The following is a 57,479-nucleotide window of genomic DNA, read 5'->3' as shown; positions in this document are numbered from 1 at the left end:
CTTTTTGCTATAATAAATATCCCCCAAAAATATATAAAAAACAATTTTTTCCACAGTTTAGGACGATACGTATTCTTCTACATATTTTTGGTAAAAAAATGCAATAAGCGTTTATTGATTGGTTTGCGCAAAAGTTATAGCGTCTACAAAATAGGGGATAGATTTATATATATACTGTATATATATATATTTTTATAGGCTGATGATCCCTAGTAAAGCTTGGACCCACAGTTAGAGGCCTCTTCCCTCCCAATGCTCTTCAAAGTCTCTGAACTCCAGAACCCAAACCGGGAGTTACTATCACATGCCTGGTGAGGACTGGAATGTTGTAAAGGTCTCTCTTGCACCTCGTGCTCAACACTCAACACGGAAGGTGGAGACAGAGAGTGTGAGGGAAAGGAACTAGTAGCTGGCTAGTGAATTCCCTTCTTAGGTGAATGAAGCTGGAGGTCGCAGTCCTAAGAACAGGATACTGAAGCAGCTTGGCATCAGAACAGGAGATAGTGGCAGAGCCGGTATGCAGGCAGCGAGCAGCGACAGCCGGGGAACAATGGACCGAGTCAGCAGGCAGAGCAAGTCCAGGAAGCAGGCCTAGGTCGGTAACAGCTGGGCAGCGCAGTACAGAACCAGTAGGCAAGGACGAAACCAGTAAACAGGCCAAGGTCAGAGAGATCAGAGGAACAAGGTTAATGCAGAAGGAAAGGAAAAGTCCAGGAGGAAGCCGGGTCATACACAGGTAAGCAGGTTCTATGGATTTGGTCTCAGGCAGGGCCGGACTTACCATTGGGCTTGACTGGGCTCAAGCCCATGGGCCCCGCCCAATAGGGGGCCCCAGGCCCAATCGTGGCAACCCCCCATTCTTGGCAATCGCGGCAATCCCCTCCCACAATTTTGCGTCAATCGCGGCAATCCCCTCTCGTGGCAACCGCGGCAACCCCTCCTGCAATTTTGCGGCAGCCACGGCAACCTCAGCCCCTTCACTGCAGCTGTGTAAGGGGCCCCAAATTACTGAAGGTGGCCCTCCGTCCAGAGTCCTCCGTCTCAACAAGTATGATCAGTTGGCGCACTGCCCCCCCACTCAATAACATCGATAGGTCGGTCAGCGGCGGATCCAGCCCCCCACCCCTGATCAACAATGATCGGTCGGTGATAACACCCCTCCCGCTTCACGGCTCCAGGGGGCCCCTTCGATTATTAAGCCCAGGGGCCCCCACCACCCTAAGTCCCCCCCTGGTCTCCGGAATACAGATCCAAGCTGAATACCACTCAGCAACTGCTCATGTAGACAGGCCAGTTTAAATAGGCAACTGGGAGCCAGGTACGCACGCTAATTCACATGAGCACATGCACATGTACATCTGTGAGTGCACGCACGAATGGGAGCACGATCGCCTGAAATAGTAAATCTATTGCCTCTTTGCCTAGAAATATTAGCATGTGAGTAATGCACATCTGTACGAATATGAGCGGAAGCCTGCACTGTTTTTTTTTTGGTTCTGCTAATCTGGTTTACCTTACAGTTACAAAACCGGGAAAAAAATGAAAAACCAATTCTCTACCTCAAAACCAACACTCTGGAGCCCCTCAACCTGCATACATGAGAACCCTGTGTGCCGTTTACCTCTTTTTTTAAGGTGGCAGGGCCTAGCACTAACACAATACCCAACAAACATCCCTTTGCCATAGTAATGAAAATATTATATCCAAACACAGAACTGAAACCCATAAATACATCAATAAAATTGGAAGATAAGATTGCATCGTGTCATGTTAAGCAGATCATTAGCTTATCTATAGAAATGTCATATAAAGATAATATTTTAAAAAAGAAAACACGTTATACCTTTGGCCTTGCTAATTGATTTCCCAGAAACACAAAGCATTCACGTTAGTTCTTTGTTATTGAACATAAAAAATCTCAAAACCTCTATACAAGGATGTCCAAGTTTCTCTATAATTATACCACATTATTCGTTTTATTGGGTAGCAGGGAGCAATAGAAACAAATACATTTTATGATATTCACATGCCATAATCTTTGAGACTTATTTATAAAAAAGTGAAACAAATGTGTTTTTATGTTATTTTTTTCCAGAGAAAAGACTGGTTCTGACCTATTCATCTTTAAATTTCTATCATTCATCATTTTTAAGATTATGATGCAATAAATGGGGATATATGGACAGAAAATGCAGTCTGATGTTATTTATTTTTCTTTATTATTATTATTTTTTTTAACTACTTCACACCCGGGACATTGTAAAAAAAAACGGCCACAAGGTGGCTCTACAATGCCGGGAGGCTGTCTTTTTACGGCCCCGGCTCCTCCGGCCACTGGGGGGGCGGCGGCGCGCCAGCCTACCCGGCGCATCACTGAGATGCCGATGCGTGTGCCTGGTGGCCGCGATGTCCGCCAGGTGCTCGCAATCGGCAGTGACATAACAGGGACGTGGATCTCTGTGTGTAAACACACAGCACCACGTACTGTCAGGGAGAGAGGAGACCGATGGCGTGTCCCTTGTACATAGGGACACAGATCGGTCACCTCCCCCAGTCAGTCCCCCTCCCCCCACAGTAAGAATCACTCCCAGGGTACACATTTATCCATTTGTGGGCACTGATTGGCATCTATTGTGCTTATTTATTTACATGTGGATGGCCATGGGGGATGTACCTGGCCATCCACATGTTGCCCCCCTTCCCTGGTGGTCCTGGCGGCTTCCCTGGTGGTTAAGTGTGGGCATCCGAGGGGGGGGGCTGCGCTGATAAACAATCAAAGCAAACCCCCCCCCTGTCAGGAGAGCCACAGATCGGCTCTCCTCTACTCGTGTTCTTTTAGACGCGAGTGAGGAAGAGCCGATCAACAGCTCTCCCTGTTTACATCGTGATCAGCCGGAGGCTCTTTACCACGGACTCGGCCCCGCCCCCGGCACCCGTGTCACTGGATTTAAATTTACAGCAGCGCAAGACAATGGCTGCACTGCTATCAATCTATCCAATGAAGAGCTAAGAAGCCTGGGCAACGATCGAGCGCGTTTGCGACGCGGGACTTTCCAGGGCACAGATAAATAAAACAGGGGGGCTGGGGAGGGCCGTAATCATCGGATGTTTTTTCACCTTCATGCATAGGATGCGTAAAGGTGAAAAAAACATGAACATTTACAACCCCTTTAGGTTTATTATATGTCCACATATCCAAATGGGGTGATGGCATTTAGAAGTCAATGAGGAAGGCTTTTTGAGGTGTGTAAAGTTTTTAAGAGCTATTTTTTTTTTTATAATTCTTATTACTAAAAAAACTAAAGAAATTACAGCATCTTGAGTTTGTAGTCTAAGCAAAAGGCAATAGGGTGCAGTGTGACTAGTGCAGGTGGCTCTTCCTCTGAGAGGTTTTCCTCTTGGTATGAAGTACATAATAAAATCTAGGAGGTCAAGCCTGTTAGAGGGGGGGACACACATTTGATGCCACCAAACTGTAAAATTGTAAGCCAGTAAAATATCTGATTCTTCAATGTGTTTTCTACTAAGTACCGAGATAGTCCACTAACTTTTTGGGGAGAGGGAATGTTGGAGGACCAGCATCGGCCACTGTCCCCTGTCCCTGTCCCCACCCCCTTCATTTGTATATCAACCCGGATGATAGTACGTTTCTATTATTAGCTATCCTATTTATCTGAGGCTATACTTAACCTTTTTGTATTATGATATCGTCAGTTATTATTTCAGATTTTTGAATTTTCTGGTTTTCCCAAATTAACAAATTTGTCTAAATTCGTTAAAAAAACGAATTTGGAAAAAAAAATTCACATGTCTACTGACCACTAGGTGTGTTCTCTTTTCGGTCTACTACTGTATGAAATGTATGTTGTACACTGTTCTTACATGATGTTCTACCTGTTTTTTAACAATACTGCATCTACTAAGTATAATTTTGTATTCATTTATAAATCCTAATAAAAAAACAATTGAATGAAATAATGATCCAGGCCACATTCTTGGTATTCGTTCATCAAAAGATCAGTTGATCTTTTGATGAATATCAGGAATATAAAATGTTGGGTTTATATATTCTTTAACCCCACACCACATTATTCTGAACCACCGAAAATCTCGAACACACGCTCGGTATACCGTGTGTGTGTACGAGGCTTTCAGGTTTCTCGTCTGGAAATCTGGCCAGAATCTCGACGAGAAAAATAGAGATCCTGCTCTCGATTTTCTCGTCGGGATTCTTGTCGGCCTGTTTCCTGACGAGAAACCCGAGAGTGTGTATACTTACCTGGTCGCCGTGGAAACCAGCGCATGCTCAAAATAACTTTGACGCATGCGCGGTAGCTTCCACGGCATAGGTAGGGTGAAGCAAGTTGGTGGCGACGGCATCGAATGTGACGAGCACATGCTCGTCATACGCGATGACGTCACCGCATTCTTTCCTTTCAAAAGAACCGCGGTCTTAAGTCTCTTACGCCGTCGTATCTTGGGGTGCATATTTACGCTGCCCGCTAGGGGCGCTTCCGGATATTTCTGCGTTGAATATGCAAATGAGATAGATATGCCGATTCACGAACGTACGTGCGCCCGGCGTATCAAGATACGTCGTTTACGTAAGGCGTCGGACCGGCGTCCGTCGTAAGTCCTTTGTGAATCTGGGCCTCAGTGTCATTTTCAGGGATGACATAGATTTCAGTAAATCAAAACAAGTTATGAGGGGGAAAAAACTTCACATGATAGACATGAAAACAGTGACATCAATGTCTAAATATACAATTTGATTCCAGATGATTGAAGACGAAGAGGGATCTAGTCCCCAACAATTGTTAGACATTAATAACAAGTCTTCTATCAGTGATGTTTTCATTGTTGGGTTCAGAATTCCCCTTAACTACAGACTTTTTCTCTTCAACATGTTCCTCATTATCTACATCCTGACTTTGTCATGCAATCTCTTGATCATCTTGTTGATGTTCTTCTCCAAACTTTCTCATTCCCCTATGTATGTGCTCCTCTCCAACCTGTCCCTGTCGGAGATCTTGTTTACCAGTAACATTGCTCCCCCCATGCTCCATGTAATAAGTAGAGATGGTGCAATGTTCTCTCTTGTTGGATGTTTCATTCAGTTTTATTTATTTGGGTCATTGGGTGCGCTGGAAAGTTTCCTCCTCTCGGCAATGTCCTATGATAGATTTCTTGCTATCTGCAAACCTCTTAATTACAGTTTAATTATTAATCCCAGGACGTGTTTATCTCTGATTCTTGTCTCTTGGATGTCGGCATTCTTGATCATGTCCATCTTTTTAAGTTTTTTGAAAACCTTGAATTTTTGCAGCACAAATATTATTGATCATTTCTTCTGTGACTTCGTTCCTTTATTGAAGTTGTCTTGTTCTGACACTTCTACCGTTCAAATCGTTGTGTCTTTGCTTTCATCTACGGCCACTGTGTTCCCATTTCTCCTAATCATAGCTACTTATGGGTTCATCATCAAAGCCATTACTGGGATTTCTTCGGCGAAGGGGAAAAAGAAAGCCTTCTCCACCTGCAGTTCCCATCTTGGCGTGGTTTCCATCTACTATGCTACCTTGATTATGGTCTACGAGATCCCGTCTGGACATTCATTGGTGGTAAACAAAGTTCTATCACTTCTCTATACAGTTCTCACCCCACTATTGAATCCCTTCATTTATACCTTGAGGAACCAAGAGATCAAGACAGCAATAACTCAAATATGGACATCCAAAAGGAGAGTTTACATTTTCAAAAGAAAATTGGGTTGTTGTCATAAAGTAAAGGAATTTAAAAAAAAAAAAAAATAAAAAAAAATGGGTTGTTGTCATAAAGTAAAGGAAGAAGACAATAAAGAGTTGTACTGAAGATCCTAAATAACATTTTTTTTTAAAAAACGACAAATAATTAATGAGTAAATTAATACATATTTGGAAATTATGCATAGAATTCCACAATACGACCACATAAAAGGATAAAATTCAAGCTCATCCGTGTCTTTTTTGGTTTAGCTTTAAAAAGAACACATATTATTTGTTGTATTACCCAGTTCTACTTTATCATATAATAATAATAAAGCCTTCCAAACACAAACAGGAAAATACTGTATATACTTGAGGATAAGCCAAGTTTTTCAGCACATTTTTTTATTTTTGTGCTGAAAAAGCCCCCCTCGTCTTATACTCGAGTCAGGTTCTCCTCTCCCGCTGGGTCAGTCTTGATGCGGAGGGAAGGAAACCTGATTACGCTGTACATTGTCCCCTTTGATTCACGGCAGGCTGTATGTATAGGACGTCCGCACCATCCACGGTAACAAAGCCCCGCCTCCTCCTCATCAGGTGGGGCTTTGTTACAGTGGACTGCGCAGACTTCCTATACATACAGCGCTGCTGTGAATCAGAGGGGACAATGTACAGGGTAATCAGGTGCAAATCCCTTCCCTCCTCATCAAAGGTACATGGGCATAGTGAAGCTGCAAATAGGCACAGTGAGGCTGCAAATAGGCACAGTGAAGCTGCAAATGGGCACACTGAGGCTGCAAATGGGCACAGTGAGGCTGCAAATTGTAGTGATATAGTATAGTGGTTAGATAATTAATATTTAGGTATTATTATGATGTAAGTCATTTTCCAACAGCAACCCGATTCTTCCAGAGAGAGACACTTTATTTGACTTCCAACACAGAACAAACTTGCAACAGATGACAAAAATCCAACAGAGTAGAAAACTCAGAGCCCCATATTTCCTAGACCTGTGCCTTCATAATCATGGAGAGAGACAAGAATGCCAGCTTGAATGTCCTCTCAAATACTGGTCTGACACTGGATGGGGGGACGGGGTCTGCTAGGTCAACCAAAAGTTTTCCATGAATACCCCCTCAAGTCTAGTTACCATCAATAAATACTTCTTCTATGGTCCTATATCATCGTTAAGTATGTAAACAATATACCCTTTTAAATGTTAAATTACGTTAACAGGCAATACCTCACAAACCTAGGTAGACTTGCATAAGATTAACACCTCATAGGGTCTTCAGCTGTCCCTTTGATATGTTAAAATTCATTTGGCTTGGACAACTCAGCTGAATTCCTGGTCAATATGGTACTTTAATACAATATCCTACATAATTCGGCCAACATATTACAACACATATGGGCACAGTGAGGTTGAAAATGGGCACAGTGAGGCTGCACATGGGCACAGTGTGGCTGCACATGGGCACAGTGAGGATGCAAATGGGCAGAGTGAGGCAGCAAATGGGCACAGTGTGGCTGCAGATGGGCATTGTTGACCCTCTTTTCCACTTACAGTAGCTGCTGCATTTCTCACCCTAGGCTTATACTCGAGTATATACGGTAATAGATTAGATTGAAGGTGTATTTGGAAATATCGGATGTATAAAAATGTAATGTAGTATTAAAGAGTCATGGACAATGGAAAGGAAATGTTTTAATAATTTTATTTTTCGTTATTTACTGTAGTTATGTATTACATGGAAGGCAATATAATCAGCATTTTTTACATACAATGCAAATAATACATGTATTTGGTTTACTTGTCCTTTGCATACTTACATACATGGTTGGCAAGGTTGAATAAAGACACCAGTCCATCCAGTTTAATGTGTGTGGGTTTATGTCATTACCATTTCCCATATACCTGTATATTGTGTTATCTAAGATTTTTTAAACTATTGACACTTCTCGCTAACACCACTAATTGTGGAATTGTCCGCATGAGAAAACAGTGTTAAAACCACACATGTGAGGTATCGCCGCAATCGGCAGAGTGAGATCAATAATTCTAGCCCTAGACCTCCTCTGTAACTCAAAACATGCAACCTGTAGAATTTTTTAAAGGTCGCCTATGGAGATTTTTATGGGTAACTGGTTTGTCGCCATTCCACGAGCGGACGCAACTTTGAAGCATGACATTGCAAAACAAAAGAACAGATTCTTCTGGACAGCCGCACACCGAATAAAAGATTGCCATAATTTGTAAAATTCAAAACAGCACTACATGTCACAGCACACCGATAAACTGACACGTTTCACACTATAATAGTGTTTAGTCATTTACTACGACAGTGCAGGTAAACAGACATCAAGTAGGTTGGAGGCTGCCTCCCCTGTGTATCCATCACTCTCAGTGCCATCATGGGGGCCCCCCATTTTCGGGGCAGCATGGGCTCAAGGACCAGCTGCTTTGGGGAAGTGCAGGGGCCCCTGGGCATTGCCCAGGAGTGCCCTCTCATTTAGACAGCCCTGCCCATCGCTCTACTAATCTCTGTATTCTTATCTACCTCTCAGTACAACTCTGCCCCTTCTAACTCATCTGCTAACCTCTGTCCCCCAAACCCCTCATCTTCTAACCTCTGCACTCCAACCCTTCCTTCCCGTTCAACTCTGCACCTAAGCTCACCTGCATGCTGTTTACATCTTCTTGGTGGGCGGCAGGCAGAGGTGTGAGCGTAATTTGCATATGAATCGCGGTGGTCAACCTCATTAACATAACAATTCCAGTGCAATTTACATATCAATGCCAATCCTGTGGGGGTTAAATAATGAACAATGCCCTTTTGTTTCTCTCCCTGTAGCAGCTGAAGGCAGAGGAGAAACAGGATTTAGCTGGGGCAGAGAGATGCATAGGGCATCGTTCTGCCGTCAAAACGATCCCCTTATCAGCGGTTCTCCTGGTCAGTATTCGCTTCATAAGACGCACACACATTTCCCCCCATTTTTTGGGGAGGGAAAAGTGCGTCTTATGGAGCGAAAAATACGGTGTATATATATTAGGGCTGGGGAAATGAAAGATAAATTCCTCGATTAATCGTTAATTATTTTGATCGATCAAAATTCTTTTGATCGGTACTCACCTCTCCGCCGGATTCCGGGTCTTCAGGGAGTTCCGTCGGAGATTCGGTGACGTCGCGGATATCAACGTCACCAGTCTCCTCCCCACTTTCCCAAGTGCCTCCATCTGCTAACGAAAGGAAGGGGGGAGGAGTCCAGTGACGTCGATGTCCATGACATCACCGGACAGCCTGGACAGTGAGACTTAGGCCGCGTACACACGATCAGTCCATCCGATGAGAAACCGATGAAGCTGACTGATGGTCTGATGTGCCTACACACCATCAGTTTAAAAACCGATCGTGTCAGAACGCGGACACGTAAACCACGTACAACGGCACTTTAAAGGGGAAGTTCAAATCCAATGGCGCCACCCTTGGGGCTGCTTTAGCTGATTTTGTGTTAGTAAAAGACGATTTGCGCTTTTCTGTCTGTTACAACTTGATGAATGTGCTATCTCCAAAACGAACGCTAGTTTTACAAGAACGAGCAATCCCCTCCCCTCATTTAGAGCATGCGTGGATCAATTTCAAAGCAAGTTCTCTTTTTTTGGACCGAAAGGACAACTGACCGATGGGGCCCACACACTGTCGGTTTGGACCGATGAAACTGAACTTCAGTCCGTTTTCATCGGTTTGTCCGATCGTGTGTACAAGGCCTTACTCTGCTGGATGCGAGAAAATTGCACCCACCGGATTGAGGTATCTTTGCATCTGTGGAGCAGGAGGATGCATCAGGCTCCATCAGGGGAAGGGGGTAAAAATAACCATTGTTTTCCTGTCTTAAGCAGTTTTGCGCAGACAATTCTTTGTGTATCGGCAACATCATTTGTTCCGTGCGAAAGACTGTTCAGTTCTTCAGGGTATATCGACAATAAAATGTGATCATGTCTGCTTCCAGAAAATGTAAACACTCGGGTATGTCTGTGCGACGGGCTAAAGTGATGCCTACTTGCCTACTATAAAGTGACTGACAGTCAATATACTAGATAAGTTTTATAATTAAAATTAAACGTACTTTCTACGTTTTTCTTAAAGTTTAATAAAAAAAATTACTTACGTCAGTGCCACAGTTTGAATTTAGCTATAACTTTTGCGCAAACCAATCAATAAACGCTTATTGTGATTTTGTTTACCGAAAACATGTAGAAGAATACGTACGGCCTAAATTGATGAAGAAATTTGTTTCTTTTTAAAAAAAAAATGTGTGGATATTTATTATAGCAAGCCAGCTCTCAAGCCAGCTCCGATGGAGCCTACACGGTCAGAATTTGCGACCAAAAGCTCCCATCAAACTTTCTTGTCGAAAATTCCGACCGTGTGTATGCGGCATGAGAGTTTGGGCGCTATTTGTTTTCAGGGAACTAGAGTAAATTTGATTTTGGGAGTATTTTTTCTACCAGAGCTATAGGGCCATATTCTCATACATTTCAGGCGGCGGAACGTATGTACTTTACGTTACGCCGCCGCAAGTTTAAGTGGCAAGTGCCGGATTCCCAAACCACTTACCTGTGAACTTGCGGCGGCATCGCGTAAAGTCCACCCGTGTAAGCCATCCTAATTCAAATGATCCAGGCAGGGGGCGTGGATCATTTAAATTAGGCGCGCTCCCGCGCCGATCGTAATGCGCATGCTCCGTCGGGTAAATTACCCGACTTGCATTGCGCTAAATGACGTCTCACGGACGTCATTTGTTTTGACTGTAACGTAAATGGCGTCCAGCGCCATTCACGGACGACTTACGTAAACGACGTTCAATTTTGAAATTTCGACGCGGGATCGACGGCCATACTTAACATTGAGTACGCCACCTAGGGGGCATCTTTATCTTTACGCCGCGTATCGCTTACGGAAACGACGTTAAAACACTACGGCGGGCAAGCGTACGTTCGAGAATCGGCGTGAGTAGTCATTTGCATATTCTACGCTGACCGCCACCTAGCGGTCAGCGTAAATATTGCAGCCTAAGATACAACGGCGCAGGCTGGTGTATCTTAGGCATGTTTAAGTGTATCTCAGTTTGAGAATACACTTAAACATAGGAAAGGGACTTACGTAGGCGTATCTGTTGATACGCCTACGTAACTTGTTTAAGAATATGGCCCATAGTGAATACTATTTTAGCGCTAATTAGTGCTAATTTGCGGTAATTAGCACCGCGGTGCTATAGTTAATGACCCCCTGTATCTCCTATTTCCACCTTGGAGGTTAACAAGTGCCAGTGTAATATATGTATAGACATATTTAAATATACTTGTGTGTAACACTGAAATTGTTGTCCTTTTTGTATATGGATCCCAGTGGTGGCTGGTGTCCTATCAGTCGGGGGGGGGGGAAAGGGGGAGGGGGTGGCAGACAGACCTGACCACAGACCCCCCCACCTGTTGCTCCAGCCCACCCTTATGTATTTATACATGATTAGAATATCCCCCCTTATGTATTTATACATGGAGATCATATCCCCCTTATGTATTTATACATGGAGGTCATGTCCCCCCCTTATGTATTTATACATGGAGATCACACCCCCCCTTATGTATTTATACATGGAGATCATATCCCCCTTATGTATTTATACATGGAGATCATGTCCCCCCTTATGTATTTATACATGGAGATCATATCCCCCATATGTATTTATACATGGAGATCATGTCCCCCTTATGTATTTATACATGGAGATCATATCCCCCTTATGTATTTATACATGGAGATCATACCCCCCCTTATGTATTTATACATGGAGATCATATCCCCCTTATGTATTTATACATGGAGATCATATCCCCCCTTATGTAGTTATACATGGAGATCATATCCCCCTTATGTATTTATACATGGAGATCATATCCCCCTTATGTATTTATACATGGAGATCATACCCCCCTTATGTATTTATACATGGAGATCATATCCCCCCTTATGTATTTATACATGGAGATCATATCCCCCCTTATGTATTTATACATGGAGATCATATCCCCCCTTATGAAGTTATACATGGTGATCATATCCCCTCTTAATCTCCTCTTCTCAGGAGAGAATAAATTCAGTTCCTCTAATCTTTCCTCATAGCTGAGCTCCTCCATGCCTCTTATCAGTTTGGTTGCCCTTCTCTGTACTTTCTCCAGTTCCCCGATATCCTTTCTTTGTGATTTTGTGCCCAAAGCTGAACTGGATGTTCCAGATGAGGTCTTCCTAATGATTTGTACAGAAATAACATTCTATGCATGTCTCACATACAACTCATCTGATTGGGTCATCTTCTCCATGTCATAACACTGTATAATATGTGGCTGTATTTGAAGATCATGTTGGAAGTGGCCATGGACTCCTTTCGAAGCAGATGGATTGAAGAAGACCATTTCTGTTTCTCCCACTATACATGTTCGCTTCCTGTTGTATGAAAATTAAAACGTCAGAAGGACTCTGTTCTTCAATAATAAAGATTACCTTAATGAAAAAAAAATGTAATTTTATGTAAATGAGACATCTCCCTACAAAGCAGAGGTACACGAAAAGCCCACTTCAAAAATCGTACCTTTTATTATGGATTCCAGGTGTGCCATTTTTCTCTTGAGATTTGACTTGTGTCGGGGATCAGACTTTGCCATTTTTTCATTAAGACTAAACAGGAAGAGATCCCGGGCGAGCCCCCGGATACTGGGCTGGTTCTCCAGGATCCTGTTCTTCTCCAGATCACGGACTTCATTCATATCATCAATCACCACAATCACATTGTCCTTCCCTGTAGACACAAACCAACAGTCTTGTCACAGAGCTGCAGAACGGGGAGATGTCTATGCAAACAAGGCATTTCCCTGTTCTGCCTAGTGACAGGACACTGATCGTCTGCTCCCTCTCATCGGGAGCAGTGATCAATGGCGAGTCACTGCTAGCCCATCCCCCCACACAGTTAGAATTACTCCCTATGACACACTTAACCCCTTCCCTGCCAGTGTTATTTACAGAATAATCAGTGCATTTTTATAGCTGTATAAGTGACAATGGTCCCAAAATAGGGCCAAAAGTGTCAGATGTGTCGCCATAATGTCACAGTCACGATACAAATCACAGATCGCCGCCATTACTAGTAAAAAAAAAAACATTAATAAAAAAGCCATAAATCTATCCCCTATTTTGTAGAAGCTATAACTTTTGCGCAAGCCAATCAATAGACACTTATTGCGATTTTCTTACCAAAGATATGTAGAAGAATACCTAAACTGAGAAAGAAATTTGTTTTTTTATATAGTTTTTAGGGGAAATTTATTATGGCAAAAAGTAAAAAATATTGTTTTTTTTTTTCAAAATTGTCGCTCTTTATTTGTTTATAGCGCAAAAATAAAAACCACAGAGGTGATCAAATACCACCAAAAGAAATCTCTATTTGTGGGGAAAAAGGACTTAAATCTTGTTTGGGAGCCAAGTAAAGAAAAAACAGGCTTACTTTGTGTGATCCTTATTATATAATGATATGACCAATCTTCTCTTACCAAGTCTGTCATGAAGATATTGCAGCTCCTCGTCATACACCGAATCATTCACATCGGTCACATTGACTCTTCCCCAATTCTTTGTGTGATACAAAATACCAAATGTGCACTGAGACACGTCATGTCTGAACCTCTGGAATCCATTATTGGATATATAACACGGGGTGACGCTCTGAACCCAACCGCAGAAATCTGCCGATCTCAGCAGGTTCACCAACCAGGAGTAATCACTCTCACTCGATCTGGAGAAGATCCCAACCTCAACTTTCTTCACGTGAAGCTGCAGATGGGAAATAAATGGCAAACACATTAAAAGGTGAAAGCTACAGATATGTACTATGAAAATTCGTTTTCAGCATTTACTTTTTTGCTTCACTAATATTTTGCAGATGTTGGCATCACTAAGGCCTCGTACACACGATAGGTTAACCAGAGGACAACGGTCTGATGGACCGTTTTCATCGGTCAAAACCGATCGTGTGTGGGCCCCATAGGTTATTTAACCATTGGTTAAAAAAAAGCCAACTTGCTTTAAATTTAACCGATGGATTCCTAACTGATAGGCACATGGTAGGCACAACCATCGGTTAAAAATCCACGCATGCTCAGAATAAAGTCGACACATGCTTGGAAGCAGTGAACTTCGTTTATTTTAAGCACGTCATTGTGGTTTACGTCACCGTGTTCTGACACGATCGGTTATTTAACCGATGGTGTGTGGGCGCGACGGACCATCAGTCATCTTCATCGGTTAACCGTTCTCATCGGATGGACTGATCGTGTGTACGAGGCTTCATTCTGCTCTGTCTTGTTCTCAGGTTCAATCATTGTATGATGTCTTCTCTGCTATATGCTGAATGGACAATGGGAGCACGTATAGAGATGAAGTTAGTGTGTAACAGGGTGTCAGGTCCCCTAAAGAGTGGGTCCTGCCTCTAGAGTCCTGGGCGGCGGGCCAGTCATTTGGACTTAAGGAGGAGACCAAGCGATGGGACTAAGGTAGACGAGTGAGGTCAGGGAGTAGAGTGTTGCTCGTGGAAAATGTAGATAGATATTCCCTATCAAAATGAGCTAGAAAATATGCTGTGTCATGGGCTGTAAATACCACTTGGGGATGAAATACCCTTGGGACTGAGAGGGGCAGAAAGAATTAAGAGAAAACACCCTATTTATGAGAACTGATTAAGCACCAGGTTAGAAGAAAAAAAAACGTTGCCACCTAAAAAAGTGTGAGGCCTTGTACTCACGAGCAGACATGTCCGATGAAACCGGTCCGCGGACCGTTTTCATCGGACATGTCTGCCCGGGGACTTCTGTTCGATGGCTGTACACACCATCGAACAGAAGTCCGTGCGTAAACAATACGCGGGGCGTGTCGATGACGCGGTGTCGCCGCGACAATGACGCGGCGACGTGGGCGGGCCTGCCTTTTAAATGCTTCCACGCATGCGTCAAAGTCATTCGACGCATGCGAGGGATGGCAGGCGGCCGGACATGTACGGTAGGTCTGTCCGAACCCCCCCCGAAAATGGTCCGCTCGGGCCTACACACGGCCAAGCATGTCTGCTGAAACTGGTCCGCGGACCAGTTTCAGCAGACATGTTTGGTCGTGTGTACGGGGCCTTAGATTTCTACTTTGCTGGAGAAGGTAATAACTGATTACTTTTTCTTACTAGACATGTGCACACTGAAATATTTAGTTTTGGAATTTCGGTTTCGTCTGGAAAATAAATTTATTTAGTTACTCCCGAAATTAATTTTTATTTATTTTGTTTCGTAAAAAAAATGCATTCGTCCGAAAATCCGGTTTAATTAAGGTTGAATCTGTCATTGAAGGCTTATGGTGTCCGTCGGATGTTCTAAGAAGATTAGACGAAGCAGCTAAACTGTACGACGCCGCGATCGTACATTTCCAGTCTAATGCTCCGCCCACAAGCTATAGTATAATTCTAATGTTGTATGACACTAGTAATAATTATATTTATTAATTATTATTACTAGTCAACCAACATTAGAATTCTTCTTTAGCCTATGGGCGGAGCATTTAACCATAAATGTCTGCTCGCTGCGATCGTATGTTTTTAGCTGGTTCGTCGAATCTTCATGTCTCTAGAATGTCAAAAATCTTTTCTCTCTCGAATAATCTTGGACTAATAGAGTTAGGTTAGGCACATTCGACCGCAGGTTCGATAGACACAGATCGCTATTGTCACCGTCATGTCGAATCTTCTATCTATATCCAACTGTTGTCGCAACTAAACGAAAATAAAGCATTTTTTATGTTGGATCTTTCAGATTTTGGATTCTGCACGTTTTTTATTGTTTGTTAAAATGAACTGAAATTTGGATGAAAATGCATTCGGACGAAAACGAATGCACATCTATTTCTTACTACAATGATTGTTAGCCAGATTCGGAAAGTAACGTTTTTTAAAGGAGCCTGGCTGGACATTCTCCTGCTGGGTGCTTCTTAGATGAAGAGAAAGAGAGAAGCTTAGCATCTGAGTGGGCTCTGTTTCTGATTCAGGAGCCGATGTCCATTCTGTCCTAGGAAAAGGCAAAGTTAGAGATTACGTCTACACTTGTGGGCTTTGACGAGGTTAAGTTGGATAAAGGATCCTTGAGTTTTGTGTAGAGAGAACCAGAGGCAGGCAACCTAAGGTTGTTGAGGTTTGTCCTGGGGGAAGGAACTCCTTTCCAGTGGCCTGTGTTAAAGTGTATTTTGTGAGTTTCGGGTGTAGGCCGTTTGTGGGCTTTGTCGGGTTTAAATTGGAAAAAAGATCCTTGAGTTTCATGTAGAGGGAACCAAAGGAAGACAACCTATGTTTGTTGAGGGTTGTCCTGGGGTAAGGAACTCCTTTCCAGTGGCCTGTGTTAAAGTGTGTTTTGTGAGTTTCGGGTGTAGGGCTTAGGCCACTTGAAACTGAGCAGAACCCTATGACCTCTGAAGGGTTCTTTCCCACCCCAGAACCCAAGGGGGTGTTGGCCTTTCCTTTGGTTACAAGTGCAGCAAATCAAATGTGAAATTTCAGTAGATTCCTCTTGATTTCTGCTCATTACAAAGAAAAAGCATATTGCCTTGAGCTTGTTAGGTTTTAAGCTGAGTTCTCAAAATCCCATAAGAATGTGCTTCAATCTATTGCAAGAATACATTCTTGGGTCATTCTGAGTATCTAGCTGTCCCAGGAAGTGCACTGACAGTGGCTCCCAGAAGTGTTGGAACGTGCGCCAATGTAAGTATTTTTTATTTTTTAGCAAACTTTATAATTGTTTTTTTAAACTTTTTGATTTTGGGGAGTGGAGGATATACTCTATATAAGTAGACTTTTAATTTGCAGAAAAGGTCAGTTTTTAAAAATAAGTTCCCTAGAAACTATTAAAAGCCTATCGCACCCTTACAAACCACACAGACACCTTAATTTCACCTTCCCCAAACGAATGTTCTACATTTCACAAAAACGACAAACTTCACCAAAGTGTTCTGATTTTCTCAGAGATTCCAGCAAAGCAAAAACTTTAAGTCTCAATCGAACCTACATTCGATTTTTGCTGTATTTTCACATAAATAACTCTCTTACCTCCTTTCTTGACATTTTCCACATCCATGGCACAGTAATTTTGTCTGTGGAAAGAAATAATGTAAAAACACAAGCAGAGGACTGGTACACCAAAACCAGCCAGAGACAGACAATACGTATGAGGCCCCGTACACACGACCGAGTTTCTCGGCAGAATTCAGCCAGAAACTCGATTGGAGCCGTATTCTGCTGAGGAAACAAGTCGTGTGTACACTTTTGGCTGAGGAAACCGACGAGGAACTCGTCAAGCCAAATAGAGAACATGTTCTCTATTTCCTCGTTAGGCTTCACAAGGAACTCGACGAGCAAAACGATGTGTTTTGCTCGTCGAGTTTCTCGGACGTGTGTACGAGGCCTGACTGTCGTGTCGTATCAGTGTGAACCCAGCCTAAGTCCCCTTTCACACTGGTACGACACGACAGTCATTCGACTTTCATCCTACTTTGCTCTGTGACATCGGTCCTACATCCATTCGACTTGAATGAACAGGATACTACTTTGATACAACTTTGTGATAGTCTGACTTGTCCTTTGACCAATCAAAACAATCCCAGTGTGAGATAAATTCCTTTTACTGCTGCTATAATCACCATGTCGGATGTCAAAAGTCAGTTGGTAAGGACAAGGATCCTACTTTGATCCGACTTCAATGATATTCAATGGGCTGAAGTAGGATCAAAGTCGGACCAAAGTAGTACACGGAGCATTTTCAAAGTCAGACCGACTTGTGTCGGACCAGTTAAGACGACTTCCATAAGAAAACATTGATTTTCACACGTCATGCGACATGAGCTCCCGATGTCGAAGCATTTGTCGGACAAGTGTGAACCCAGCCTCTGAGATGTAGAGGCTCCATCTCACCAGGGGGCCCGTTAACATGCTAATGTGGTAACTGGTTGGGCTGGGGATCAAAGGGGTTGTTTATTAAATCATAGACATGTAGTAGACCGAGAGGCACCGGAAGTTTTAGACCTGATCATGAAGATTTAGGATGCTTCAGTTACAGCCAATCAGAATTTGAGAAACTCTGGACCAATGACAAGGTCCCAGGGGAGTTGGAACCTGGATAGGGGGGAAGTAGGGTCATGGGGGGTATAAAGCAGTACAGAAAGGCACCCCCGCTCTATCTAAGCCTGATGATCTGATCTAAGGAGCATGGTGACGTAAGGTTTTTCTCTGCAAATGTACCTCCTTCATTTTCTTCATCTTTTCTGTAACTCTTCCTTTCCTACAATTTTTCCTGATATAATGATGTGTCCATTATAGTAATATTCCTATTTGTATTACTTTGTATCATTGGTAACATCTTTGTTTTAACGTTGTATCATTTATGTTATAGTTGCTAATATCAGATTTATACAAGTTTCTTTTCTGTATAAATATATATAAGTTATCATTTGTTTTTAATTCTTATATAGACAAAAGGTTTTAATCACTTATTTTATGTATCTTTAAGCGTGTGAGTGAGGTAGGTATTAAGATCTCCATGTCACGTCACACGACCGCGCAATTGTCAGTTAAAGTGACGCAGTGCCGTATCGCAAAAAATGGCCCGGTCATTGAACAGCCAATTCTTCCGGGGCTGAAGTGCTTAAAAGAAATGAGAGTGGGTTAGGTGTGGGAAGCCATTGACCAATAAACTTGCCTATCAGTAGTGACAATGCCGATAGTCACACCACCTGCCTCATCACCATGAGCCTCTATAGATTTTGCAGGTACCGCTGATCTGAGGGTGACAACACTGTCCAGAATTCAGAAGTGGTAGAATAGTACCACCACCCGATTAATGGAATTTTCATGCTCTGGACTTTACTTGACTATACTGTAGTACTACACAAATACGTAAAAGAAGAAGTCTGAATTCTATAGACAGTGAGGATATGGATAATGGATAAAGTAGAAATAATTATACATTTACCTGTAGATGTTTGTAGAATTCTTTTCAGATTTTCAATCTTCTCAGTCAATGCTCTCTGTAGGGCTGACCTGTTTGTACTGACCGAGTCTATTTCTTGGCGTGTCAGGGTCACGAGGTCACAGTCGAAGAATTTCCATTTTCCCCAATCTTTCCTCACTGTCTGCTCAGCGTCTCCATCCATTACATCCGCCATGATAATGATTACACGTTTACCTGGACATGTGACAATTGTAAAGTGTAAGAAAAAAATGTACATACTGTATTTATAACTTGGGATGAGTGAATTTGACGTTTTTTGTTTCCCTGAAATGTGGGTGAAAATAAGGAGCTTCATGTGAAATCCCTGCATTTCAGACAGATACATTGCAATCAAATGGAAAAGCACTCATACAGTATTTAAATGTATATAAAAATATTTGAATTGTTCTTGTTGGATGACAACACTAATGCCCTGTACACACGGACGAAATTTCCAACGGGAAAACTTCCGTCGGAAACTCAGACGGAAAATTTGAGAACCAGCTCTCAATCTATTGCTGTCGGTATTTCCGACAGAAAAAGTCAGACGGAGCATACACACAGTCGGAATTTCCGATCAAAAGCTCCCATCGGACTTTTCTGCCGGAAATTCTGACCGTGTGTACGGGGCATAAAAGTAATTAAAAAAAGTTCCGGCACTGTTCGGAGAATTGATGATTTTTAGGGCCACACCCAAAACACTTTATCGTGACTACAGACTACTGACAGCCTTCTATATGCTCTACTAATGCCTCTGCATTCCATCCCAAGCCTCGTTGAAGTGAGTCGGTCCGACAACGCTCTGTGTTGGGGACATCATATCCAGCACATGGCCCAACTACACCAGCTGCACCATCCGGTGGTTAGGAGTCCTCTGCCAGATCCATTGGGTCCAATCCACATCACTGACCCTTACGGGTTCAACTAGTGGTCTGTTCCTTCCATTGGGTGGATTCCCATGCGACATCTGTCGCCTAAACAACTTTTGGTTGCCCCCAACACCAGCCCTGATATGCCTGAGTCAGCCCAAGCATGATGTTTAACATTGATTGTATGTCAGCAATATTTTAACCCTTTCCATTTTTGGAATGCTTTGACTATGATTTCGCAATGAATCCTTTAATCACAAGCCACGGCATAGACCAGGGGTCTTCAAACTATGGCCCTCCAGGTGTTCAGGAACTACAATTCCCATCATGCCTAGTTATGTCTGTGAATGTCAGAGTTTTACAATGCTTCATGGGAAGTGTAGTTTCGCAACAGCTGGAGGGCTGTAGTTTGAGGATCCCTGGCATAGACATTTTTATGACTTTTTCAAGGTACTGTATGCCTCAAATGGTTTGTAGCCAAAATTAATCTTTTGTTGTTTGTTCTTTAAAACCAACAGTAAACAAACTTTTCTGAGCATTTATCTTTCTACTTTCCAGTCACTATGAAAAATTGTTTGATGCTGTGCTGCTGATAAGGCGTTATTGACCTCTAATCAGAAAATGCAACCATAGAAATGGACCACGGCCCTGGACCTGTAAAGCACACTGTGGCTAACTACCCTTATTACACTCAGTGCCAATGTGTGCCCAAGCAGGATTTAGTGGCCAAAGCAGCGTGGGGTGTAGGTCCAGTTCCCAAGGTCTTAACTGAGGTGACACCTCCCCAGATACACTGCTTCTATTGTTATAGTTTAAGGCAGTGAAGAGTTGATTGAACAATCCAAAATAAAATAAAGGGAAAGTAAAGAAAACTAGTTAGGAATAAAAAAACGTCCACATAAGGGAGAAGAGGACCATCACCTAAGGACACAACTCTTCAGCATCAAGATAGGAGCACTCAAATCTCCAGACCTTGTATTTTATTACCTAGAGTGGGAAAAAGAGTGGATAGGAACATCTAAACCAAGAACCAAGACTGGGATGATCAAGATATACCTCTTATCTTCTAAATACAAGTCAATCCATTCCTCTGTAGATCAATGACTGTGCAAAGCAAACTTGTCCTCGAACCTAGCATATAGGATGTGTCTGCCTAGCACTTGTTGACCAAAGGAGTCAACTAGATGTTTTTTCTTGATGAACAGAAAGTTCAGTTAGTTAGAAAATCGGATCACCCTTTGCTGCAGTATTATTGAAACAATAGGAATCCCTTTACTACTCCTCTAAACACTTACAGCACTGGATTTAAAAAAAGAAATTGCAATTTTTACATAGTTACATTGATCCAGCTTGGACCAATGTAACTATGATTATGCCATACCTATGTGATCCCTCTAGAACAGAGGTCTCCAAATTTTCAAAACAAAGGGTCGGGTCAAGTTTACTGTGCTTCAGAACATAGAGGGTTGAAGTGTGGCCAGCAGAATTAAAATGTCTTGACATCAGTGGGAGTAAATAATGTGCCATCTTCGGTGTTAGAGGTAAGAATTGTGCTCTATCATTGATGTCAGTCCGAGGAATAGTGCCCTATTAATGGTGTCAGTGGAAGGAATAGTGCCCCATTGTTGGTATCAGTAGGGATAACAATATCCCATTGTAGGTGTCAGTAAAAATAATAGTGCCTCCGTCTTGGTGTCATTGGGAGGAATAGTGCCCCCAGAGACGTTGCAGGTCCGCACTGGGTGACACCCGCCAGAGGGGTGACACCCGTAGGCAGGAGCACCGCCGCCAGCGCTTTCAGGATGAGGTGGGGAGCAGAATTCCCCCAGCCAGGCAGTTTCTTGCACTGGTGGCGTCTGCTTGGAGCTGAGCCCGGCCGTGTGGAGGTGGTGGGGTCCCCAGAACTATTACCAGAAGAGGGACACCTGCGTTAAATTGGAGGTGGGGGGAGTTAAGATATGTGTGGGGGGGAGTTAAGACCCCCCCAGAATATGTGGGGGACACTTTGGAGAAGAAAGAACCTATGCTAGAAGTGGAGGTTGGATTTTAAATCCAACCTCCCACAAGAATAAGCCCTCTCACCTCCCAAAGCACCCCCAGCACATCTAACCCCCCCCCACCCCCAAACAAGCACAAGTGGAGAGGGATGTGTGTACTGAGGGAGGGGATCTTTACTGAGGGATGGGGGTCTGTACTTAGAGGAGAGGGGGTCTGTACTTAGAGGAGAGGGGGTCTGTACTTGGTGGAGAGGGGGTCTGTAAGGAGGGAGGGGGTCTGGACTGAGGGACAGGGGTCTATACATAGTGGAGAGGGTGGTCTGTACTAAGAGAGGGGATCTATACTTCGTGTAGAGGGGAGGTCTGGACTGAGGGAGGCGGGTCTGTACTGAGTGGGGACTATACTTGGTGGAGGGGGGTGACACCATGTTTTCCCGCACCGGGTGACACCAACCCTAGTGACGCCACTGAGTGCCCCAAGGGCTAGATAAAGGAAAGCAAAAGGCCGCATCCAGCCCTTAGGCCATAGTTTGAAGACCACTGCTCTAGAAGCTGGAAATGATGGCCAACCCCCTGTGGTGACAAGGCAGCTGGATAGCCACTCGGCATGGTGGAAATTGCTGTCGTAGTTGTTTCTTTTGCAATGATATTTATTTATTTCATCCTGTACATCACTTACCACATACGTCTGTACAATGTCTAAGAAATTCCTCCAGCTGAGTCCACTTAGCCCGTGTAGTGAATGAGTGACAGAAAATGATTGGAGAGAATTTATGAACCTCAATTTTCCAGTAATCTCCAGGAGGATGTGAAATACAGCAGATAGAGGCGTCTGAGATGGAGGTCCTTGGAAGGAGATCTGTCAGCCATTGTAGATCAGTATCCTTGTCCCAACAGAAGATCCCATGTGTGTTCCTTCTTCCACCACCACTGAAACATATAGACAGGAGAAAGTAGTGCCTTAAAACTGAGATATTTAAGGGGAGATAAAACAAGCCTGTTATCATACAAGTTGTTATTGTCAACACCTCAGTACAAATCTGTAATGACAGAGCTTTTTTTTCTCGGAAAATAGGTACAGTAACTCAATCATAACCCTCCCCCCGTCCCTTACACACACCCTCAAAACCGCATCAAATAGTGGGTGTGGTCAAATTTCGCTAACAGTGGGAGGGTTTTAACAGGGTCATTATGTACAGAGTGCAGAGTGCCTTCTTCCACAGCTGTTTCCCTCTGCATCCCCATCCACATCTCATGTTTACCCCTCTTCACCTCTGACCTCTGTATGCAACCCCCCCTCTACTGCCACCATCTTCTCCCCATCTCCTTAAAAGCTCCACCATCTTCCACGTGTCTTATTTTTGTTGCTGTATTAAGCTGAAGCCCCCAGCCAGCTCTAGTACCTCCCCGCATACTGTAGTTGGCTCCACCTCTCTCACTTGCGGGGAGATCATCCAGTGGTGATGTTGGCATTTGCACTGCAGCCTGTGTACCTGCATCTCCCTTGTCCCCATCCTTCACACAGTGGGAGCCGCTCAGGATATCTGACATGTGAGTGCTGTTGGGGAACAAGTCTGTTGTAAGCATAGAAGCCAGACGTTTGTGTTTTCAAGTAATAGTGGTCAGCAGGGAGCAGAGGGCCTGAGCCAGAGGTGGTGGAACTCAGTTCCACCAAGTTCCAGCTGAAAAAAAGGGCCTGTGTAATGGTAAGATGACTGACATTCACCAAAAGGGTTATTTGAATTCTACTGTAGGCGAGCAGAGAATCATGCAAAGGCCAATCAACTCTTTACAAGCCCTCAGATGTTCTCATGTATGACCAATATAAAGGATGTTTTGACCCAAATGATGCAACAAATTTGAACTTGACTAGAGATAATCACACAGACAAGGGACCAGTCTTATCAGCATTAATTTTGAGAACCCCTGAGAATCAAAAGTGCTCATTATCAAGTGTAGAGAATGCTGGAAAATCTCTAAAATGTGTGATTGTGAGCATGTTATGCAGAAATGTACAAATAAACCCAGTGGGGGTACAAATGCTGGCCACTAGGGATGAGCTTCGAGTTCGAGTCAAACTTATGTTCGACTCGAACATTGCCTGTTGGCAATTGGAAGATTATCTCCTTAGGTCTAACGCGTTTCAGGAAATGTATCCCTTCTTCAGCGACATTGGAGAAGATAATTTAAGAAACATTCAGCATAAGGTCATGAAATCGAAAATGTATAAAAGAAAAACGTTTAATATCGTTTTAGATGGAAAAAACAAGATAGTTTCCTGTCGCATGTCCACCAATCCGGTGGACAGCACCGTCTGAGTCCAGTACAGCCCTCACAAGGATCCCCAAGGGACGCTCCCCACACCTCACCCAAGATGGAGGATCATTGAAAAATGATGAGTGGCCCTTGGTAGAGTATTAAATCTATGAGGTAAGCCGGGTGAGTCGTCTCAAATCTCGGAACAGCAGCATGCGCTGCTGTTCCGGGATTTGAAACGACTCAGCCGGCTTACCTCATAGATGGTCCTCCATCTTGGGTGAGGTGTGGGGAGCGTCCCTTGGGGATCCTTGTGAGGGCCGTACCAGACCCAGAGGGTGCTGTCCACCGGGTTTTTGGACATGCAACAGAAAGCTTCCTTGTTTTTTCCATCTAAACTATATTAAAAGTTTTACTTTTATAAATTTTCGATTTCATGACCTTATGCTGAATGTTTCTTAAATTATCTTCTCCAATGTCCATGAAGAAGGGATACATTTTCCCGAAATGCGTCAGGCTAAAGGGGATAACAATTTGCAACACTATTTGTGCCAGATCCCCAAAGAGAGCAAATTCTATTGCCTATCTTTTGTGTTATACAGTATATGGCCTGTCATTTGCTATTGCATATGTCCTAAAATAAAAAATATATTTATCAAAAATAAAAATACCTTGGTAAAGTACATTTATATTCCTGATGTGGAGTGTTCTGAAAGTAATTGCTGCTCTGTAAAGTTTTAGAAGTTTGAGAACTGGCCTCCCCATACTGCAGTGAACATTGAACCATGGAGTGTTGTACTTGTGTGCCCACACCTATCTCCTGGTATTCCGATTGGGTATTTCCAGTGGTATTAACATTATTATGGGGGCTGTTGGTCTTATTAGAGATTTCGGTGAAGATATCAGATATTTGTTTGTTTTTAGAAGAGTTACAGTCATCATCAGAGACTGGAATGGTTTGTGTGAAGCCTTCAGTTGTCTTGTGTATTTCGGACATTGTTGAGTCAGTCTTGGATTTCTCACCCTCAGTCATGCTACCATTCCAGCTGTCTCTTTTAGATAATATGGGTGGGATGTATTTTTCTGTGTTCAGTTCATCATATGTTTGAGCCTCAGCCTCAATAGAAACGTTTGTCTTCATATATTCTGGTTTTGGTCTGTTGGGAAGGTGTAAAATAAATACATTGTTTCCTATCTGTATTTTATCTTCATGCCACAGTTGGGTCAATGTTTTGGACAAGAAGCCATTGACGTGGGTTTTTGAATTGTCAACTGGAGTTAGAAAAACCTCTCCTTCTTCTGTCTTCCGGATCACACAATGTTCACACTCAGCCTCAGGACCAGAGATCTGGATGTCTTGAGAAGGTCCAGAGCCAATCTCGGTGATATCATTTATATTATGGATAATTAATGCTGTACTTTGTTGGATGAGATAACATTGATTACTAAATGTGACATCCTGTTTATTAAGAATGACGCCCATGTTTTCTATATTCTTCTGCCATTCCTGAGTGGCGATTTCGGTCCTTTTCAGCTTTTCTTCCCACGAGGTTTTCAGATCTCTGAGAAGATTTTCTTTTTCTTCCAAATGCAACTTCAGTTCCTGTACTTCTGCCTTCACTTGTTCTGTTGTTGTCAGCTGCTCTCTGAGCCTTTTTATTTCCTCTTGTAGCTCCTCTATGACTTTAGATTTCACATCCTCATTGACCACAGCTTGGTTGACTATTCGTTTGGCGCTGTCTGCGTATCTTAGGGTGGAGAGCGTTTCCTGATAATTATCTGCTGCAGGACTGACTGTGGCCAACATAATCGTCTTGCTGTTTCCTCCAAGATTGTTCTTTAGCAGCCAGGTGAGTACAGAGTCTCTATAATTCACGTATTGACTTTTCCTTTTATTTTCCGAGATTTCAGCCAATGAATTTATGACTAGGCCGAGAGTTAAAAGGGATTTGTTGATATTACAACTCTCCTTAAGCTGACTGCCTTGGGCTCCAGATTTGTAGGACCTCTCACTTCCCGCCAGATCTACCAAGCTGGCCTTACTCACCAACTCTCTGGAGGCTCCAGACTTGTGATCATTACATGTTTGTGTAACGGTCAGTGATAGTATAGAATGTGAACGACTGCTCTGCTCATTCATCTTGGTTTCTGCAATGGCCCTCTGTTTGTTACCTTGGTCCAGCAGTAATTTAATTTCTCCATAGCTTTGAACAGCATGACAAGATAACTCCTCTACATATGGACCAATTAGCCTGTCTTCTCGAACTCTTAGTTTCTTTTGGTCTTTTGCTGATCTTAAAAGATCTCTCACCTCCTCATTATAGATCTCAAAATAAGAGGCCTCAATCCTGATGGTTTCCAAGTCATTGGACTCTTTATTAAATAAAGCAGAGCAGATTCTTGGCACAATACCAGGTTGGTCATCTGTCCCCATCATTGAAAATGTTTTTCCTGATCCGGTTTGGCCATAAGCAAAGATACACACATTGTAACCAAGCCATATGTTCTCAAGAGCTCCATCTCCGAGATGTTCAAAAATGTCTTCCTGCCCAGTATCATATTTATCCTCTGTCCAGAAACAGTTGTCATATATGAAGATATGAGGTTCTTTTCTGTCTTTTTCCTTGCAGGAAATGGGTGGCAGAAGGGTAATCTGGTTCTCACTGACCCGAACAACACACTCTGAGTTCAGTCCTTCCTCCCTCTGATTCAGAGGACGGACCCTCACAGCCACTTTCACTTTGCTGTTATTCATTTTCCCAGTTTTAGGCAACCTGTAGAAAGAAAATATAAGAAAATGTGAATTTGCTTATATTATCAACATGCAGACTTACATGTGAAAAACAAAAAAAGTATGTATATCGTGTATTTGCCTTCGAGCAGTGGCGGCCCATCAACAGGGGATGCAGGGGCACTGTCCACCCCCCCACAGCAAAAGAAAACGAAAAAGTAAATTTAAGTCTGTGCATGGCACCAGACACACGGGTGCTATAGGAGGCATGCTGTGATTCTAAACATGTGATTCCCAACGGGAAAACTGCTAGGAGAGCTTTTGGCCGGGAATCCTTGCCGTGTGTATGCTCCTCGCAGTTTTTCCAACGGGAAAACTGCCCAAAAACCTCCGGACAAAAAAAGAGAACCTGCTTCCTTTTTTTCCCGCCGGGAAAACCGGCAGACTTTTGCCCGGCGGTTTTTGGCAGTTTTCCTATTGGAAAAACTGTGATGGAGCATACACATGGCCGGGATTCCCAACCAAAGCTCCATCGCAGTTTTCCCATCGGGAAAATCAACCGTGTGTAGAGGGAAAGACTGACCGAGCAGGTTCTCTGCTTTTCTCTCGGGATTTCCTACAAGAACTTTTCTCGTTGGAAATCCCGCATGTGTGTATAGGGCAGGGATATGCAATTAGCGGACCTCCAGCTGTTGCCAAACTACAAGTCCCATCATGCCTCCGCCTCTGGGTGTCATACTTGTGGCTGTCAGTGTCTTGCTATGCCTCATGGGACTTGTAGTTCTGCAACAGCTGGAGGTCCGCTAATTGCTTATCCCTGGTATAGGGCATAAGAAGTCTTATTGGTCTTCAAGTCTAAGGCTGCTTTCACATTGCAGCGTGGAGCCGCGGTGACGGTATAGCCGCGCTATTTGTAGCGCGGCTATACCGTCGTGTTTACCGCGATATTCGGGCGCTAGCGGTGAGGTTTTAACCCCCGCTAGCGGCCGAAAAAGGGTTAATACCGCCCGCGTTGCGGGCGGTATTACCGCGGTATTACCGTGCTTTCCCACTGATTTTTAAAGAGGGTTTTAACATTACGATAAGCCACAGATTCCACCTGCAGACCCCCGAACCACCTGCCAGGGTTGTGGGGAAGAGGCCTTTGTCCTCATCAACATGGATGGTAACAAGGTACTTTTTCCAGGGAAAGTTTCCCCCTGGCAAGGTACCCCTCTTCATGATGAGGACATGTGGCCTGATTTTGGTCTGGGGAGGGAAGGGGGGCGCACGCTTGTCCAGCCAGGCTGCATGCTCGGATTAAGGGTCCGGTATGCATTTTTTGGGGGACTTCATGCTTTTTCTTTTGTGAGGTACCCCTTAAAGCGGAGATCCACCCAAAAATGGAACTTCCTCTTTTCGAAAACCCTCTCCCTTTCCGGTGTCACATTTGCCACCTTTCACGGGGGTGGGGGGAGCAGATACCTGTCTAATACCGGTATTTTGCTCCCACTTCCGAGCATAGCTACCCGAGCCACCCGCAGGTATCTACGCCACTTCCTGCATTCCCCCCCGCTGTCTTCTGGGACACACAGGTCCCAGAAGACAGCAGGGACTAGTGGCATCACGCAGCACGAGTCGCACATGCGCAGTAGGGAACCAGGAAGTGAAGCCGCAAGGCCCTTTTTATTTAAAAAAAAAAGAAGCTGTCAATGACATTATTAACGAGCTTAAACACATTTTTTCTTTGTTAACCGCTTGACGACCTTCGCACGACGATACAGGTCGGCAGAATGGCACGGGCAGGCAGAAGGAAGTATATATAAGTCCCCTTTAAGAAGAGGCATTGTGGACAGGCACGCCCGCCGCGAGATCCGTAACTCCGACCGCGGTTCCCGCGGACTTGATGTCCCTGGATACCCGCGATCATGTCACAGTGAGGAAGAACGGGGAAATGCTGATGTAATCGCAAGCGGTGATCAGTGTCGTGTCACACACAGCCCATCCCCCCTACAGGTAGAATCACTCCCTAGGGCACACTTAACCCCTTCACCGCCCCCCTACTGGTTAATCTCCTTCACTGCCAGTGTCATTTCCACAGTAACCAGTGCATATTTATAGCTCTGATCGCTGTATAAATGACAATGGTCCCAAAAATGTGTCAAAAGTGTCTGCCATAAAGTCGCAGTCACGATAATAATCGCTGAACGCCGCCATTACTAGTAAAAAAAATTATAATAATAATAAAAAAGCCATAATTCTATCCCCTATTTTGTAGACGCTCAGACCCAGATTCTCAAAGGACTTACGACGGCGTATCGCCACGTACACCGTCGTAAGTCCGAGCGAATGAGAGCCGTCGTATCTATGCGCTTAGAATCAGTTACGCATAAATTCGGCTAAAATACGAGCGGCGTAAGTCTCTTACGCCGTCGTATCTTAGTTGCATATTTACGCTGGCCGCTAGGTGGCGCTTCCTTAGATTTCCGCATTGAATATGCAAATTAGCTAGATACGCCGATTCACGAACGTACGTGCGCCCGGCGTATCAAGATACGTCGTTTACGTAAGACATACGCCGGCGTAAAGTTACCCCTCATAAAGCAGGGGTAAGTCATGTTAGGCGTAAGTCGTCCGTGAATGGGGCTGGACGTAAGTTACGTTCACATCGAAAGCATTGACTATTTGCGGCGTAATTTTGAGCATGCGCACTGGAATACGTTCACGGACGGCGCATGCGCCATTCGTTAAAAGCGTCAATCACGTCGGGTCACTATTCATTACCATAAAACACGCCCACACCAGCCTACTTTGAATTACGCGGGCTTACGCCGGCACAGTTACACTACGCCGCTGTAACTTTGGGTGCAAGTTCTTTGTGAATACGGGACCTGCCTCACTAAGTTACGGCGGCGTAGTGTATCTGAGATACGCTATGCCCGACTATAGATAGGCGCGTCTACGAGAATCTGGGCCTATGACTTTTGCGCAAACCGATCAATATACGCTTATTGCGATTTTTTTATCAAACATATGCAGAAGAATACGTATCGACCTAAACTGTGAAAAAAATATTTATTATAGCAAAAAGTAAAAAATATAGATTTTTTTTTTCAAAATTGTCGCTCTCCTTTTGTTTATAGCGCAAAAAATAAAAACCGCATAGGTGATCAAATACCACCAAAAGAAAGCTCTATTTATGGGGATAAAAGACGGCAATTTTGTTTGGGAGCCACGTCGCACGACCGCGCAATTGACATTGTTCAACGTCCAGGGCAGGCGCTCCCTGAGGGGGAGGGGAACCACAAAGAAGAAGGTACACACATATAAGAAAGAGGAATAGAATATATACAATATGATCCAGGGTTCAGAGCTATGGTAACATTGTGGGCCTTTGATAGAAAGTAATGAACTCACCATGAAGGTAGGTTCGTGGTATGTTCCCTTGATGTCGGTGTTATCTTGCTCTTGCCGTGTTCCCAGATCTTGATCTCTTCTCACCGGTGAAGTTTTGGTTGTCTCATCATGCATTCCATATACATTGAGGAGATCTAGATCCAACAAAAGAGATCGGGACGTCTGTATTGCGCACTTCTTCCTCTTCCGTGTTGCCTACAGAAGGCAGGATCTCCCTCTTGTATTTGTCACCTGTTGTGTTACTCACGGCTTTGCTCGTCTCGAATTCCCGGAGGGTGTGGCCTGATTCCGGTCTGACTGGATTGTTTGCTTTCCGTGTTGCTTAGGAGGTGAAGGCGCTTTCACTTTTATTATCAGTAGAGATTAGTCCTAGGAGTGTTCCTCGTCTGACTCGGGATTGGATATCAGGCAGGTTTATGGCTTCTGGTCTACAGATTTCTCTTTTTTAATTGTAAATATTTTAAAACTTTCAGATATCATAAATACTCGAGTATAAGCCGACCCAAATATAAGCCAAGGCACCTAATTTTACCACAAAAAAATGGGAAAACTTATCAACTGAAGTATAAGCCTAGGATAGGAAATGAAGCAGCTACTGTAAGTGGAAAAGAGGGTCAGCAATGCCCATTTGCAGCCTCACTGTGCCCATTGCATGCCTCACTGTGACCATCTGCAGCCTCACTGTGCACATTTGCAGGCTCGCTGTGCCCATTGCATTGCCTCACTGTGTCCACTGCAAGCCTCACTGTGCCCATTGCTTGCCTCACTGTACCCATTGCATGCCTCACTGTGCCCATCTGCAGCCTCACTGTGCCCATTTGCAGCCTCACTGTGCCAATTGCAAGCCTCACTGCGCCCATTGCAACCCTCACTGTGCCCACTGCAAGCCTCACTGTGCCCACTGCAAGCCTCACTGTGCCCATTGCTTGCCTCACTGTGCCCATTGCATGCCTCACTGTGCCCATCTGCAGCCTCACTGTGCCCATTTGCAGCCTCACTGTGCCAATTGCAAGCCTCACTGCACCCATTGCATGCCTCACTGTGCCCATTGCAAGCCTCACTGTGCCCATTGCATGTCTAACTGTGCCCATTGCAAGCCTCACTGTGCCCATTGAAAACCTCACGGTGTCCATTGCATGCCTCACTGTGCCCATTTCATGCCTCACTGTGCCCATTGCAAGCCTCACTGTGCCCATTGCATACCTCACTGTGCCCATTGCAAGCCTCACTGTGCCCATTGCAAGCCTCACTGTGCCCATTGCATGCCTCACTGTGCCCATTGCAAGCCTCACTGTGCCCATTGCAAGCCTCACTGTGCCCATTGCATGCCTCACTGTGCCCATTGCAAGCCTCACTGTGCCCATTGCAAGCCTCACTGTGCCCATTGCAAGCCTCACTGCGCCCATTGCATGCCTCACTGTGCCCATTGCAAGCCTCACTGTGCCCATTGCATGTCTAACTGTGCCCATTGCAAGCCTCACTGTGCCCATTGAAAACCTCACGGTGTCCATTGCATGCCTCACTGTGCCCATTTCATGCCTCACTGTGCCCATTGCAAGCCTCACTGTGCCCATTGCATACCTCACTGTGCCCATTGCAAGCCTCACTGTGCCCATTGCAACCCTCACTGTGCCCATTGCATACCTCACTGTGCCCATTGCATGCCTCACTGTGCCCATTGCAAGCCTCAGTGTGCCCATTGCAAGCCTCACTGTGCCCATTGCATGTCTCACTGTGACCATTTCAAGCCTTACTGTGCCCATTGCAGGTATCACCTGTAATGTATTTCAGATATCTTGCAAACCTGGCCTGTTAGTGGGTCCTGAGAACCACTGATCTACTGTATAATCAAGAGTATTTGAGCTGCATTTCCCAGAGAGAGATTGCCAGGAGGAAGTAAAAGAGCTGCATTTCTCAATCTGTAGAGGACTCTGCTCTCTCTCTTACCAGGAGGGCGACCGGAGTGTGCACATTGATGTCCAGTGTGCACCACCACTGCTGTATATATGAATTCAGGTAAACATTTGCCCCTAAAAATGCACTGATTACTGTGTAAATGTCACTGGCAGGGAAGGGGTTATCACTAGGGGGCTAACAAGGGGTTAAATGTGTTCCCTAGTGTGTGTTCTAACTGTAAGGGGGTGGGAGTGACTGGGGGAAATGACAGATCGTGGTTCCTAGCTTGTAGGAACTCACGATCTGCATCTCCTCTCCTCACAGAACTGGTTGTTATAAAACAAACCTTTACAACCCCTTTAACCACTTAAGGACGCCCGCTTGCATATATACGTCAGCAGAATGGCACGGCTGGGCAGATGCACGTACATGTATGTCCTGTACATCTACCCAGCCGAAGCTCCGGGACCGCGGGACCCGCGGACCCGATCGCTGCTGGGGTCCCGCGATCGGTCGCCGGAGCTGAAGAACGGGGAGAGGTGTATGTAAAAACGGCTTCCCCGTGCTTCACTGTGGCGGCGTCATCCCCTTTATAGGGAGACACGATCGATGACGTCACTCCTACAGCCACACCCCCCTACAGTTGTAAACACACACTAGGTGAACCCTAACTCCTACAGCGCCCCCTGTGGTTAACTCCCAAACTGCAACTGTCATTTTCACAATAAGAATGCAATTTAAATGCATTTTTTGCTGTGAAAATTACAATGGTCCCAAAAATGTGTCAAAATTGTCCGAAGTGTCCGCCATAATGTCGCAGTCACGAAAAAAATCGCTGATCGCCGCCATTAGTAGTAAAAAAAAAAAAAAATAATAAAAATGCAATAAAACATTCTCCTATTTTGTAAACGCTATAAATTTTGCGCAAACCAATCGATAAACGCTTATTGGGGTTTTTTTTACCAAAAATATGTAGAAGAATACGTATCGGCCTAAACAGAGGAAAAATTGTTTTTTTTTATATATTTTTGGGGGATATTTATTATAGCAAAAAGTAAAAAATATAGAATTTTTTTCAAAATTGTCGCTCAATTTTTGTTTATAGCGCAAAAAATAAAAACCGCAGAGGTGATCAAATACCACCAAAAGAAAGCTCTATTTGTGGGAAAAAAATGACGTCAATTTTGTTTGGGAGCCACGTCGCACGACCGCGCAATTGTCTGTTAAAGCGACGCAGTGCCGAATCGCAAAAAGGGGCCTGGTCCTTTACCTGCATTTTGGTCCGGGGCTTAAGTGGTTAATGAGACTCCTGGGCAGGGATTTTTTTCAGGGGGAACTTGAGGGAAACTCAGTCCCACCACCTTTGGCTCAGACCCTTTGGTGCCTGCTCACCACAATCACTTGTAAACACAGAAGTCCGGTTTCTGTGTTTACAAGTGACAGCTCTGTACTCTGGGCCAGATTCACAGTGGAGATACACCGTCGTATCCCTGTTTCTATCTATGCGGCTGGTTCATAGAATCAGTTACACATAGATATCCATAAGATCCGACAGGTGTAATTGTTTTACACTGTCGGATCTTAGGATGCAATACTTCGGCCGCCGCTGGGGGGAGTTCGCGTCGTAAACCAGCGTCGGGTATGCAAATTAGGAGTTACGGCGATTCCCGACGGTTTTCCGCGTTCGCTACGTCGCCGCTAGTCTAGTTTCCCGTCGCAAAGTTAGTCATTTTTTTTGGTGCCTTAACTTTACACAGCAATCGTATTGCTGTATAAAGTATGGCCGTTGTTCCCGCGTCAAAATTTAAAAAATAACGTTGTTTGTGTAAGCCGTCCGGGAATACGGAATTATTCTATGCGCGTCGCCGTTCAGAAAAATCACGTCACTGTGCGCAATGCACGACGGGAGTTCGGAAACGGAGCATGCGCGGTAGGTCTGGCGCGGGAGCGCGCCTAATTTAAATGGCACACGCCCATTTAAATTGGCCCGCCTTGCGCCGGAGGCCGCCGGCGTAGGTTTTCATCGCAAGTGCTTGGTGAATCAGGCACTTGCGATGAAAAATTGCGGCGGTGTAACGTATCTACGATACGTTACGCCGCCGCTCTTCTGTGTGAATCTGGCCCTCTGTGTGTAACCCCCCGGAACTCTGCATTCTGTATGTAATACATTCCTGGTATTTAATGCCCCTTTAAGACCCTCCTACTGTTTTTGAAATCTGAACGGGTCGTGGTTGAGTTCCTGCACCTATTTTCTGCTCCCGGGGCGCCTTTTTCCTATAAACTTATAGCGACTGAGCCTCTCTCTGTCACAGCAGATATATGAAGATTGTATAGAGATCATCCTACAGTGTTGCTCCCATTTTCTGGGATCTCTCGTCTTCTCCAACTGATTGCAGATGATGATCGGCCTGAATATGTGAGGATAAGAAGGTCGATCGGTCAGTGAAGTCTCTGATAATTAATCTTTGTTTAGAGGGAGCCAGGCGGCTTGGCATTTTCTGTTATCTATCTTGCTTGTGAAAACCCCTTGCTTGGGCAACTGTTATGTTTTTTATTTTTGGTTTCATTTCTTTAATAAAAATTATAAAGGCTAGAAGAATGGACAGCCGCACTTCCAAAAAAATCCTTGGGTTGTCTTTATTTAAAAAAAATGACAAATGCACTACAAAGTACAGCAAAACAGTGGAGATGGCAGCCTACGCGTTTCACACTGCGGTCAGTGCTTAATCATAATCATAAAAATGGTCTGGCAATCTCTGAACCACAGACTGGAGTAGAGTGGACTCACTAAAATTGTGTCCATCACTGAGCTGAATTCACCAACATCACAATCAGGGCGGTTTTTTTTCCAGGGTTGTTCATCTTTATGGAGAACAGGTGCAGGAACTCGCCCCCCGATGTGGTGCATTGTGTGCGCCTGTCCAAATCTTACCTTTGCACCCCACCATCCACAACTCCCATCTGCCGCTCTGTCCACAACTGGCCGTTCATTGACTCTGCCACTCACCACTGCACCCCTATCCATAACTCATCTCTGCCCCCCCCTCCAAAACTGTCAGCGACTCACCTCTGCTCTGCACCCCCTGCCACATCTCACCTCTGCACCACTATCCAAAATTCTCAGCGACTCACCTCTGCACCCCCTGCCACATCTCACCTCTGCACCACTATCCCAAAATTCTCAGCGACTCACCTCTGCACCCCCTGCCACATCTCATCTCTGCACCACTATCCAAAATTCTCAGCGACTCACCTCTGCACCCCCTGCCACATCTCACCTCTGCACCACTATCCCAAAATTCTCAGCGACTCACCTCTGCACCCCCTGCCACATCTCACCTCTGCACCAGTATCCAAAATTCTCAGCGACTCACCTCTGCACCCCCTGCCACATCTCACCTCTGCACCACTATCCAAAATTCTCAGCGGCTCACCTCTGCACCCCCTGCCACATCTCACCTCTGCACCACTATCTAAAATTCTCAGCGCCTCACCTCTGCACCCCCTGCCACATCTCACCTCTGCACCACTATCCAAAATTCTCAGCGGCTCACCTCTGCACCCCCTGCCACATCTCACCTCTGCACCACTATCCAAAATTCTCAGCGACTCACCTCTGCACCCCCTGCCACATCTCACCTCTGCACCACTATCCAAAATTCTCAGCGACTCACCTCTGCAACCCTGCCACATCTCACCTCTGCACCACTATCCAAAATTCTCAGCAACTCACCTCTGTACCTCCATTCACAACTCACCTCTGCACCCCCTGCCACAACTCACCTCTTCACCCCCTGCCACATCTCACCTCTGCACCACTATCCAAAATTCTGTGACTCACCTCTGTACCTCCATTCACAACTCACCTCTCCACCCCCTGCCACAACTCACCTCTGCACCCCCTGCCACAACTCACCTCTGCACCCCCTGCCACAACTCACCTCTGCACCCCCTGCCACAACTCACCTCTGCTCCACCATGCAAAACTGTCTGCAGCTCACCTCTGCATCCCCATTCAAAACTCATCCTCTGCAACTCACTGCATCCTCTATCCATAACTCCCCCCCCCCCCCAAAAAAAATGTCAGTAACTCACCTCTGTACCACTATCCACAACTCATCTCTGCACCCCCCTACCACAACTCACTTCGGCTCCACCATCCAAAACTGTCCGCAACTCTGCTATTTATTATAGCAAAAAGTAAGAAATATTGTGGTTTTTTTTTTCAAAATTGTTGCATTTTTTTGTTTATAGCGCAAAAAATAAAAACTGCAGAGGTGATCAAATACCACAAAAAGAAATCTCTATTAGTGGTGAAAAAGGGATGTCAATTTTGTTTGGGAGCCACGTCGCACGACTGCGCAATTGTCAGTTAAAGGCGAAGCAGTGCCAAATCACAAAAAAATGTCCTGGACTGGAAGGGGACAAATTCTTCTGGGGCTGAAGTGGTTAACAAATCAAGCCCACTCCATCTGTGCCCCTATATGTGATTGTTGAGTGCAGAGAGTTTGTGTGTGTGTATGTGTGTGTGTATGTTCTGGGTGTGGTGGTATTGTGTGTCCCTCCCTAACATCTCAGCCACCTTGAATTTACTTCCCCTTTTATTGCCACGCTTTCATCACCTTCTGAAGACGCGGCGAGTGTCCAGGCTGCAGTTGGGGCATAAAGAGGTCACAGGGAGATATCCAGACGTGACCGTGTCCAACATACGTGGTACCAACATATGTTCCTTTCTTTACCGTGTGGAATCAAAAGAGAGAAGCTGAAAGGGGTGACAATAGTGTGATATTGCAGGACTGAGAACCCAACGATACAAACCCAGCAGACCCGGCCCCGGAAGAGACCACTGCAGGTGAGAGACAATAGAGCGCAATATAGGGGCATCCTACAGGTAAGCGACCTCTTAAAGGAACACTAAAGTTAATATTTTTTTTTAAATAACAAACATGTTATACTTACCTCCACTGTGCAGCTTGTTTTGCACAGAGTGTCCCCGAACCTCCTCTTCTGGGGTCCCTCGGCGGCTGTCTCGGCTCCTCCTCGCAAAAGCTTTCCACCTTCATGCGAGCAAGTGTGTTTGGGGCCTTAGAGTGCAGGATGGTGACATCCTACGGCAAAGTTGCTAATATTTAACAAAAAAATTCAGTTGGCACTTTTTTGCTCTACCATCCTATGCATTAAGGTGAAAAACATCGGATGGTACCGCCCCCCCACTCGAACCCCCGTCTTACTTACCTCACCCCTCGAAAGTCCCGCGCCCGTCCCCGTGATCCTCTTCGGTTCCCAGCCTGGCCGTTGATTGGCTAGGCTGGACGGATTGATAGCAGCGCAGCCATTGGCTGGTGCTGCTGTCAATCACATCCGATGACGCGGCGCGCCGGGGGGTGGGGCCGAGTGATACAGTCGGCGGCTATGCCCGCCGCTGTATCACGGGAGCGCGCTCGCAAAAGCTTTCCACCATGCAAGCTCGCATGAAGGTGGAAAGCTCTTGCGGGGAGGACCAGAGACAGCAGCCGAGGGACCCCAGAAGACCGGATTCGGGGGCACTCTGTGCAAAACGAGCTGCACAGTGGAGGTAAGTATAACATGTTTGTTATTTAAAAAAAATAAAAACATTTTTGCCTTTAGTGTTCCTTTAAGTGTGTGTGGTTTTTATTTTTTTATTTTACACACGGCATATCATGAACCTATTGTACGATTTAAACCCCACCCCAAATGCACTGCCCCCTGCTCTATCCCCATTTACTTGAGGCCCCTTTGACCATGTGCAACTTGTCATGTGACTTTGGACCCCAAAGTCGCACCCCAAGTTTCCCTATGAGTACTGTCCATATCTATGCGACTTAACCACTTCAGCCCCGAACCATTTGGCTGGCCAAAGACCAGGGCACTTTTTGTGATTCTGCACTGCGTCACTTTAACTGACAATTGCGCGGTCGTGCGACATGGCTCACAAACAAAACTGACGTCCTTTTTTTCCCACAAATAGAGATTTCTTTTGGTGGTATTTGATCACCTCTGCGGTTTTTATTTTTTTTGAGCTATAAACAAAAAATTTTTTTTTTTTTTTGCTATAAGAAATATATATATCTACAGTGTGTATGCTCACAAGTCAAGCTTGATAAGAATCACGTCGGGAAAAACATACCCGTATTTATTGGGGTATAGCGCGCTCCGGCGTATAGCGCGCACCCCTAAAGTTCGCCCGGAATTCCTGTGGAAAAAGGGATTTTTTACTTACAGTTTTGGTGTCTTGCGCGGCGTCCATCGGCGGCCTCGTCGGGTCCGGCGTCCGTCTGCGGTTTCGGGTGTCCTCTTCGTCGGGTCCGGCGTCCTTCTGCGGCGTCCTCCTCGCTCGTTTCCCGCTTTCCTGCGCCGAGTTTGAATACTGCGCCGGCATATACCGAGCGCAGTACACTCGGGCAGTCTCGGCTACTGTCGCGCTCACGTCCTGTACGTCCAGGACGTGAGCGCGGAAGCAGCCGAGACTACCTGACTATACCCGCGTGTATTGCGCTCGGTATATGTCGGCGCAGTATTTAAACTCGGCGCGGGAAAGCGGGTATCGGCGTATATCGCGCACCCACGATTTTGCCCTGATTTTCAGGGCAAAAAAGTGCGCGGTATACGCCGATAAATACGGTAGTTTTTTTTTTTCCATGACATTAGAAAAGTTTGTGTGTACGCGGCATTAGAGGAGCCTCTCTTCTCTTTTATACTCAGTTGTGACGTGAAGCTACTCTTATATCAAGACATTGCTTGTATATCAAGGCAAAATTTATTAAAACATTTTGCTTGTTTACATTCCTTGTAATAGGAATAAAAGTGACCCAAATTAAAAAAAAAATAACAAAAACTGTTTAAAAATCAATAAGAAAAAAAAAATGTAAGCGCCCCGTCCTGACAAGCTCACACCCAGAAGCAGACGCATACGTGAGTTGCGTCCGCATATGAAAACGGTGCTCAAACCACACATGTGAGGTATCCTCCGTAAAATCCCCGCTGAGCTGGCAGCTAACAGGGCGGTCCCCCGCCCTGTCTTTCCTCCACTCTCCCCTATGGGGCATCGGATGAACACGGACCATATGTCCATGTTCATCCGATCCGGCAGACGGAAGAAAAATAGGATTTTCTTCCGTCCGCAAATGCGGATCTTTGCGGAGGCGGACGATTACGTAATCCGGAGGCGGACGTAATCACATAGGGACCCATGTATGTCCCGTTTTCATCCGCAATGGACGGATGAAAATGCGGACATACGGTCCGTACGTGTGAAAGGGCCCAAAGGCTTCTTACTGAAATTTACTAAAAATATATTCAATATTTCCAAAGAATATTAAACTAAGTACGTGGCGTTTGCAACTCTCTTCCCAATACAGATTCTGATTCAGGTTTTCACAGGATCAAACCAGGTGGTTGTCAGAAGACACGTTGGAAAGCCATTGGAATCAAAATTCGGCGGGCCGCGATTGTTTACATCTGACGACAGGATTCGCGAAAAAACTTCGAAGGAAAGACTACATGGATTTGCGCAAGTCAATGCAAGAAGATTTTGAAAATGGGATACCTGACTATTCAGATGCAATTAATGAAAGTATTGATAGGAGAAAAAAATTACAAAATAAGATGAGGAATATCTATAAAGATGGCTGGAACCCCTTTAAGGGATTAGACAATTTTGATGACTTGGCAACATGGTTTCTGAAAATAAGTGTTTGCATTGTTATTTACCTTTTTCTCATGCTTGTTATTTATGTTTTCATAAGACTTTGCCTATGTGCAATTACACGCTGTACCAAGAGACGGTCCACCTCCCCAAACGGACCACTAATTCTGAGAGAGTCGATGAGCATTAAACAAGACGCCATCATCTCTGTGCCAATACATCGGGAGCTGCCAACAGTCAGCTGGACATGATGCACATAAGAATGGTGTTAAAGTAGAACTAAAAGCAAATATTTTTTTTTCTTTTTTTTTCATTTTGGATAGAGTAATGCCCTGTACACACGAATGGGTTTCCCGGTGGACTTTTTACCAAGGGGAAAGCCGAGAAGCGGCTCGGCAGCTTTTTCCCCCTACACATGGCAGGAAGACTGCCTTGAGAGCTTTGGCCGGGAAACCCACCTTGAGAGCTTTGGCCGGGAAACCCGGTCGTGTCTATGCTCCCCCACAGTGTTTCCCATAGAAAAACTGCCGGGAATCTCATTTTTCTGCCAGGATTTCCGGCGGTTTTCTTGTCGGGAAAACTGCCATGGAGCATACACACGGACAGTTTTCCCGGCCAAAAGCTGTCATGGCAGTTTTCCCGAGGGGAAGACTGGTCGTGTGTACGAGGCATTAGGGAGGGTTATAACCCATGTCAGATTCCCCCCCCCCCCTATCTGTGTCCCATTGTGGAGATTTCCCTTCACTTCCTGTCCCAAAGCCAAACAGGAAGTGAGAGGAAATCCCTGCAAATTAAGGGTATTCCTTGCCCCCCCCCCCAGGTCATCAGAACTTAAAGGGGTTGTAAAGGTACAATTATTAATATTTTTTCCCTAAATATCTTCCTTTCCCTTAGTGCAGTCCTCGTTCACTTACCTCATCCTTCCATTTTGCTTTTAAATGTCCTTATTTCTTCTGAGAAATCCTCACTTCCTGTTCTTCTGTCTGTAACTCCACACAGTAATGCGAGGCTTTCTCCTTGGGATGGAGTGTCGTGCTCGCCCTCTCCCATGGACTACAGGAGAGTCAGGACGCTCTCTACATTGCAGATAGAGAAAGGAGCTGTGTGTTAGTGGGCGTCCTGACTCTCCTGTAGTCCAAGGGAGGGGGCGACCAGGTGTATTGCCTGTACCCAGGGGCGAACTGACAACTCATGGGGACCCCGGGCAATAGAAGATTATGGGGCCCCTGGACTTACAGATAGCCACCACGCCAGGAGGCAGTGCAGAGGCAGGGCAGCTGAAATCCCTGGATTTTCACATCAAAAGCATGTCGGTTTTGGACATATCAGGGACAGATGTAAAAAAAACATAGATTTTTACATACTGTCCCTGGTTTTACTGAGCCTGGCATCCCCGATGAGGCCCCCTAGTGGCATGGGGCCCTCGGGCAGTGCCCGAGTGACTCAATGGTCAGTCCGCCCCTGCCTGTACCCCCCTGATGGCGGCCCTGCAGGCACTCATGTGGACAAGAAGGCCTGACTCACAATCCCTGTTTTAATTCATCCCAAAGGTGTTCTATCGAGTTGAGGTCAGGACTCTGTGAAGGTCAGTAAAGATGCTCCACCCCAAACTTGCTCATCCATGTCTTTATGGACCTCTATTTTGTGCACTGGTGCGCAGTCATTTTGGGACAGGAAGGGGCCGTCCCCAAACTGTTCCCACAAAGTAGGGAGCATAAAATTATCCAAAATGTCTTGGTATGCTGACACCTTAAGTGTTCCCTTCACTGGAACTAAGGGGCCAACCCAACCCCTGAATAACACCCCCACACCATAATCCCTCCTCCCCCAAATAATTAGGACCAGTGCACAAAGCAATGTCCATAAAGACATGGATGAGTGAGTTTGGGATGGAGGAACTTGGCTGGCCTGCAAAGAGTCCTGACCTCAACCCAATAGGTTTGAGGGATAAATCGCCGTATTTCCCTCATTTGCATGTTTGAATGGCTAATCAATGGGAGCATCCCCATGCGTCCAGCCTAAATGTGCGCCCACCCTACGCCGGCATGTGCAAGCTACATCGGCGGGGTGTAGCCTGTTTTTAGGCGCATATTAGTTTGTAGGTCTGGCGCACAGATACGACGGCGCACATGTGCACTTACGTTGGCGCAGGGCCGGTACAAGGCAGGGGCGGGCGGGGAGAGTGCCCTGGGCGCTACCATTCCGTATAGGAGGGGGGCGCAGTTCTGACAAACAGGCACGACCGCCGCCCGCCAGACCAGTACACTTGTGTGTCACTGTCTAGTACTAGTAGTAAGCGCGGGCAGCGGCTGCCGAGTGCGCTCCTCACCTCCTGGCTCCCTTTCCTCTTTGTTTACTAACTCCCCCTATGGAGTCAGTTGGTCCATTCCAGCGCCGAGAGCCGCGTGACGTCACGGCCGGAGGCGGGCTGAGAGAGGGAGGACTCGGAGCAGCACTGCGCAGGGAGCTGTGTCTGCTGAGCTGGCTGGCAAGGACTAGTCACGAGGAGCCCGAGCGTGCCTAGGAACCTAGCAGCAGTGTGCTACGCTACAGTCAGTACTGCAAAGAAGACTACTGACTACTAAAAAGTAAGCAGAACAGAACCTGTTAAAGCAAGTAATTAAATGGCTGTATTGTCGGGGGGGGGAGGGTAAGCTGACTGAGGTGATCAGCACTTTGTGTTATTTTGAGCCATGCCTTCTCTGACTAGCAAAAAAAACAAACATCAATTGCAGCCTCACTATGCCACTAAACGCAGCCACTGTACCAACACACGCAGCCACTGTGCCAACACACGCAGCCACTGTGCCAACACACGCAGCCACTGTACCAACACACGCAGCCACTGTGCCAACACACGCAGCCACTGTGCCAACACACGCAGCCACTGTACCAACACACGCAGCCACTGTGCCAACACACGCAGCCACTGTGCCAACACACGCAGCCACTGTACCAACACACGCAGCCACTGTGCCAACACACGCAGCCACTGTACCAACACACGCAGCCACTGTGCCAACACACGCAGCCACTGTGCCAACACACGCAGCCACTGTACCAACACACGCAGCCACTGTACCAACACACGCAGCCACTGTGCCAACACACGCAGCCACTGTGCCAACACACGCAGCCACTGTACCATCACACACAGCCACTGTACCAACACACGCAGCCACTGTGCCATCAATTGTTGCCACTGTGCCAATCACACGCAGCCACTGTGCCCATCACACACAGCCACTGTTCCAACACACGCAGCCACTGTGCCAATACACTCAGCCACTGTGCCCATCACATGCAGCCACTGTGCCCATCACAAACAGCCACTGTTCCAACACACGCAGCCACTGTGCCAATACACTCAGCCCCTGTGCCATCAATTGTCGCCACTGTGCCCATCACACGCAGCCACTGTGCCCATCACACACAGCCACTGTACCATCACACGCAGCCACTGTGCCAATCACACGCAGCCACTGTGCCCATCACACACAGCCACTGTACCAACACACGCAGCCACTGTGCCATCAATTGTTGCCACTGTGCCAATCACACGCAGCCACTGTGCCCATCACACACAGCCACTGTTCCAACACACGCAGCCACTGTGCCAATACACTCAGCCACTGTGCCCATCACACGCAGCCACTGTGCCCATCACACACAGCCACTGTGCCAATCACACGCAGCCACTGTGCCAATCACACGCAGCGATTGTGCCCATCACACACAGCCACTGTACCAACACACGCAGCCACTGTGCCATCAATTGTTGCCACTGTGCCAATCACACGCAGCCACTGTGCCCATCACACACAGCCACTGTTCCAACACACGCAGCCACTGTTCCAACACACGCAGCCACTGTGCCAATACACTCAGCCACTGTGCCCATCACATGCAGCCACTGTGCCCATCACACACAGCCACTGTTCCAACACACGCAGCCACTGTGCCAATACACTCAGCCACTGTGCCCATCACATGCAGCCACTGTGCCCATCACACGCAGCCACTCTGCCCATCACATGCAGCCACTGTGCCCATCACATGCAGCCACTGTGCTAACACACGCAGCCACTGTGTCAATACACCAACAATTGCCGCCAGTGTGCCCATCAATTGCCGCCAGTGTGCCCATCAATTGCTGCCAGTGTGCCCATCAATTGCAATCAACGCAGCCACTGTGCCCATCACACGCAGCCACTGTGCCCATCACACGCAGCCACTGTGCCATCAAACACAGCCACTGAGTGGCTGTGTTTGATGGCACAGTGGCTGCGTTTGATAGCACAGTGGCTGCGTTTAATGGGCATACTGGCAGCACACTGGCGGCAATTGATGGGGCAAACTGGCAACAATTGATGGTTACAGACTGTGTTTGTGTTATTTTGAGCCATCATTGATTCTTTCTTAAAAACGGGGGGGGGGGGGGGGGGCGCAGTTTGCCATCTTCGCCCTGGGCACCAAATGGCCTTGTCCCAGCACTGCGTTGGCGTATCTTGTTATAATTCGGCGTAAGTGCTTTGGGAATCTGGGCCTAAGTTTCCGATATATGCTTCTGAGTTGGAATATATGTTGTTACATTGTAATGCTTTGTATATTTTACCATGAATCCATTCAGTGTCAGAACTCGATGTAGAAAAGAGAAATGCTGAAGAAAATGATATGAGCAATGCAATGTGTGTGACATTTCACGCCTCCATGTATTTTATCTTCTATTGATTTCAATTATTTATAAAGCTAAATGGTCCCTTGGCATTTTCAAAGCACAGCCGAGTACATCTCAGCATTGTAAGGACAATCACATTGTAATTCTTCTGAGATCAATCTAAAAGTCAGCTGCTTACATTTTACAGAAACAAATCTCCAAAGATCAGAAAATGAAGCTTTTAGTTGAATAGAATGAATCCGCTTGGAATACACATTTGCCAATTTATAAAAGGGAGCGGTGGAAAATAGCGGAGTTTATTTACAAAAGGAATGAAGAATATTCATCTAACAAGGTTACAGGTGATACTCAAAAAATGTGAATATTGTGCAAAAGTTTATCTATTTCACTGATGCAACTTAAAAGGTGAAACTAATATATGAGAGAGACTCAATACATGCAAAGCAAGATAGTTCAAGCCGTGATTTGTCATCATTGTGATTAGGGTTGTCCCGATACCACTTTTTTAGGATCGAGTACAAGTACCGATACTTTTTTTCAAGTACTCGCCGATACCGGATACCGATACTTTTTTTTAAATGTGTCCCCAAATGCAGCCATGTCCCCCACGAATGCAGCCATGTCCCCCACATATGCAGCCATGTCCCCCACATATGCAGCAATGTTCCCCATATATGCAGCCATGTCCCCCCATATATGCAGCCATGTCCCCTACGAATGCAGCCATGTCCCCCACATATGCAGCCATGTCCCCCATATATGCAGCCATGTCCCCCACATATGCAGCCATGTCCCCCACGAATGCAGCCATGTCCCCCACGAATGCAGCCATGCCCCCCATATATGCAGCCATGTCCCCCATATATGCAGCCATGCCCCCCATATATGCAGCCATGTCCCCCATATATGCAGCCATGTCCCCCACATATGCAGCCATGTCCCCCACGAATGCAGCCATGTCCCCCACATATGCAGCCATGCCCCCTATATATGCAGCCATGTCCCCAACATATGCAGCCATGTTTCCACATATGCAGCCTTGTCCCCCCCATATGCAGCCATGTCCCCCCATACCTAGATGCCGCCGCCTAGTTAATCAGCGTGCGGGGAACATTACAGCTTTCATTTGAATAGCTGTCTGTTCCCCGCCGCACCATGTATAGACACTCCCCCTTGCTCGGGATTGGACGGGTGATCTGCACTTTGATAGACAGATCCCCCGTCCAATCCCGAGCAAGGGGGAGTGTCTATACGCGGCGCGGCGGGGAACAGACAGCTATTCAAATGAAAGCTGTAATGTTCCCCGCACGCTGATTAAATAGGCGACGGGGGCATTGCGGTATGCGGCGGCGGTGGCGGCGGTTGGGGGTTGTATCGGATCTGGCATCAGGGGCATTTGCGGGAGTACAAGTACTCCTGCAAATGCTCAGTATCGGTCCCGATACCGATACTGGTATCGGTATCGGGACAACCCTAATTGTGATGATTGTGGCTTCCAGCTCATGAAAACCCCAAATCCACAATCTCAGAAAATGTGAATATTACATGGAATCAATAAAACGAGGATTGTACATAGAACAATATCGGACCTCTGAAAAGTAGAAGCATGCATATGTACTCAGTACTTGGTTTGGGCCCCTCAGTACTTGGTTTGGGCCCCTCAATGCGGCGTGGCATGGAAGCGATCAGCCTGTGGCACTGCTGAGGTGTTATGAAAGACCAGGAGGCTTCAATAGCGGCCTTCAGCTCTTCTGCATTGTTGGGTCTCATGTCTCTCATCTTTCTCTTGGCAATGCCCCAGAGATTCTCTATGGGGTTCAGGTCAGGCCAGTTTGCTGGCCAATTAACTACTTGCCGACCAGCCGCGAGGTCGGCTCCCCTGCGCGAGGTCACGTAGATCTACTTCACCTTGCGAATCAGCCACTAGGGGCGCGTGCGCCCCGCCGGAGGCACGCGGGCATGGCCCCCGCTCGCCCCTGGTCCCGATGGGCGTGATCACCGCCGTGCACCCGCGATCGCTCGTTACAGAGCGCGAACCGGGAGCTGTGTGTGTAAACAGCTCCCGGTCCTGTCAGGGAGAGAAATGCCTAATCGTCTGTTCATACAATGTATGAATAGCGATCAGTCATTTCCCCTTGTCAGCCCCACCCCCCCCTTTAGTTAGAACACACCTAGGGAACATAATTAACCCCTTCCTCACTCCCTTGTGTTAACCCTTTCCCTGCCAGTGGTATTTTTAAAGTAATCTATGCATTTTTATAGCACTGATCGCTATAAAAATGCCAATGGTCCCAAAAATGTGTCAAAAGTGTCCGAAGTGTCTGCCATAAGGTCGCAGTACCGATAAAAATCGCTGGTCGCCGCCATTACTAGTAAAAAATAATATTAATAAAAATGCCATAAAACTATGCCCTATTTTGTAGACGCTATAACTTTTGCGCAAACCAATCAATAAACGCTTATTGCGATTTTTTTTACAAAAAATATGTAGAAAAATACGTATCGGCCTAAACTGTGGAAATTTTTTTTTTATATATATTTTTTGGGGATATTTATTATAGCAAAAAGTAAAAAGGAGGACTGCTGTCAATCAAATCCAATGACGCAGGTGCCGAGGGCGGGGCCGAGTCCAGTATTCGTGTCTAATGATGGACTCAGGAGTGCGCACGCAAGGTAACCCCCCCAGGAGAGCGCTTCTCCTAGGTGGTATCTGATGCGGGGAGGAGCCGTGAGAGCCACCGGGGGACCCCAGAAGAGGACGTTTGGGGCCACTCTGTGCAAAATCATCTGCACGGTGGAGGTAAGTATGACATGAAAAACAATGGTTACAAACCCTTTAAAGTATAACTAAAGGCAAAACCTTTATGTATTTATTTATTTTGGATAGAGTAGAGATAGATTAGAACACCTGTCAGTTTTTATTGCTGTCTGTGTCCCAGTTACAGAGATTGACCCTTTGTCTGGTTTACCATTATCATTGAAGATAATGCTGGTAGGTAACTTGGATCTCGTCCAAATTGGCCCAGTATATATGTGTGTATGACTGTGTGTCCCTAGCGTGCCATGATCCTACGGGGTAAAAATGACCGCACCAGCCAAGCAGATACTGGCTGGAAAAAGCACCCAGAGGCGATTCAGTTCGCATGCGTTGCGCTATACAAGTCATTCATTCATTCATTCTTTGAAAGTGAAAGTAAAAGAAAATCCCAAATTTTGGAGTTGTCACAAGAAAAGTAATGGAGGGCAAATCTGCCAATGGGGACACTGGTTCTGTTGACTTGGAGGTCCCCAAGGAATTCCTTTTTTTTGCAGGGATTGTCGTACTTTCAGCTTGGCTATGGGACAGGAAGTGAAGGGAGATCTCTGCAATGAGACCCAGATGGCAAAAAAAAAATCTGACAGGGGTTAAAACCCTTCCTTGCTCTATCCAAAATGAAGAACAAAGTTTTGTCTATAGTTCTACTTTAATGCATAGAATGCTCCTTCAGCCTTTACAACTCCTTTAATAAAAAAGGTTAACCCAGACAGATGGTTGTTTCAAATAGAGGCATTATTGGCAAAATATGTACAGTATCTGGACTTCTTACAAACATATACAGATCAACTCCAGTCCACAGGTAGGGCAGTAATCCACCTGGTGAGCCTAAGGCCCCGTACACACGACCGAACATGTCTGCTGAAACTGGTCCGCGGACCAGTTTCAGCAGACATGTTCGGTCGTGTGTACTGCCGACCGGACAGGTTTCCAGCGGACAAATGTTTCTTAGCATGCTAAGAAACATGTCCACTGGAAGCCTGTCCGTCGGACATGTTCAGTCGTCTGTACAGACTCACCGTACATGTCCGATCGGCCGCCATCCCTCGCATTCGTCAAAGTGATTCGACGCATGCGTGGAAGCTTTGAACTTCCAGGGCCGTGCACGTCGCCGAGTCATCATTGCGGCGATGGCGCGGCCACGTCACCGCGTATCGTGTACGCGCGGATTTCAACCATCAGACAGAAATCTCCGGGCGGACATGTCCGCTGAAAATGGTCTGGCGGACCGTTTTCAGCGGACAGTCCGTCCATCTGTACGAGGCCTAAGAAGAAGAGACCTCTTCATGATATATACCAGGGCTCAAGTCCTGCAGGAACCCGTGGGAACGGAGTCCCTGCACTTTTTTCACAGCAGGAACGCAGTTCCCTTTGCAGGACTAGAGCAGCCGAGCCGCCCGAGCCAATCCTTCACTAAGCGGCGATGCCCAGCTCGAGTCACTGTCAGGGGCAGACGAACTTTTCTAAATCCCGAGAGTTATCCCGTTCTCTCTCATATACCTTTATTCCTTTTTTTTTCTTTCCTTTTCTTGTGATTTGTCTGTCTTTGTTGTGTCTGTGAGTCTGTTAGTAATGTCATTTGGCACTTTATGGACATATGTGTACATTCATTTCAGGAGCTTATTAACTTGGTCAATAGCTCCAGAGAATATTAAAGGATAGTCCTGAAAAACACATTTTACAGACCTCATTTTTCTAGGTGAGTTTTTTTTATTTCATGTGGGATGTGACAACTGCATGGGCACAGCTGCTGCACCCAATTTGACATCCATGCGGGTCCAGGTTTATGTCCCTGAGCTCAAACTGTCTGGCCCGGATTCAGAAACAAGATACGAGAAACAAGATATCTCCTGATACGCCATCGTATCTCTGAGTGCGGGCCGTCGTATCTATGCGCCTGATTCAGAGAATCAGTTACGCATAGATATCCCTAAGATCCGCCAGATGTAAGTGTCTTACACCGTCGTATCTTAGGCTGCATAATCACGCTGGCCGCTAGGTGGCGCTTCCGTATAGTTACGCAAGGAATATGCAAATTAGGTATTTACGCCGATTCAGAAACGTACGTCCTGCCCGAACATTTTTTTACGTCGTTTACATTAGGCTTTTTTCTGCGTATAGTTACCCCTGCTATATGAGGCGTAGCTAATGTTAAGTATGGCCGCTGTTCCTGCGCCGAGTTTTGAAAACTTTACGTCGTTTGCGTAAGTCGTTTGCGAATAGGGCTGGACGTCATTTACGTTCACGTCGAATCCAATACGTCATAGCGGCATACTTTGGAGCAATGCACACTGGGATATTTTACGGACGGCGCATGCGCCGTTCAAATAAAACGTAAAAAACGCGGGGTCAAGTAAAATTTAAATAAAACACGCCCCCAACATCCCCATTTGAATTAGGCGGGCTTACGCCGCAACACATACGTTACGCCGCCGTAACTAAGGGCGCAAGTTCTTTCTGAAAAACTTGCGCCCAAAGTTACAGCGGCGTAACGTATCGGAGATACGTTACGCCCGCAGAAAGATGCGATCATCTTTCTGAATCCGGCCCTCTGTGTTCGGGGCCGTACACCCATATGGATATCATACTGGGAGCAACAGCTGCATGGAAAACCTGGGCATCCCTGTGCAGGTAAACACAGCCCTCAACGGGCATACACTTTAGTACGTCCCATGTGAACGAGGCCTTAGTAGCAATTTAGCAGGAATTTTGTAAGTTATGTTGTGTCTGTGTGCACTAATAATGATTTTAGTGTATTTTTGTGAAAATAGCAATTTGATAAAAATTTGGGCGACTATTGCGGGGCTAAAAAAATCAATAGCACATTTGTTTTTTATTTTACATGTCATGTTCTTTCAGAAAATGTATGGTGTGGGGGTCTTTTACAAATTCTGAAAGCTGTATGTGCAAAAATAATAACCTCCAGATTTTTATAGTAAATTGTGTTTATTTGCACACCTTCACTTTTCACCATTTAATTAAAAAAAAATTGCAATTTTCAATTTACAAATATTTTTTCTGCATTAATACAGTTTTAGCTTTTATATTTAGTGGGAATTTTTAAGGTTTTGCTGTGTTTGCAGATAAGGATATTTTTCAGTATTTTTAGCAGAAATATTGTTTTGTGCAAATATCAAGGGGCCTAAAAAAACAGTAGCACCTTGTTTTTATTCTAAAGGCCCTATGCTTTCAGAAAATGTATGGTTTGGGGGGTCTTTTACAAATTCTGAGAGCTGTACGTGCAAAAATAATAACCTCCAGATTTTTATAATAAATTGTGTTTATTTGCACACCTTCAGTTTTCACCATTTCATAAAAAAAGTGACATTTTCAATTTACAAATATTTTTTTCTGCATTAATACAGTTTTAGCTTTTTTATTTAGTGGGAATTTTGTAGGTTTTGCTGATAAGGATATTTTTCTGTATTTTTAGCAAAAATATTGTTTTGTGCAAATATCACAGGGTCTAAAAAAAACTGTGGCACCTTGTTTTTATTCTAAAGTCTAAAGTGCTTATAGAAAATGTAAGGTTTGGGGGGGGGGGTCTTCACAAACTCTGAGAAATGATAATCTCAGATTTTTTTGCGTAAATTGTGTTTATTTACAGTTTTGCGCAACTTCAGTTTTCACCACTTCACAAAAAAGTGCAATTTAAAATGTACAAATGTTTGTTAGCAGGAATTTTGTAACTTTTGCTGTGTTTGTGCCCGCAAATAAGAACTTTTGTGCATCTTTAATGAAAATATAGTTTTAATAAACATTTGCTTAAATATCATGGGGGGTTAAAAACAATCAGTAGAACCTTCTTTTTTATTCTACTGGTCCTTGCTTACATAAAAGCCTGGTATGGTTTTAGGGGAGATCCCCATGCCAATATTTTTTTTAAATTTTGGCGTGGAGTTCCCCTTAAAATCCATACCAGACCCAGAGGGCCTTATATGGACTGGAGGGGACGGGGACTGCACACAGTTTTTGCCTTGATTTCAAAAAATGTATGGTATGGAAAGGGGGGTCTTTTACAAACTCTGAAAGCTGTAATAGAAAACTTAAAAAAACAATGTTAAAAAAATGCTAAAATGTTCTGGCCACCTGAGTTTAAAAGTGGAGCGCAGGGCATGGCAGCGAAAGGGTTAAATTAATCCCTACTCTATTCAAAAATTTGATATGATAAGAGGTGCATATTAAATTAAAGATGCTCAAATGATTTCTTATATAGGTAATAGAAAGGTATTTTTGTGTCTTTATCTATCTCTATTTTGGTGGAAAGATCCTTCTGAAAACACGTTGAAATGCTGTTCTAAAATCCTGGTTCCTCAGACTGTAAATGAAAGGATTGAGGAAAGGAAGGATCACTGTGTAAAAGATTGCCACACCTTTGTCACCATAAAAATGATGACCAGCACTTTGCCAAAAATAATTGAAAATTGAAGAGCCATAATTCATAAACAACAATGTCAGGTGAGAGTTACAAGTAGAGAAAACTTTACTCCTATTGCCCTTAGTTTGAATTTTAAGAACAGCTTTGAATATATAGACATAGGACATGATGGTCAGAGTTAGAGCTCCAAATCCAAGGATGCCACCCAAGATGAAGACAAGCAGAACGTTGATGGAGATGTCACTGCAGGAAATCTGAAACAATTGTGGAAGGTCGCAGAAGAAGCTTTCTATAATATCTGATCCACAAAATATTAATTTTAAGGCATTAAGTGAATGAACCAAAGAATGGGTAAAGCTGAGACAATACACAATGGACACCAACTGTACACAGACTTTCCAACTCATGATCTGTATGTAATGTAGTGGCTGACAAATGGCGGTATATCGATCATAGGACATGACAGCCAACAAAAAATCTTCACAAGCAGCAAAAAATAGAAAGAAAAAGACTTGGGTTATGCAAGCCTCTATGGAAATTTTTCTTGTCTTGGTGTGAAGGTCAAATAATATCCGTGGGATGGTTACTGAGGAATAACAGAGGTCCAAACCGGCCAGGTTCCCAACAAAGAAATACATAGGAACTTGGAGGTGAGGGTCAGTGACTATGAGGACGATGGTCAGCAAATTGAAGATCAATGTCAGAAGGTAGATGAGAAGGAACAAGAGAAATAAAGGGATCTGAACAGCTGGAAGGTCAGACAATCCGGAGAGAAAGAATTCATTTAGTATTGACTGATTTCTCATTATAATAAAATGTTATGTATACACAATCTGATATCTTTGTCTGAAATCCAAAATACTATTAAAAAAAACAACAGAAACTTGCACTTTCATGTTAACCGGTTCCCGACCGGTTTCTCTATCTGCAACGTAGAGAGCGTCCTGACTCTCCTGTAGTCCAAGGGAGGGGGTGAGCACGACACTCCACACCAGGGAAAAGGCCTCGTATTACTGTGTGGAGTTACAGACAGAAGAACAGGAAGTGAGGATTTCTCAGAAGAAATAAGGACATTTAAAAGCAAAATGGAAGGATGAGGTAAGTGAAGGAGGACTGCACTAAGGTAAAGGAAGACATTTAGGGAAAAATTGTACCTTTACAACCCCTTTAACTTACTGCAAGTTTAATGCCATTTTCTTCAGTGTGCATTACTGCCAGTTTAACGCCATATAGTTCAGTGTGCATTACTTCTAGTTTAACGCCATATAGTTCAGTGTGCGTTACTTCCAGTTTAACGCCATATAGTTCTGTGTGTGTTACTGACCGTTTAACGCCATATAGTTCTGTGTGCGTTAATGGCAGTTTAACACCATATAGTTTTGTGTGCGTTACTGACAGTTTTACGCCATATAGTTTGTGTGCGTTAATGCCAGTTTTACGCCATATAGTTTGTTTGCGTTACTGTCAGTTTTATGCCATTTACTTCTGTGTGCGTTACTGCAAGTTTAATGCCATATAGTTCTGCGCGTCACTGTATTCCAGTATATTATAGTGTATCCGTTAAGTGGGTCTTTGTAGTGTGAGTACTTAAATTAAAGTGCCGCCCCCTCCCTCCCAATAATGTATGGGAGGACAACAAGGAGAAGCAGATGTTGCCTTGGCACTGTAAGGAGGCCAGCAACAAATGTGTCCACAGGCAAAGGTGGACATGGTGGTCAGTCCTCAAATATGTCCTCTGTTTAGTGAGTTTGCCCATGCTATCCAGCCACAGCATGCAGAGGAGGTGGTGGACTGGCTTACTAAACCTTCCTCATCCTCCTCATCCTCTGTCATGCAAGCAGAGACAAGTGTGCATTACCCTGCAGTTGCCAGAGTGGATAAACCTGCCTCCATGTCAACATTTATTCCTGCCATAGCCCCAACATCAACCATGGAAAAGTCAGCTGAGTTATTTGACCACAGCGTCAGCCACTTGCTCCTTGATGATGCCCAGCCATTACTGGATTCAGATGTTGGTTCTGAGGTTGTGGATGACAGGAACATGAGCCTACAGAGAGGGGAGAACACTGGTACACAAACTGGCATTCATGTTCCCCCAGCCTCAGCGTATTGCCAAGTTGTCTCCAGTGGTAATGATGACAATGAAGGAGATGATGATGATCATTGCAATTTTTTTGCCTTCATCAAGAGCACCTCACAACCTTTTTTTTATTGATACATGTCCCCCAGGGCAGGACCCGGACCCCTATAACCATTGTATGCCCAATTACTTGCATATAAACCTTCAAAATGGGCACTTATTGACTTTAATGGAGTTTGTTATTCGGGTCTGAACTTTCACGGTGTTCGAAAGTTCTGGTGCAAACCGAACAGGGGTCTGTTCGGCCCATCCCTACTCCACAGTAGTTCATTGAAAACTACAAACCAACAGCCACAAAGGCTGCCGGACCTTGTCATTTTCTATTCACAGGACACTGAATGAGTGACGTGGCCGGGTGGGCACAGTCCCACTCAGCCATGTTTTTTTTGTGACTGTTTGTTTTGTTTTTTCGTTTTTCGGGTCATTCGTTATGATCACAATTTGTAAATTCGTAAAATTTGAAAATGCGTAAATTAAGAAATTCGTAAATTGGTCAATTCGAAAATCTGAAAAAAAAATCCGAAAATTCGAAAGAACGAAATCCAAAAATTCTAAATAATAACTAACTAAAATAACTACAGTAACTATTAAATTATAGATATTGGAATTTCCTTTCAAAATTGGCTGTTAGTGAACGTAACGAATGCGAATTTATCTAAGGTTACGAATTATCCGAAATAACGATAGCCGCATCTAAACAAATAGAACGGAACAAATTAATAATAAATAATAATAATAATAAAAAGTTTTTATTATTATTATTATTATTGTTATTCATTATTATTAATGCGTTACTTTTCAGTTCGTAACTTCGGATAAATTCGTATTCGTTACGTTCACTAAAAGCCAAATTTGAAAGGAAATTTGAAGACCTATAATTTTAATAGTTAGTTATTATTTCAGATTTCCGGAATTTCCGGATTTATGAATTTTAAAATGTATAGTTTACAAATTTTTGGAAAAATTTGTTAAACAGGTTTTTCGCTAATTTTGATGTTTGCGAATTATTGGATTTGTTGAAATTTTGTTAAAAAACTAATTCGGAACAAAATGAATTGCACATGTCTATTATTTATAATTATCAATGTACCTATGGAGCCAGCATCTACAACTGTACAAATACAAAGAAATATTCAGATAATTAAATATAAGGATAATAAATATGAACAATGAATCAGGGAATGACAGAAAATCATAATAATAAATATACATATTAATAGTGTGAATGAAGGGACATGATTTATTTAAATGTATCAATACATTATTAAAGGAGTTGTAAAGGCAAAAGGTTTTTTATTTTAATGCATTAATTTCTTCTATGTGTAGAAGCCTCCCCAGCACCCCCTAATACTTACCCTGAGCCTCATCTCTATCCAGCGAAGTCCACGATTCTCTGGGCCGCCTGGGACTCTCCTCCTGATTGGTTGCAGCACAGCTGTGGCCCCATTGGCTCCAATGTCTGTCAATCAAAGTTGGATAGCCAATGAGGCGAGAGATAGGGCGGGGCCAAATGGCAGCGACGTGTCTGAATGGACGCAAGGAGCTGCAGCTCGGTCTGGGTGCTCCCATAGTAAGCGGCTTGCTGTGGGGGCACTCGTCAGGAGGGAGGGGCCGGGAGCAGCAACGAGTGACCCTGGAAGATGAGGATCTGGGCTGCTCTGTGCAAATCCACTTCAATAGGGTAGGTAAGTACAACTTTGTGTAAAAAAATGCCTTTTCTTTATCTTTCCACATTTTCCAAAAACTTGTGGGGAAAATAACATGCGCAAAAGACTAATTATGCCTCGTAGAATATACGTTGGGGTGTTTGCTTTCCAAAATGGGGTAATTTTGTGGGGTTTTTCCATTGTTCTGGTGCTCCAGGGCCTTCAAAAGTTTGATAGGTTGTCATGAAATTAGAAGGGTAATTTATGCTCCTAGAACGCATGAAGGTGCTACCTGAATGTTGGGCCTCTGTATGTGGCCAGGCTGTGTAAAAGTCCTATTAACATGACAATTATGTGGAAAAAAAATCTTAATTTTCTAAAAAAAATTGTGGGGAAAAAATTACAGCTTCAAAAAACTTGCCATGCCTCTTACTAAATACTTTGGAATGTCTACTTTTATGGCTTGTTATTGTCTCAAAAAATGAGATAGGCCGTCAGTACAGGTGTGATCAATGTTTAGTGAGTGGCCCCATAGCTGGAAGACTATAACTTTCACAAAGATTAAATAATACACAAAGATTTGGGTTATTTTGTTACCAAAGATATGTAACTTTTGGGTAAAATTTATGAAGACAAACTACTAATTTGCTAAATTTTTAAATAAACAAAGAACATTTTTTTTTCTTTTTTCTTTACAAAATTCTTAGTCCTTTTTTATTTATAGCGCAAAAAATAAAAAACCCAGTGGTGACTAAATACCACCAAAATAAAGCTCTATTTGTGGGAAAAAAGGACACAACTTTCATATGGGTACAATGTTGCATGACTGAGTAATTGTCATTCATGTTTGTTATAAAAAAAAACAAGGCTTTACAATTACTTTAACATAATCAGTTAAATATCAAGCACAGGAAACAACCAAATGAGAAATAAAAATAACCCTAAACATTCCATAGATTATTAATTTATGTTTCCATTAATCAAAGAAATACATGAGCATACAATGTGTAGAGTGTAAAAACAGAATCCTATTTATCAGCTTGTAATTAAAATAAAATGTGACTCTATCTAAATACATAATACTTGAAACAAGAAAAATAAATACATATGATCAGTGTCATGTTTTAAGTAAAAAGTATACAGTAGATGTTAATAAATATAAATTGTATTTCTTTTTTTTTCTATTCAAATATATATGCTAACAAACTGATACCAAAAATACCCTGAAAAAAAAAATATTACAACAATTGGGATGAGTTGGGTTGTACTGTACCTGTAATACAAATAATGAAGGAAATAAATACCTGTGAATTTTTTTTTTGTTTGTTTTAGCACCTAGCCCAGATTTTGTCAATGATCCCCCCGGCAGAGGTAAATTCTGATAGAAGAGGGGGGAGGGGACTCCCCTCTGGAAGGATCTGCTCAGTGCTAGAAGTCTGATGGAGAGATTTATCTGAAGAAAATGAAATGAAAATAATAGATGAGGTATGTGACATTTCTGTTCACAATACAATTTCTTTCTTCACACATCCCTATATTTATAATACAGAAATCTCCCCTGATATCTCCGGAGCACACAGGAGTGTAGATTGGCTCGGTGTTCACCTGAGATTAATCCAAAATTTTGCTCCAATGAATTTCTACAGAAAATAAATCATCAGCTGAATTGATGTATCCTTCAGAGAGATATAATTTTGCTCTACTGATAATTAAGTAACTAAGAAAAAGAAAACCATTCAGGTTTGAAATACAAAGTTTCAAAGTGAGACTCTAAAGTGGTAAAAAGTGAAATAACTGACCAAATAAAATGCAGAAAAGCTAAAATAAGTTTATTCTCCAGCTGCCCTCTTCTGACATTTTATTGAATTTATATCAGACTTTATAAAAAGTAAAATTCAAAAGTGAGAAGAGAACTATCCCAGAGCTAATGTTTAACCACCCGAAGTCAGGACTCGTTCACCCCCTTCCAGTCCAGGCCATTTTTTAGTGTTCTCACTTTAAATGACAATTACTCAATCATGCAACACTGTACCCAAATTAAATTTTGATTCTTTTTTGAGACAGATAGATCTTTTTTTAGCTGGTATTTATCCACTTGCCTACAGGACACTTATAACCCCTTCCTTCTTAGATCAATTTTCAGCTTT

General features: G+C 44.5%; 3 protein-coding genes across 4 annotated transcripts; 1 reads left to right on the top strand and 2 right to left on the bottom strand.

Moving 5' to 3' along the window:
* Positions 1 to 4,778: 4,778 nt before the first annotated feature.
* LOC120942836 (olfactory receptor 1-like) lies at positions 4,779 to 5,813 on the top strand. The gene has a single exon (XM_040355762.1). The coding sequence runs from the start codon at positions 4,779 to 4,781 to the stop codon at positions 5,811 to 5,813; it is 1,035 nt and encodes a 344-aa protein (XP_040211696.1).
* Positions 5,814 to 11,926: 6,113 nt separating this feature from the next.
* On the bottom strand, positions 11,927 to 30,501 carry LOC120942936 (kinesin-like protein KIF13A). Of its 2 annotated transcripts, none has more exons than XM_040355904.1 (8): positions 30,114 to 30,501; positions 24,658 to 26,760; positions 22,410 to 22,660; positions 18,847 to 19,059; positions 16,929 to 16,972; positions 13,351 to 13,630; positions 12,396 to 12,602; positions 11,927 to 12,307 (listed from the first exon to the last, which is right to left on the bottom strand). In XM_040355904.1, the coding sequence occupies exons 2-8, from the start codon at positions 26,739 to 26,741 to the stop codon at positions 12,291 to 12,293; spliced, it is 3,096 nt and encodes a 1,031-aa protein (XP_040211838.1). In that variant the 5' UTR covers positions 26,742 to 26,760; positions 30,114 to 30,501; the 3' UTR covers positions 11,927 to 12,290. The 2 variants fall into 2 exon arrangements, with proteins under 2 accessions (XP_040211838.1, XP_040211837.1); XM_040355903.1 differs by having other exon boundaries at positions 11,927 to 12,250.
* Positions 30,502 to 51,419: 20,918 nt separating this feature from the next.
* Positions 51,420 to 52,352, bottom strand: LOC120942835 (olfactory receptor 5AC2-like). The gene has a single exon (XM_040355761.1). The coding sequence runs from the start codon at positions 52,350 to 52,352 to the stop codon at positions 51,420 to 51,422; it is 933 nt and encodes a 310-aa protein (XP_040211695.1).
* Positions 52,353 to 57,479: the final 5,127 nt, after the last annotated feature.

Source organism: Rana temporaria, chromosome 6 (genome assembly GCF_905171775.1).
Source record: "Rana temporaria chromosome 6, aRanTem1.1, whole genome shotgun sequence".
Lineage (NCBI taxonomy): Eukaryota > Metazoa > Chordata > Amphibia > Anura > Ranidae > Rana > Rana temporaria.
Note: the sequence above shows the minus strand (reverse complement) of the source record. Positions and strands in the feature narration are given on the sequence as shown.

Bases quoted from the DNA above. Each gene is read 5' to 3' on its own strand.
- LOC120942836 (XM_040355762.1), top strand. From the start codon at position 4,779: ATGATTGAAGACGAAGAGGGATCTAGTCCCCAACAATTGTTAGACATT.
- LOC120942936 (XM_040355904.1), bottom strand. From the start codon at position 26,741: ATGAATAACAGCAAAGTGAAAGTGGCTGTGAGGGTCCGTCCTCTGAAT. The intron at 22,661-24,657 runs GTATTTTTATTT...TATATGTTTCAG, and splicing joins TATAAATGTACTTTACCAAG to TGGTGGTGGAAGAAGGAACA. The intron at 19,060-22,409 runs GTAAGTGATGTA...TCACATGTCCAG, and splicing joins ACATTGTACAGACGTATGTG to GTAAACGTGTAATCATTATC.
- LOC120942835 (XM_040355761.1), bottom strand. From the start codon at position 52,352: ATGAGAAATCAGTCAATACTAAATGAATTCTTTCTCTCCGGATTGTCT.